The 70,174-nt window shown below is 48.0% G+C and overlaps 3 protein-coding genes across 3 annotated transcripts in view; 1 reads left to right on the top strand and 2 right to left on the bottom strand.

Moving 5' to 3' along the window:
* The first annotated feature begins 20,218 nt into the window (after positions 1 to 20,218).
* Positions 20,219 to 46,777, top strand: LOC147646569 (maestro heat-like repeat-containing protein family member 7). Its single transcript, XM_086873241.1, has 15 exons — positions 20,219 to 20,531; positions 20,636 to 20,791; positions 21,061 to 21,125; positions 21,235 to 21,384; positions 21,574 to 21,722; positions 22,027 to 22,174; positions 22,424 to 22,611; positions 22,701 to 22,838; positions 23,117 to 23,231; positions 23,405 to 23,542; positions 23,756 to 23,932; positions 24,069 to 24,224; positions 24,383 to 24,484; positions 24,708 to 24,810; positions 46,749 to 46,777. The coding sequence occupies exons 1-15, from the start codon at positions 20,408 to 20,410 to the stop codon at positions 46,775 to 46,777; spliced, it is 1,938 nt and encodes a 645-aa protein (XP_086729367.1). The 5' UTR covers positions 20,219 to 20,407.
* A 7,633-nt stretch (positions 46,778 to 54,410) lies between these two features.
* LOC147646568 (maestro heat-like repeat-containing protein family member 7) lies at positions 54,411 to 60,484 on the bottom strand. The gene is made up of 16 exons (XM_086873262.1): positions 59,897 to 60,484; positions 59,642 to 59,797; positions 59,308 to 59,372; positions 59,049 to 59,198; positions 58,711 to 58,859; positions 58,259 to 58,406; positions 57,824 to 58,011; positions 57,597 to 57,734; positions 57,203 to 57,317; positions 56,893 to 57,030; positions 56,503 to 56,679; positions 56,211 to 56,366; positions 55,951 to 56,052; positions 55,478 to 55,580; positions 55,141 to 55,197; positions 54,411 to 54,851 (listed from the first exon to the last, which is right to left on the bottom strand). Exons 1-16 carry the CDS (start codon positions 60,018 to 60,020, stop codon positions 54,652 to 54,654), a joined length of 2,166 nt encoding a protein of 721 aa, XP_086729388.1. The 5' UTR covers positions 60,021 to 60,484; the 3' UTR covers positions 54,411 to 54,651.
* Positions 60,485 to 70,104: 9,620 nt separating this feature from the next.
* Positions 70,105 to 70,174, bottom strand: part of LOC147646567 (endogenous retrovirus group K member 8 Gag polyprotein-like) — a 1,199-nt gene continuing 1,129 nt past the window's right edge. The window contains 1 exon segment of the mRNA XM_086873240.1: positions 70,105 to 70,174. This exon segment is cut by the window's right edge and continues 1,129 nt beyond it. Coding sequence (XP_086729366.1) covers positions 70,122 to 70,174 — 53 coding nt within the window. The 3' untranslated portion in view covers positions 70,105 to 70,121.

Below are 70,174 nucleotides of genomic sequence, written 5' to 3'. Positions count from 1 at the left end.
AGGGATTTACCTTCAGCTGATCCAGAAAATTCTGCAGATACTTCTCGCTCTCTGCCAGCAACATAGAGACGGGATCTGATGGACTCTCACATGCAAATCTTGTGTACAGTACCAGAGTGTGAATGTTATCCTTTTGTATGTTACATTTGTAAGGTGTGTAAAGAAAAGTGGTGGACACATTCTAAGTGGGGTCGATCCCCAAGAGGGATTTGTACAGAGTGTTACAACTTTGAAAGAAATTTCACTGAGGTTGCATTACAGGAAGATGTGCAAACAGGACAATTTGAAAAGGATCTGATAGATGGTGAGAGATTTTTGCTTTTGTGATAAATCCAGAAAATTATTGTTATCATCCTAATACCCCTTTGCCGTATATTATTGAAATAACCACAATACACTGTTATAAAACACTTACACAGGTCAGGTGTGATATTCCAGGGGTAAAAAATAAAAATTGGGAGCAATTCTTAAAACGGCAGTCTCGAGAGAAAGGGTCTTTCCCTGAAAGTTATCCCTGCTGCTGAGAAGATGGAACAGCCGGTGGTTCGAAGCAACCGAATCGACGGGCAAGGCAGAGGGGTAACAGAAAAGGGAAGCAAGATCTCACATGGGATCCAGCCAAGATGCTGGCTGAACTGCCACAATCTTTTTAAGGTTCTTAAAGGACTACCTCTGATCAGGTTGTTATGGTGGTTTACCATGATAAAGGGAAATGAAGGGTTTTTGATTGACATGGAAGAGAGACAAAATACGTGGGTAACGTGGGCTAATCAAACTAGACAGGATAATTTTTGCCTTTCAATGGCCACCCCTTCAGATCCTTTTCGAACTTGTTTAGTGGGCGCACCTTTAAATGATTCACTCAATGCCACAATGTTTAAAAAATGGACAAAGAATTGGAAAATGCCCAAGGAAGCAAACAAAACATGTGAAATTCCATCAGGTAGATTCACGATCAATATTTGTGACACAGGTTTAATCCCAGCAAATCCCATTGGTGCTCAAATTTGGTACATTGCTACAGGTTTAAATGTTACCGGGTCAGAGCCACGAGAGTTAAGACTGTTAGGCTCAGCCCCTAGCAATTATTCTTTAACTTTTGTCAATTGGGCTAGGAACAATCATGCAAAAAAGTCTCATGGGCCAAATGGTACAAATATTTCTCCACAAAATTTGCTGTATTTGCAGAATAATGATGCATACTGTGGCAATTGGTCTCACAAGGTAAATTCTAGCAGTTCACCTCTGCAATTACCACCTGGTATTTTTCTAATCTGTGGACATCGTGCATGGCAAGGACTGCCAGCAAACATTTATGGAGGGCCTTGTTATTTTGGGAAATTGACATTGTTTGCACCCACTATACAGCAACTATGAGGAGCCAATAGAATCAGGTAACGAACAAAGAGAAGTGTGTTCCAATTGGGGCCAGAATGCAAGGATCAGGTTGAACTTTGGGAACGTCCTACAGTGATTGTGTCATCTCTTTTTACACCTGGAGTATCTAGTGCTCAAGCCTTAACACAGTTACGACGACTGGCATGTTGGACAGGAAAACAGTTTAATATTACATCAAAGGTTTTGTCTGATTTGCTTTTGGAAATGAAGAGTGTTAGGCATGCTGTATTGCAGAATAGAGCTGCTATTGATTTTTTACTATTAGCACAGGGCCATGGCTGTGAAGACTTTGATGGAATGTGTTGCATGAATATTTCTGACCATTCAGTGTCTATTCATGCTCATCTCCGACAACTACAGAACAATATGAAAATATTAACCATGGAAACAAATCCATTAGAGGAATGGTTTCAATCCCTAGGTCTCACAGGATGGTTAAAATATTTGGCACAAATGGCAATTGTTGTTATATTGATCATTGTGATTGTGTTACTGTTTATTCCTTGCATACTGCAATGCTTGCAAAACATGATGAAAAGGGCTACTTCTACAGTTTTGTTAGTACAAAAAGAAAACAGGGGAATTGTAGAGGAATGGCTAGAGAGCAAAGGTCATGTTCCCATGCAGCAGTTAGCTGGGAAAGAATGAGACAATAGAGTACAGTTGGTGTGAGATGTTGCAAGGTCAGGAAGGTCTTAGTGATAACTGTTAACAGAGACCAGGACGCTGTGATCAGAAGAATGTGAATTCAGCATAGAAGAACAATCACAGGAATGTGGAATTAGGTGGAGTTGACCTTAAATAAAAATATCCAATAATGAGCTTGTTTTTACACTTTGTATGAGCCTAATTATTGATGCTATATAAGTGGTTTTAGAGTTACCAATAAATGAGACTTGCTGATCATTCATATTGAGTGCTGCATTTCTCCCGCCGAACTCATCATTTAGGTCCAAGTTCCAAACTGCAAATTTTTACACTCAAGACACAGTCATGAAGAACATGTATTTCAATTTTCTATTCCTTTAACTGCAGTGTAAAATATCTTAATATTGGAAAACATCCATAAAATCTCTCAAGGAAGGCAGCTAATGGATCCTTTTCACTAGCACGTGAACAAACTAAGGAACTAAAATCAAAGCTGAGTTCTCTTTTTCAAAAGATCAGTTACCTCTTTCTTACTCCAGTGTTATAGAAGATTTTTCACTACACATTTGGGGGTAATTTTTATCTTTCATATTTTTGGGGGGGGTTTTTTTGCTTGCTTTTGTTGTTTTTGTTGGTTTTTTTTACAGAAAACATGTCCTAGAAAAGGCATGTCCTTTGCTCCTGGTTCCCGTGTGGAGCAGCTCCCTTCCCGCTGGCTGAGCTGCTCAGGCAGAGCCCGGCAGCTCCTGGCCCTGCAGGGCTGAGGCTTTTCCCCGTTGCTGGGCACAGACTGATGGAGCAGCAGTGCTGAACACGGGCACACGCAGAGGGAGCAGAGCAGCTGCCTTTGCCCACCTGAAGCTCCAAGGCCAAACTCTGAGCAGGCACGGCTGCAAGAGACTCGCAGGCTCCCTGTTGGCTCTGCTGCCCCACTTGTGCCCGGCCCAGCTCTGTGGGAGGCAGAGGGAGAACAAGGGCCAGCTCCCTCCCAGCCCCAGCCCAGGGACCCCTCCAGCCCCAGGCCTTGGGGCACTGTCAGCACCCGCTGCTCCAGCCACGGCTTCTGCTGGCACTGACAGCAACAACCAAACTGGGGCTGGTCCCGAGGGAGCAGCAGCAGTGCCTGCATCTGATCCCTCAGTCTGGGGCAGCCCCCTGGGGGAACAGAGGGCACAGCAAGAGGGACAAAACCAGTCAAGGTCAGAGACTGGGAAGAGCCAGAGCTGGGAGCAGGAACAGCTGCTTCATTGAATCCTGGACAAAGCTCTTGGCTGGGTCAAAGCACTGAAAGGTGTGAAGAGCAGAGAGGAGGCCACACCAAACAATGCTCCTGTTTTCACATTTCCCCTCTCTGTGTCCCAGAAGGAATTGAATGAACTTATTCTTCTCTCCCAGTTGTCTCCTTCAGCTTGAGCAGCTCAGCACCAGGAGCTGAAGGAGCTGAAGCCTCAGGCCACAAGAGCTGAGCAAGAGAGGGCTTTTGGACTAAAGTAATGCTGCTAAGTAATGGACCTAGCTGAATGCAGCAGATAGAATCCTGGTATTATAGAATCCATTCTGCTGGAAAAGACCTCTGAGTTCATCCAGTCCAGCCAGTCACCCAGCAGTGTCAAGCCCCCCACTAAACCTCGTTTCTGAAGTGCCAAGGTCTGCACAACAGGCCCTGAGTGAGGCCTGAACAACAGGCCCTGAGCCAAAGGTGATCTCTGAATGAACCTTCCAGCCAAAGGTTACCTGTCCATCTGCTCATTACTGAAATATTCATGGTCATGAACACTGTGATAGATGTATCCACTCATCAATGAAACATGGATTGACCTTTCTGTGTTTAGAAGCCAGACAAGGCCATGAAATCCGACATCTGGCCTTGTTTGGGGTGTATGGTCAGGGTCGACTCCCTTGGTTCCTCCTTGAGCCCTGGCCAGGCTTCTGTAGGGAACCAAGAGGAGGATGAAACCAGAGGTTCCCACACCAGAAGTGCTGTCAGTTTGTTTATTCAGCACTATCAAAGCTGGGCCCTCTCTCACAGCGGGGTTGGAGCCTCACCTGTGGCTGGAGGCACCTGCAGGAATTCCCAGTGTCTGGAGTGGCTCTCCAGCCCTTGGCTGTGACAGCTTCCCCAGCTGATGGGTGGATCTGGGGATGGCAAAGTCTGAGGGGAACTGGTGCTGGATCTTTGTTAATCCCTGCAGGCAATCTTTGGCACTGATGATTGGATTCATTGCTGAGCTGCTCCTTTTGTCATCTTTTGCTGCTTGGAGCTGCAGTGACACTGATTCCTTCAGGTGGTGTTTGTGCCTTTGGTGCTGACTCTGCCTGGTGCTGAAACAAAACTGGCAAAGTCTAGCCAGATCACAACAAAATGTCACTTTTAAAATGTAAATGTAAGGAATCAGTCCGATCTGTAATTCCCAGAAGGGAAGCTCTCCCCAGAGTTCGCTGGCTCTGGAGTGGGGCTGAGGTCGGAGCACCGTGCGAGCAGTGGGGCAGTCGGTTAAAAGAGGCTGAACCGCTGGATGTCTTAAAATGCATCCAAACATTGCATATGGAAAAAGGAAAAGAACTCAAGGGTTTGGGAAGACAAGGAGGGATTTTGTTAACAGCACCAACAGAAGGAACAATTGTTTTTGGAATGCTCCCACGTGGAGTGGTTTTAGTCTTTAGCTCAGGTTTGTTTGTCCAAGTAAAATAATAATAACAATAACAATAATAATAGTAATAACAACACAATAATATATATTTATATATATAACTAAAAATCAAAAATGTGAAATAATGCTGACAATTCCAATTTGTTACCTTTGGCTGCTCACTGTAACACTAAAATACCCTACAAAAAAGGACTAGCAAAGACCCAAATGTCAATGGTAAACTTTGTGAACTGTATACAAGGAATAAAGGAGGAAGGGATAAAACTGGCAATTTTTATAGGGTTTGGTGATGCTGTGATGTGGAATGCTTTGTCTGTTCCTGTGAAAAACACAGTGATTAAGACTGCTGCGTTTTTCATGTAACACACTATCTACAAGCTGCAGGATTGGTTGAACAATTGTTAAAAGAGCAGTTGATAAAATGAGGAGATGGGAACCTGTCCCGGTGGAGAACCCATCTCCCAGATGGGCTCCATGCCCTTAACAATGGGCCCACTGGGAAATGGAAACCCCTGGGTGTGCACAGCTGCACCCAATTTGCAAACACAGCCATGGACAGTGAGACTTGGACTGCCTGGGAAATTGTTCTGGGTGTGATGGCCCCTGCCAGGGCCACCCCAGAGGCTGCAGGGCTGGACCTTCATGCACTGGAATTCATTAGGAGAAATCAGAAGCAAATGAGAGTTTACAATACAGGAATAAGAATTCAGATTCCTCCAGGACACTTTGGTTTGATAACTGCTCACTGGAGCTTGGCCTTGCAAAGGGTTCATGTCACGGGAGGAGGAATTGATGCAGATTATCAAGGAGAAATTGAAGTAAGTCTGTTAAACAATAGTGAAAAAGATTTGATTGTTCAACCCCATGACAAGGTAGAAGAAATATTGATATTGCAATTGAAAAAATAATTGTGAAGAAAGAATATCCACTTTGTAATAAAGAATTGGATGAATAAAAATTCGAAAGAAAAGGTTTAAATAAAGTATATGTAATTGTAAATGATGAAAATATGGCATGAGAAATCCTCCTCCAGGTCGAGGCAGGATTTCTCTTCCAAAGCAACAGATTGCAGCCAAGCACCCAGATAACAATCGCAAGCAGGCACATCAGCGCCGAAAGAATGGGCAGGACACGGGCCATCGAACAAACAAAGGAACGGGCCCGGACGAGATATCGCCGAGCCTGAGCATCTCCGCCCTGACCACCTGTGCTGGAGAAATGGAGAAACTAGACAAAGGAAGAGGAGCCAGCCGAGATAGCCATCGGCTCCAGGATGGGTGCCACCACTCCACCCTAATGGCCCGGACCAAAATGATATCAAAAAGACATCCTGGACCTCTTTACATATGAGGAGCCTCTGCCCAACATCTATTGACTCTATTCTCCAGTGCCAGGAAATCTATTCTTCGAACAATCAAGAACCTCTTAGCAAAGGGTGCCTGCTTGGAATTTGGCCTCGGGACACAAACTTCCTATAAAAACCCAGGCCAAAGGACTCTCAGGCGTGGATTTGGGAGCATCTATACCTTGCGTATAGACCCTGTCCACCCAGCGCTGCGCTGCTTATTTTATTGTGGTTTTTTTTTCTCTTTGTTCGAATTTATTATTGTTTGATAATAAATTTTCTCTTTTATATAACCCGAAATTGCCTTTGCATTTATAACAGATTGGTGCCGTGACTCGGATCGGAGAAATTGCAGGAGAATCTCGCTACCCAGGACGGGTACCCCCGCTGATTTTAGCGGCCTGGTGAGTCGAGAATCTCCGCAGCTCATTCCGACATCCAAACCAAATTTAGGCTAAGGTAAAAACCACAATAAAAAGGAAAAAGGATCCAGAGAGCTCGGGAAGGCGAGGAGCCTTCGAGAAAGCCGCGGCTTGGTAGCTCGTAAAAAGTCATCTGTGCACGAAGACACTCTCGCAGGAAAATAGCTGTAAGTATTGTGAGGTTGAGCTGATGATTGGGCGATTGTGTGAGACGTGATCTGATCACGAAGCGAGTGCGGACTTCAAGGTCGCGGTTCCATCCTCCCGCGAGGGAATTGGCCGGCCGAGAAGGAAGCGATTCGGGGTGAAAAAGTTCTCTCTTTACACGATTGTAAAAACCTGGGACGAAGGAGGTCCTGGGGAACCGATCACAGGAGGCTGAAAGGGGAAGAGGACGTCCTGTCGAGCTCGGGAATTAGTAAACCCTTTCAGTCAACGGACCTAGGCAAAGGTCCAAGAGAGAATCGAAGTGCTGAATACAAGAGACTCCAGTACAGCTAACTGCGAGGTGAGTATTAGCAAAGACTTTGATTCATCTGGTAAAGGCGGAACGAACACAACGCAAGAAAGGTAAGATATTTTTCAATATGGGACAAAGAAAAAGTAAGATGCAGAAAAAGAGTAATGAAAAGGGTCCCTCTGAGAGAGAGAAGGGATCACTAGACATCCCACCGGAAAGTCCCTTGGGATGGATGTTAAAATATTGGGAAAATTGCTCTGAGAGAAAAAAGAAATCTAAGGCAAAAATGATCTGGTATTGTGCCGAAGTCTGGGGAGGGCAAGAACTGAGAAACCACCTCACTTAGCCTGTGGTGGGCACATTTGAAAGGTGGACGTGTAACGAGTATATTTGCGAAGTATAGAGCAGAGAAAAAGTAAGCTACAAAGAAAGAGCACAGGGAAAAATCCCTCCAATCCGGAGGAGAGAGATCACCAGACATCCCGCTGGAAAGTCCCTTGAAGTAAATGTTAAAACACTGGGAAGATTGTCCCCTGAGGAAAGGGAAATCGAAAGAAAAATTAATACATTATTGTATAGAAGTTTGGGGAAGACAGGAGTTGAGAAGTCACCTTACTTAGCCAGTGTTAGGCACATCTGAAAAAATAAACCTGTAATAAGTTGTTCTCCTATGTGGAGAACAAGGACCCCTCGGACCCCGAGGAGAGGGAATATGCTAAGCTCTGGTTAAACGCCAGGGTAGGGCTGTTCCCAATGAAACAAAAACAAAAACGTGAGTCGAAAACTGAATCCTAGGAACCCCTTGACCACTTACCTCCCCCGTACCATGGACTGGCTGGGCCGTCGTCCCCAGATCAAGTGGTGCCTTCAGCACCTTCGGGCCCCCGAGACCAACCCACTGAGATGCATGTGTCTCAAGCGGGAGACTCGGTGCTGGCAGCGATGCTGGCAGCCCTTCCCCTTTCCCAGCCTGCAAACACTGCAGCCACAGGAGTCTCCTCAGAGGTTTCTCCGGCACAAGGCTGGGGACAGCTCTATCCGTCCTTGCCGGTCCGGCCGCCACAGCCGGGACCCTCACACTTAACTGAAGGGGTCCCTACCGGTAACCGGGTGGCAGGGGAGTTCCCACAATCAACAAAAGAGAAAACCCCCACAAACCTCAGTTCCCCTCCTGCAAGTAGAACTCGTTTGAAAGCAAAAATGATGGGCGAGGAGGGGGGAGAGAGTAGTGAGAATGAGCACCGGTCGTTCCCTCTCAGGGAAGTACCGACAGCCCCGGGAGTGATTGGATTTGTGAATGTTCCTCTTAACTCCGGGGATGTGCTAGCGTTTAAAAAGGAGATGGGGCGATTGTTAGACGATCCTTTGGTGTGGCTGAAAAGCTGGATAACTTTTTAGGAAGTAGTATTTACACATACGATGATCTTATGACCATCCTGAGATCGCCTGTTTAATCAAGAGGAAAGAGAAATGATTAAACAAGCCGGTATCAGAGACTGGGACCGACGCAGTCCACAGGGGACACCAGGTGACCAGAAATGGCCTAGCGTGAGCCCGAGCTGGAATGCCCAGGGAGGAGGGCAGGCAGAGCATGGTGGATTTAAGAAACATGATTGTTCAGGGAATAAGAGAGGCAGTTCCCCGAGGTCAAAACATTAGTAAAGTGTTCGGGGAATGCCAAGGGAAGGAGGAATCGCCCACGGAATGGGTAGAGAGGTTGTGGCGAAGTTTTCAGATCTACTCTGGAACTGACCCGAACTCTCCCGTGGGGGAAGTCTTACTAAAAACACAATTTGTTGCCAAATCCTGGGAAAACATTAGGAGGAAATTAGAAAATATTGACAGGTAACAAGATAAAAGCCTCCAAGAGCTTCTGAGGGAAGCTCAAAAAGTATATATGAGAAGGGAGGATGAAAAACAGAGACTGTAAGCTAAGGTTTTGGTAGCTGCGGTCAAAGAAGTCCAAAACCAAGAACAAACACAAGGTAAGTTTAAAATACTACCTAGAAAACAGAAAAGCACTCACAAGGCAGCCCCTACCCCACGGAGAGAGGTCCCCGAATGTTACTACTGTAAGAAAGTAAGACACATTCAGCAGGATTGCAGGCAAAGAATAAAAAAAAAAAAAATGAAAAGATTTTTCAAGAAGATTAGGGCTGTCAGAGGCTCTTTAATTTGGAGACAAGAACATCCAAGGAGCCCTTGATAAAATTAAAAGTGAGTCCCCAATGGCAGGAAGTAAGCTTTTTAGTGGACACTAGAACAGAGAGAGGTACTCTGCAGAAATTGCCAGAGGGGTGTGTGACAAGCAAGGAAAAAGTTTTTGTAATTAGAATCAAGGGGGATCCTTTCAAAGTATCTGTAATAGAGAATGTAGAAATAGAATCGGAAAATAAAATTTGTTTAAGAAATTTATTGCTTGTAGAAAAAGCAGATTATAATTCATTAAGAAGAGATATGATTGTTGCATTAAGAATTAATATTGTTGTTAAAAACTCTGAATTAGTAGTAAAAATATTCAAACTGACTCCCAAAGACGAAGAAGAAATTAACCCTAGAGTGTGGCACTCAAAAGGAGAAATAGAGAAATTAGATATCAAGCCTATTAAAATAGAAATCGAGGACCCTGAAGACCCTATAAGGATCAAGCAATACTCCATCCCGATGGAAGGGAGAAGGGGATTAAAACAAGTAATTGCCGACCTCCTTAAAGGGGTACCCTGAAACCCTGTATGTCTCAGCATAACACCCCCATCCTGGCTGTAAGAAAAACAGATAGCAGTTTACGATTGGTTCAGGACCTCAGAGCTGTAAATGTTAGAACCCGAACCAGATTCCTGGTGGTGGCCAGTCCTTACACTTTACTGAACAGGCTCTCACCTAAAGATGTATGGTATAGTGTAATCGATTTAAAAGATGCTTTTGGACTTGCCCTCTAGATGAAAAGAGTAGAAATTTCTTCGCCTTTCAGTGGGAGGACCCGGACACAAACCGAAAGCAACAGCTGAGGTGGACGGTCCTCCCGCAGGGGTTTGTAGAATCCCCAAATCTGTTCAGACAAGCTCTGGAACAACTACTCACCCAATTCATTCCAGAGGAGGGGACAAAATTGTTACAATATGTAGATGACTTGTTAATTGCCGGAACGACGGAAGAAAAGGTGAAGAAAAGCACGATTTCTTTACTGAATTTCTTGAGACGGAAGGGGTTAAAAGTATCTAAATCCAAATTGCAATTCACAGAGCCCGAAGTAAAATACCTTGGTCATTGGATATCTCAAGGGAAAAAGAAATTAGACCCTGAGAGAGTAGCAGGGATTCTTGCACTCCCTGCCCCAAAAACAAAAAAGACAGATAAGACAATTTTTGGGGCTCCTGAGATATTGCAGACAATGAATTAAAGGATTTAGTGAAAAAGTAAAATTTCTGTATGAAAGGTTAAACACTGATAAGTTGAAATAGACTGAGCAAAATGAATTTAATTTTCAGAAATTAAAGGATGCTGTTGGGAAGGTAGAATTAGAAAGAAATTATAAATATGACTTTGTAGCCAGAAAGGCTAAGGAAGAAATACAAATGATAGCACGGTTTGAATAATTCAAAGAAACCAACCGGGCTGGTATGCCAGAACACATTCTTTCCTGCAATAAAACCAAGCTGAGGCCCCTCATCCCAGCCTTATAAGGAAAGGTCTGAAGGACCCTGAGATAACTAAAAATATGCAAAAATAGCGATTTCTATAGGTTGTACACAAATGTTACTATATTAGTATACTTAGAAAGATTGGTTAGAAAAGGAATAGAATATTCAAAGGTATAGGTTATATAAGTAGTGGTATAGAAGAGCTCGGTCTCTTTTTTTCTCTTGCTTGCTCTTTTTTTCCGTCTCTCTTGCGCTCTCTCTCTTGCCCTCTCTTGCTCTCTCTCTCTACCTCTCTACCCCACGCCCTGAAATAAACTTCTAACACTTAACTTGATTATAGAGGTCTTTGCCGTGTCTCTGACCGTCCCCAGAAAGCGTCTCCTACAGATTGGCGAGCCAGTACCGTGAGCAAGGACCACGCTGCTTAGCAGCGAGTTGGGCCGAAGCTCTTTAAAGTTGCAAGGGGAGTTCCTGAGTCCAGAGACGCTGAGGATCGGTGTCTTTTGGAGCTCTGGGAGACTCAGCCCGGGAGTGGAGCACAGCGAGGTGCCTGGCACCGCTTGGTGCTGTGCTGGAAAGGGGTTCTGAGCTCGCTGCAGTGTTGCAAAGCAACAGCTAGAAGCGGAGCTTGGTGAAGGAACCCGAAAAGCAGCGTCTGGAGCCGCAGCAGGGGAGCCTGGCCAGCCCCCACGAGAAGCTGGGATTGGATACGCTGTTTTCTCCGGTACTGAGGTTAGTGCGCACAAGTTTTAATCATGGGACAATCTTACTCTATTCACAACAGAGACCTCTATAAGCGACTAAAACATTTATTACGCTCTGAGTCCAATAATTTACCGAAACAAGAGCTAAAAGATCTTTTAGAATGGACTCTACTTAACTTCCCCAACGCTGACCGTTCAGCTGTATTTACTAGAGATTTTTGGGACACGGTCGGTATTAAACTCTTTAATAATATCTCACACCGCGATATGACTGCCGCGCAGCTGGTCCCAGCGTGTAGAACTCTCGTAGAACTCTTTCATAATAAGCAACAACCATCAGTGGCTGTTGCGTCGGATCCAGTCCCTACTACGCGTTTGTCCCTGGCCACGGAGACCCGAAACGTGGCCAGGCCCGTTCCGGCCCCCCGAAACTCAGTGACTCCAGCATCCGCAGTTTCGCGCGTCCCTTCCCCACCCCCCCCAGCCCCCGTGATTTCGCAATCTGTTCCGGTGACCCCATCCCCCTCGGCAGACCCTGCGGCCCCCGCCCCTGCTCCCCCTCCCCCTCCCGATACTGTTCCCGCCCCCAGTGTGGCAAGCGGCGAGCTCCCCGTTCCCTCAAGAAACCCCGTCTCCGCTGTCACAACCCCCGCGCTGCCCACCCCCGGCTCTGCCCTCGCGGTGCACCCCGCCCCTCCCGCTCCCGTCACCGGTGCGACCCCGCCCCTTGACTCCGCCCCTGCGCCTCCGCCCAGCGATGTCATCGTGGCTCCTCCCCCCGTCGGTGCTGTCGCCTCAACTCCACCACCCCTCCTCCCCACCGGAGAATCTCCCGCTCCTCCCCCGCTGCACCCTGCGGCCGTCATCGCGGCTACCGCTTATATTCTATCTGCGCTACAAAACCACACTGCAGCCTCTTCCCTAACTCCTCCACTACCTCCTGTCACCGCTGAGTCAGCCCCGCCGTCAGCAGCGGGTCACACCTCGGCCCCTGAGCCGACACAGACCACTGCTGCCTCGAACATCTCGTTGTTTCATTTTTCTCCACCTCCCGTTTTGCCGCGGCCCGCAGACGTTCCAGCCTCCGCTGCCCGGTCCACCCCGGCCCCCTCAGCTCCTTCTGCTGTTTCTCTCTGGCCACGCGGTCCCGAGCCGCAGCAGGTCCCGGTTCTGCCTGCCACAAGGGCCGCCACCACCGACCCTGGACCGGAACTTACACAAACGCAGTGTCAACCACAGGTTTCCACACGGTCACAAAACACCGCGCTACTCCCGCCAGCGTCTGGTCCTGTGTATTCCCCCGATCCTCTACCAGACCCGGCTGTAATATCACCAAGAACTGCCGCTTCGCTGTCAGATGCCCCCGCGCATTATAACCGCGAACAACCGAAACCTGCTTCCCTGCCCTCGGCCGTGCCGCAGCTCCCAGAGGCTTATCCGCAAGTGCAGCATCCCGTTCTGCCCCCTGACCGTCCCCTATCGCAGCTACTGTCAGCCGACACTACAACTACAAGGCCGCCGCTACACCTGGCTACACAAAAGGTACAAAAGGAAGGGGGAATTTCTAACACAGTATCTGCATTAATAAATACAGGAGAGACAGTGAACTATTCTATGCATGCAACAGCTAATCCCCTGACTTTACCACTTCAAAGTGAGATTGTAAAATTCGAAGCTCCACTACACATAAATTCCCAAGAATGTTATGATGATAGCCAACTTACAAACTGGCTGGAAGTCAAAAGACAAATTTGCAAAGAAGAAAACATAAACCCCCTAGCAATGCCGGTGTTATTTAGTCAGCAGGCGGGCGGTCCAAGAATATGGACAGCTATTTCACCCCAGGAGATAAAAGAACTGCGAAAAGCGATAAAGGACAGTGGCATTTGCTCTCCATATTTTAAACAACTGCTGAAAAGTACACTAGAAGAGCATACTCTCACGCCCAATGACTGCAAACATCTTGCTAGCATCACCCTTACAGATTCGCAATTTATGCTATGGGAATTGAAATGGAAGAGACTACTCAGAAATGTATTGGACAATTATAGACGTAGTAATGATCCAGATTTGCGTGCTCTCACCCTGTCAAAGCTCACAGGTGAACCTCCAGATGACCGAAATGAAAATCAGATAAACCTGCCTAGGGTAGCATTAGATGACATCAAAAAAATGGCACGGCGAGCCTTCTTGCAAATTCAGCCTGCCGGAACTTTTGAAAAAGCTTATAACCTTATTAGCCAAGAAGCCTCTGGGCCATTCACAACATTTGTGGATCGTGTAATTCAAGCTGCTGAACGCCAGTGTGGTGATGATATAGCCCGTCCAATTATGATACGGGACATTATCGAAAATAATGCTAATGCCGAATGTAAGAAGGTGATCAAAGCCCTGGGAAAAGAAAAGCCAACAGTGCCAGAAATGATAGACGCTTGTAACAAAATAGGAAGTCCACAACATGTAGCAGCAATTCAAGCAACTGAATTGGGGAGAACCTTAGGGGAGAAGCTGGAAAAAGCTCTTTTAGCACAAACATCACAAGCTGCAGTAATCGCGGCTCAAGCAGAGGCACGAGATCAAAAGCTCACTAAAACCCTACTGCACATCGAAGTCTGCTGAAACCTCCACACCAGCCAGTGACCCTGCAAAAAAGAGCCAAGAAGCAGACGCCCAAGCCTGATCTACGCAGAATCTTCAAGAAGAAAGTGATCTACCAGAAGCAGCTCAAGAAAAAAAAAAATGGAGTTCTGTCGTTTACCCAAGTGCATGTTGTTTTTATCTTTTTGTTTTAATCTGTATAGTGATAATTGTAGTTTTAATAGCTATACCTTGTATACTCCAGTGCATGCAGAAACTAATGAGTAGAACCGTATCTAATATCTTAGTTATTCATAGACAAAACGGGGGAGATGTTGGGAAGGTAGAATTAGAAAGAAATTATAAATATGACTTTGTAGCCAGAAAGGCTAAGGAAGAAATACAAATGATAGCACGGTTTGAATAATTCAAAGAAACCAACCGGGCTGGTATGCCAGAACACATTCTTTCCTGCAATAAAACCAAGCTGAGGCCCCTCATCCCAGCCTTATAAGGAAAGGTCTGAAGGACCCTGAGATAACTAAAAATATGCAAAAATAGCGATTTCTATAGGTTGTACACAAATGTTACTATATTAGTATACTTAGAAAGATTGGTTAGAAAAGGAATAGAATATTCAAAGGTATAGGTTATATAAGTAGTGGTATAGAAGAGCTCGGTCTCTTTTTTTCTCTTGCTTGCTCTTTTTTTCCGTCTCTCTTGCGCTCTCTCTCTTGCCCTCTCTTGCTCTCTCTCTCTACCTCTCTACCCCACGCCCTGAAATAAACTTCTAACACTTAACTCGATTATAGAGGTCTTTGCCGTGTCTCTGACCGTCCCCAGAAAGCGTCTCTTACAGATGCACTCATAACTGCCCCCGTACTAACTTTACTGGATACCAATAAGAATTTCAATTATTCGTAGATGTGAATAGACAAGCAGCACAAGGAGTTCTGACCCAAGAGTGGGCAGAAAAAAGAAGCCCATAAGGTTTCTCTCAAAATTTTTAGACCCGGTTAGTCGGGGTTGGCCTACTTGTTTGCAAGCAATTGTGGCAGTGGCTTTATTAGTAAGAGAAGAAAAAAAAAAAAAAAAAAAAAAAGGGGTAACTTTCAGAGCTCCCTTGATAGTCTACATGATGTAAGAAATATCTTACAACAAAAAGCGGAAAAGTGGTTGACTGATTTGAGGCTTCTGAAATATGAAGCCATCTTAATCAGCTCGCCTAGTTTAGAATTAAGAACCACTACTGCGCAGAATCCTGCGCAGTTCCTGTTTGGGGAACCAACAGAGAAACTATTACACAATTGCATTGAAACTGTGGAATTGCAAACTAAAGTTAAACCAGATTTAGAAAATCAGGAGTTAGAAAAAGGAGAAAAGTAGTTTATAGATAGATCCTCGAAAGTTGTTGAGAGAAAAAGAAAGTCAGGATATGCTAGAGTAAATGGCATATCAGGAAGCATTGTGAAATCAGGCCCCCTGAAAGCAAGCTGGTCTGCACAAGCTTGCGAGCTTTATGCTCTCCTGAGAGCCTTCCAGGGGTTGAAAAGAAAGAGGGGGATCATCTATACAAATTCGCGGTATGCTTTTAAGGTAGCACATACTTTTAAGAAAATTTGAGAAAAAGAAGTCTGATAAATACGAAAAAAAAAAGAGTTAATCCATAGGGAAATCATTCGACAAATTCTACAGGCTGTCAGAGAACCAAAGGAAATATCAGTTGTCCATGTAAAAGGACACCAAACAGGATGGCAGTTCCACACCCGAAGTAACAACCTGGCAGACAAAGAGGAAAAACGAGCGGCTTTGTTAACCAGTCTGCAGAAAAGAGGACTGATTCCCCAAAGCACAACACTGGGATTTGCCATACACCAAATGCAGCCTGGGGATAAAGTCCTGATCAAAGCTTAGAAAGAGCTCCCCCTCAACCCTCACTGGGAAGGACCGTTTCTCGTCCTCCTGACCACAGACACAGCTGTCCGGACTGCAGAAAAGAACTGGACACACTCACCTCGAGTGAAAAAAGTAACGGATTACAACTCCTCCGAGGGGAAAGTCACCACACCTCCGAGAGAGCTGAAAATCAAACGCCGGCGTCATCACAAATGACAAGTGATGACCAGATAAGTTGTATTAATCCTGATTGTAATTGTTTTCCATTTATCCACTTCGAGTGTGCTTATTGTAAACAGATTTGGGTAGCCCACTGTTTAAGAGGGTACAAACCTAAAGGATTGTGCACAAAGCGTCTAGAGAAAGAACAGGAGGAGACTAGCCGTTTCTTAACACTTGCCACCCGGGCGGGGTCCTTGGAACTAAACTCTCCTGAGTGGTTCCTATTGTTCCAAAAGGGGTTAAGAGGCCAGTTAGATTCCAAAGCCAAGGCTTTAGAAATCGAGTGCCGAAAAACAATTAAAGTTTAAAGTACTGTGTAGGACAGACCCAACTAAATTGTCTCGGTGGGCTACTTTCAAAAGAAGGTACGCCTTAAGGACTACAAGGGCCCCTGAAGACAGTCCCTGCTGCCGAGAAGATGGTAATCCCCGCCGTATGTTCCTATACGGGCGAAGGGCAAGGCAGAGAGATGCAATGGTGGGGAATCCTGATAGTCCTGAACCTAGCCGTGTGCTTGGCCGAGGGAACGAGTCCCGAGGTACCTCCAGGGGGAGAGTCCCCTGGGGAAGTGTGAGCAGTGTCAGACTGCCACAGAAACCGGACGAAAGATTGACTGTCCTCCAGAACTGCAGAAGGGGATGTGTTTTTCCAACGGCACTCAGTATAAGATCTGTAAATTAAAGGGGGAGGTCTGGTGTTACTGCTCAAAGGCAAGTTTTAAAGACGGGCAGTTTCAAACTCCTGAAAGACAAAAGATCAAAACTACCCACTTCAGGTACAAGAGAGAAGTGGGAGGGATTCCTCCGATTTCAATTTATAGTCAATGTAATAAAACCATCTAGATCAGAAGAAAAAGACAATCCACCTTTGTAGCATATTACAAAATCAATCCTATGTTACAATAAAGCGAACCTGAAAACGTGTACTGTAAGTGGAAAAATGTATTAAGAAGATAGAAATTTAAAACATGAAACAAAAGCTTCCTTCAATAATGAACCAATAATTTTAGATTTGTTAAAAAGTGAAGTTGACCGGGTATGTTTACAATTTGACCAAGTATTCTGTTTCTCCAGAGATGAAGACGAGTTAAATCCTAAAAGCAAAATATCAGACTGGGAGAAAAGTGAATGTGGTTAATCTCACACTCATCCCTCTGTAAGATTGAATAAAATAATACGAATTTTTAATGTGGTCAAATTATTAGGTGGGGGACTGTAATAAAGAATTGGATGAATAAAAATTCGAAAGAAAAGGTTTAAATAAAGTATATGTAATTGTAAATGATGAAAATATGGAATGAGAAATCCTCCTCCAGGTCGAGGCAGGATTTCTCTTCCAAAGCAACAGATTGCAGCCAAGCACCCAGATAACAATCGCAAGCAGGCACATCAGCGCCGAAAGAATGGGCAGGACACGGGCCATCGAACAAACAAAGGAACGGGCCCGGACGAGATATCGCCGAGCCCGAGCATCTCCGCCCTGACCACCTGTGCTGGAGAAATGGAGAAACTAGACAAAGGAAGAGGAGCCAGCCGAGATAGCCATCGGCTCCAGGATGGGTGCCACCACTCCACCCTAATGGCCCGGACCAAAATGATATCAAAAAGACATCCTGGACCTCTTTACATATGAGGAGCCTCTGCCCAACGTCTATTGACTCTATTCCCCAGTGCCAGGAAATCTATTCTTCGAACAATCAAGAACCTCTTAGCAAAGGGTGCCTGCTTGGAATTTGGCCTCGGGACACAAACTTCCTATAAAAACCCAGGCCAAAGGACTCTCAGGCGTGGATTTGGGAGCATCTATACCTTGCGTATAGACCCTGTCCACCCAGCGCTGCGCTGCTTATTTTATTGTGGTTTTTTTTTTCTCTTTGTTCGAATTTATTATTGTTTGATAATAAATTTTCTCTTTTATATAACCCGAAATTGCCTTTGCATTTATAACAACTTCAAATTGCCTCCATTTGTGGATAAAAAGAGTTTGGACCCAGCAGTCCTAATAAAGGAGCCAGAGTGTGGGTCCAGAGGCCAAATGGCCCTCCCAAGCCAGCTGAAGGAACAGCTCTGGGCAAAGACAACACTGTTGGAATCCTGAGACCTGGGCAGGAACAATGGGAATATGTCCCTGCAGCCAAGTGTTCTCTGCCAGAACAAGTCGATGGGATGGGATATTGTTTTACAGACCCTGCCAGACCAAATCTCCCTGTTTGCCCCAACGGCCCCTTTGGAAAATGCTCAGATCCACGGGGCTCCATGTGAAGGCTGATGTGACCCTGAGGGACTTCCACACCAATTCCAGCCAGGAGCCTGGCTGTCCCTCAGGGACTGGGACCCGGCACCTCTCCAGCCGAAGGGGAAAGGACCCCAGCAAGCCTTGTTAGCCACAGACAGTGCGGTAAAGCTGAACAGCAAAGAACCTTGGGGACATTATTCTGGAATTCAAAAGGTGCCAGCTCCATGGACAACAGAATTATTGTTCCTAACGTGAATGAGGGTGAGGAAAAAGGATGAGTAGGCTTGTGATGGTAAAGCACAGAAATCCTTTCACATTGTGGTCTCCAACTAGAACAGGGCTTGGTTTCTCCGGAAGGGAAATCTCAGTCAATCCTGTAAAACTGATAATTGCATTCCTGTGTTCCACAGCACAGTTTTCTGTCAGTGTCCCTGCACTGGATCCGTTACGAGTCAGAGCCCATTGACAGAGTTTTGGCCACCCCACAGGGTGAGCCCTCCGAGGGAACCCCATTCCTCCCAACCTGAGCTGAGAACATACCCAGCAATTAGTTACATTGAGTATTTTGGCTACTTTGATCTTTAAATTTTCAAAATAATTTTGATTACTAATGCCTTGATTAAACTTCAGAGGTGTTTCTGGCAAACAAAGATCCTGGCTGACTCTCAAGATACAACTTACAGGTGTTGGGGGTTAGGTGTCCTTTATTTTCTATTTAGTTCTGGCTTGCCTGTGGAATTTTTACTCATGACTTGCAGGGAAAACTTAACTGCGGGTACTTGGTGGGTGCTTGAGGAAAGATAAAGAGTTTGGCTGGGCCCAGGGGGGGAAGGGGGCAGGAAAAGGGGAGGGTGGGGACAGTTTGGTGTCTTCTTCAGCTTCGGAGAAGAACACTTTGGGTGCAGAGCTGTTGTGGTGGGGAGAAGGGAATTTCGCCATCACCCAGATGGAGCTGCTGCTTCTTCTCCTTCTTCCCTCTTCATTGGTGGCCTCGCACCCCCTGTCCTGCCGGGACGTGTGGCAGTGCCAGCCACCGCCACGGAGCTGCTGATCCACCTCAGCCACTGGCCCGGGATCTCAGCTCATCCCTGCTGTTCCAGCTGAGTGTTCCTCAGAGCCCTGCAGGAGCACCAGCACTGACTGCCAACCCGAGGGGGTTTGTGAAACAAAGCCTCTCCTCCATCCTTTCCCGTCTCAGCCCAGAAAGCTGTCACGGGGTCCCTGGTTCTGTTTTCTTGCTAACGCTGTAGTTATTGTTGTTTGTTTGCCTGGTTATAAATATTAGTAAAAAACTGTCATTCCTATCCCCAGATCTCTGCCTGAGAGCCCCTTGATTTCAAGATTATCATAATTCGGAGAGAGGGGGTCTACATTTTTCATTCCAAGGGAGGCTCCTGCCCTCCCTAGCAGACACCTGTCTCTCAACACCGAGACATTTCCATGAGAAAATTTTACAAAGTTTTCAATAAAATTCTTATTGATAAATTTGACTCCATTTCATTTCTAACAAGCTGTTCCTGAAGATCCCGTCAGGCTGTCTTAGACACTTTGGGCAAGGGATTCCTTCCAAGCTGGGCCACTTGGGGGGGGGATGGGGGCGGCCCCAGGGCGGAGGGCAGGGTGTGCAAGGGCCCTTTGTGACACGCTGCAGCACGGTCACCGTGGGATGGTGGCAACGGGAGCAGATGTCAAAGGGCCCTTTGTGACACGTGCTGCCATAGGAGCTGGCGGTGACAGGGCCACGCCACAGTGCTCGGTGCACGCGACGGGTCAGGACGCGCCAGAGCGGTGCTGTGAGGAGCCCCCGCACAGCGCACTCCTTTGTGTCGGACCTGGAGGTTTCTGAAGCACTATTACTACAGGTGACCTCGAGGCCAGACCACAGGTCTTGCTGACCTGTGGCCTTGCTGAGCCTTCCTTCTTAAGGTTCTCTTGAGGGCAGACCGTGGGACTTGGTGACCCGGAGCTTTTCCGACGTGTCGCCCATCCCTGCAGTCTCTGCCCTTGAGACCAGACCACATTCCCTGTCGAGGAGCCTCCTGTCCTTCTGGCAGGAGCCCTCAAGACCCAAGTGCAGGACTCGCTGTCTTGCAATCTTGCCAGGACTTGAGTCTTGCAGGTGCCTTCCAGGCACGACTGCAGGACTTGCTGACTCTGAGTTTTTCCGAGCCATCTCTCCTGCAAGCAGCCATAAATCCAGTCACTGCCATGGAGCAGCGACCCCCAAGAGTGCCCAAGTTGGCCTGGCTTGAGGAGGAGGAAGAAGAAGGCTCTGGAGCTGTCCTGGCACAGGAGTCTGAAGAGGTGCAGGAGTTCCAGGCACCACAGGAGGGTGAGTTGCAGAGCTCAGCCTTAGGGCTAGTGCCTGTTGCCAGCTTGGCCCCATCCCATTACATGCCATGCCATCCCATCCCCTGGTGCTGTTCCTATGGAAAGGATTGGAGAGTCTGGAAGATTTGGAGCAGCGACCCCCAAGAGTGCCCAAACTGGCCTGGGTGGAGGAGGAGGAAGAGGAGGTCGAGGAAGAAGGTCCTGGAGCTGCCCCAGCACCAGAGACCGAAGAGGTGCAGCAGTTGCAGCCGCTGGAGGAGGGTGAGTGGCAGAGCTGGGCCACAGGGCTGGTGCCTGCGGCCATCTTGGCCCCATCCCATCCCATTGCATCCCATCTCATCCCATCCCACACTGTCCTGTGGACACACACCCATGGACAGCACAAAAAAGGGGCTGGGGCTGCCCCCGCAGCAGTGGCCGTGCTGCATCCCCTGGGGCATCCCGGGACTGTCCCTGCCTGGGGAACGCAGGGCTGGGCTGTGCTCTCCGGCCTCTCCCGCAGCCCCTCAGCTCTGGCTGCTCTTTGCCAGATGCAGCCATGGACGGCACACAAGAGCAGGACACCGCCCGTGGCCGCTTCCGCAGAGCAGCGCAGGTACCTGCAGCCATCCCCACCTGCGCTGGGCCTGCTGGCACTGCTCAGCCCAGCACCGCACTTGGAGCACTCCATGCAACTTCCCTGCCTTCCTGCCCTTCTCCTACAGTTTCTTTACCAATTCATCACGAGAATTGGCAAGGAAGACACCAGACCTATGGACACTGAGGTCAAAGCATCCTCAGAGGTCTTGGTAGAACAGAGCAGCGCTGCCCAGCTGGATCTGCTTGTAGAGACGGCTCTTTTCAATCCAGAGCAAGTAAGCAGCCTGTGGCCAGCCTTTGATCCTCCAGCAATTGCTTGGCTTTCCCAAGCCACGCCTGCTGCTCACTTGGAGCTTTTGAGGCCATGGCAGCGTGCTGGAAGAGAAGCACTTGTCTGAGGAAGAAGCTGGGCACATTGCTGACTCCCTCTGCTGGCATTCCAAGTCTCCCTGTGCCTTCTCCAGGTGCCCGGCGTGGTGAGGTACATCCACCAGTGGCTCATGGCCAATGAGGCTGCTGAGCACAGGATGGACTGGGCCCTGATGCAAGTGGCCGAGGCAGAGCCCGATGATGTGGCCATCACTCTCCTGCGGGTGGCCCCAACGTGTGACAGGTATGGGGCCCAGCTGCCCCGAGGCCTCAGGGCTCCCCAGCCCATCACCCTGTACAGCCCGGCCCAGGGCTGTGAGCAACACAGACTTGCAGGGCCCTCTGGCTGCTCCCTTTGCCAGCCCTGCTACAAAGTCGGCCCCCGAGCCCGCTGCCGTGCTGCCAGCCTGCCCCTCAGGGGCCTGTCCCCACAGGGCTGGGCTGCCTGGCTGCTGCTGCCGCTCAGGGCCAGTGGGCACAGGCAGAGCTGGCGGCCAGCTCAGCTCCCCGCTGCTGCCCAGCCCACGGTGCTGTGTCTGACCCCGCAGAGCTGCTATGGCCATGTGGACGAACATCTTGCTCTCGCCCTGGATTTCAGAGGAAGTGACACCGCTCCTCATCAATGTGGTGGGGAGCTGGCCGCAGAAAAACCTGGGCACCTCTGATGGGGACAAGACGGCTGTCTTTTCCCTGACTGTGAGTTTCTGGAGCTGGCCTTTGCTCACCGCAAGGCCGGCCGCCTCTCCAGCAGCTCTGTTGCCTCCTTCCCCCACTGCATCTCCCTGCTTCAGGCACTGGCCACAAACCTGGCCTAGGGGCAGCTTCAGGGCCACCAGGCCCGCTGCTCCCCCTGCGCCTGCCCCGGCCTCTCCCTGCCACGCTCAGGCCCTGCCACACGGACGCCCCGGCACTGAGCGCTGTCTCAGGCTGCTTTGTCCTCTGCAGGCAACTCTGGTGATGTGGAAGATCCTCCAGGGGCCCTGTTGCCCACAGATCCTCACAGTCTATTTCCCCCGCCTCTTTGTGCATCTCCTCTTCCAAACGTACTTCAGTACTTTGTATATGACAGAGGACATCCATACCTTCTGGAAGGAATGCCAGGAGCAACACGGCCTCTGCACCAGCCCCAACAGGTGCTCCATGCCACTCCTCCTGTCCCTGCCACTTCCCCAGCCTCACAGCCAGCGCTCCCAGCGTCACCTGGGCTTTGCTGTGCACACAGGTTTGCAGTGCAGACCCTGAAGGCCCTGCTCTCCAGTCTCCACTTGGAGCATGTGGTGGTGGCAATGGAACGCAAGCGTGGCTGGGACACGCTGCTCTGTGCTGACACCCACCACTATGCCGTGGGTCTGCTGGCCAGGTGAGCCCCCCTTCTCCCCACTGCCTCTGACGTTTGTGCCCCCTGCCCGGGATGCCCCCCACAGTCCCCGTGGCCATGGGCCTGAGGACCTCGTCACCGAGGGATGGCCAAGGAGACTGCAAAAGGCTGCGAGAGGAGGGTGCCCAGGAGCAGCCACATCTGAAGGGCCCAAATACCCTCACAGGGTGCTGGGGCAATAGGACAACTGTGTCAGTCAGTCCTGGGAGAGGTTTTTTGCACCCTTGCTGAGACTCTTTCTGCCATTTTCTGCCTTCCAGGGTAATGCGCCGTGCATCCGCCCACTTGTGCAAAAGCATCTTAAGCTACCTGCTTGAGGTGCTCAGCAAACCGTTGCCACACTGGGATGTCTCTGCCATGGCATTCCTTGTGGAGGTGAGCCTGATGGCCAGCACTACCTCGCTCAGCTCCCTGCCAGCCCTGTCCCCTGGCATAGCCACAGCTGCCTGGGACGGCACCCGCCGCCCTGTGCTGCTGCCTGGGCCCAGCCCTGCGCACTTCCAGGCTCCTGCCGGCCAGCTCCCCTCTCACTGCCCTGTGCCTTTCAGCTCCTAGATTGCCTGGACTTGAGTGACTGTGGTGACAGCCTAATGGAGATCTTGTATAAGTACCTGTGGTACAACTCCACAGAGATGCATCACCAGGTGCTCAGGGCTCTCCTCCTGCTAAAGGACCGTCCCTCCATGGTGAGAAGGGGGCAGCAGCTGAAGCCGTGTGGGCAGCATGAGGCTGGGCAATGCTGTCACTTGGCCTTGGCTGGCCTTTGCCTTGGGCGCTGAGGCAGCTCCTCGCAGCTCTCCTGCCTCCTGCTTCAGCTGCCCGAGTGCTTTGGGACAGCCCTTTGGCCTCTGGGCCCTGCGGCAGCTGCCCGGGCTTTCACACCCTTGTGTTCTGCACAGGCCGAAAGAATTCAGAGCCTGACAGGAAGACTAGTGCACCTCCTGTGGGACTTGGACAGTGACGTGGCCAGGATGAGCATTGCTCTCCTGAGCTATATTTTCCTGGATGAAGAAACCCCAATATCCTGGCGCAGGGCCCTGCAGCTGGCTGAGCCGCTCCTGAAACTCCTGGACAATGTAAGGCTCTGTGCCCCAGCCACGGCCACTGCCTGCTGCCCGGACACTTTGTGCCCTGTGCATTTGCAGGCCTGCGCCAATGTGGGCCACAAGAAGCCAATGATGAGGTCATTTTTCCTTCCTTCCTTTCATACAGCCTGATAGCCAGGTGCAGCTACTCTCCATGTCTCTCCTTCGAAGAATGATGTCGTCGGCAGAAGAAGAAGGAAGAAAGCCCCTGAAGGAACGAGTGTACCAGAGCCTGCTCCCACTCTTTTTCCACTGCCAAGATGAGAATCGGCATGTGGCAGAGGTGAGGACTCCTGGGCTGCTGCTGCGCCTTGGCAGGGGGCTCAGCTGCCTCCTGCCCTGACGCAGGCTTGCAGGCTGCAGCCTCCTCCAGCCCTTGGCACTGGGACACTCCTGTGCCCTGCCTTGTGGGGCCATTTGCGGCTCTCTGCTGCTCCCCAGGCCTCTCGGACAACGCTCCTTCGCGCGGCTGGCTTTCTGAAGAGGCCAGACCTGGAAAAAGCTGTGAGGAAGGAGAAGCTGTGGAAGTTTGCCAAGCTCGTGGTAAGGGCGGGCTGCAAGTGCCAGCCAAAGGCTAGAGAAGCCCCCTGGCCCCGGTGCTCAGTGTGTGGGGCTGGCAGCTGTGCCCCTGCCCACTGCTGCAGCCGGGGGCCGCACGGCTTCTCAGGGCTGGCCGGGCACGGGAGGCCGGGACTGGCCGCAGGCAGCAGCGCCCGGCCGAGGGACAGAGCCCGCGCCAACCCTTCCCTCCTGCCGCTCTCTCCAGCTGGCCGACCACAGGATCCCCTTGGCCCAGCACCTGCGCCGGGCCCTGCAGTACCTGCAGGACCCACAGGAGACCCTGCGAGCGGCGGCCATCAGGGTCATCGGTGAGTCCCGAGCCCGGGCTCCCTCCCCGCCCCGCCGCAGCTCGGCCCCAGCCCCGGCTGCTGCCCCGGCAGCGGCACCCGGGCCCGGCGCCCTGGAGCCCCGGCTGCCCTCGGGGCTGCTGCTGCCGGCCTCTGGCAGCCGTGCCCTTGGGCTGGGTTAGGATGCGGTAAGGGCCCGGGCTGAGCCCTGCCGGGGCAGGAGGCCGTGTGGCCACAGGGCTGGCAGCGCCGCTGGCAGGGAGCTGTGCTGCTGGGACCCTGACAGGCTCTGTGTTCTCAGGGATGGCCGGGGAGCAGCTAAGGGGGCAGCACGCAGAGCTCCAGGTGTTGTGCAGAGGTGAGCCACGGCAGCGGGCTGACAGTGGTGGCTGTCGGGGGCAGCTGCAAGCCCTGGCCAGGCTGTGGAGGGCTCTGCTCCCTGTGCCGATGAGGGACGGCGTGGGCAGAGCACAGTGAGATTTCAGGGCCACGTGGGGCATTTGTGGCCAGCAGCTTCGGGCTGACCCCCTTGGTCCCTGCTCCCTCCTGGCCAAGGCAAGAGCCGGCTGGCATGGCCCTGGCAGGGGGCTCTCGATGGGCCCCCACAGCTCTGGGGTGTGACCGTGGCTCTGTTCGTCTCTCTTGCAGCCCTCGAACGCCTGACGGAGGACAGAAGCGGTGCCGTGTCAGATCTGGCACTTGAAACGCTGTATGTCCTCCGGGCCATCCAGAGTGCCCGTTACTCCATTCTCCAGAGGATGCAAGACCAAATCCTCAGGGCATGGAGGACACGGCCTCGTCTGTCGGGCCTGGGCTGGCTGCGCTGCTGGAGGTGTACTCAGAGCTGACCTGAGAGGCTCTGTCTTCTGGGGCCACATGGGCCAGCCAGGATGTTTTTTTTCATAAGGGTTGTTCTTTTCCTTTTTTCTCTTCTTTTTACTATGTAAATAATGTAGGATATGTTAGGGCTGAGAGGCTCTGTCTTCTGGGGCCACATGGGCCATCTGTTAGTTTTTGTTTGATAGAGATTGTTCTTTGTTTCGTTTCCATCTAGTATGTAAATAATATAGGATATGTTATAAACCACAAGAGTCCCAAGACCTTTCTTTTGCTGCCCAGGGTGTGCGGGGCATAGGGGAAGAGAGGGAAAAGGGTTCTTGTGTTCAGCAACCTGCCAGGGCATGCAGTGGTGCAGGGGAAATGGCCAGAAGCCCCTTGGCCTTTGGTGGTTGTGCTGAAGCCACAAGCCCTGTGGCAGGCAGGAAGCGCCATCTGTGTCCTGCTGCCCGTGTGTTGCTGCCGTGATGGCTGAGGAGCTGCTGGAGCTCCTGTGGGGCTGCGGCGCTGCTGCCGGGCCAGGCTGGGGGAGCCCCTGAGGGCACGGGGTGCTGGGAGGCCGTGAAGGGATGAGGGGCTGCGGAGGCCCAGACGGGACAAGGCAGTGGGAAGGCACGAGGGGGATGTGTGAGGGAGTGGGTGGCAGGAGGTTCCAAGGGGACAGAAGGCCCTGGAGGAGCCGGGGTGGTGGGAAGCCCTGAGGAATTGGGTGTCAGAGGCCATAAGCAGCCCCCGGGCAGCCGCCTGGTCCCTGACACCCGGCTGCTCCGGTGCTGTCCCAAAATGTCCCCCAGACCTGCAGCAGAAGGCCTGGAGGCTGGGACACCACCCCAGCGGGAGGGTGGGGACAGCCCGAGGTGCCCAGGCTGGGCTGGCTGGGGACATGGAGGGCAGGGGGTGCTGCCAGGCCACGGCCACTGGGTGCCTTCAGGAAGGGGCAGTGGGCAGAGGCAGGGCTGGCGGCCAGCCCGGGCCCTCGCGGCTGCCCAGGCCACGCTGCTGTGACTGAGGCCCCCCTGATACAGAGCTCGGGGCCCACAGAGCTGCTGCCACCATGGGGAGGGTGGCGATGTCTCCTCCGGCAGGGCTGCCCAGTGGCTGCTGCCCAAGCGGCTCTGGATCCCACAGAAACAGCAGCAGAGTGTGCCCAGGAACAGCAGCAGCCCCAACGTCAGCACCTGCGCACTGAGGCGTCCGCAGCAGCCGGGTGCCAAACAGGGGGAGGCTTTGGGCACAATTGCCTTTGCTTTGGCAAAAGGCTTCAGCAGAGTTGGCCACAATGGCTTTCTCTTCACTTGCAGCCTCACAGCAACGCTTGGCAGCTTCAGCTGCAGCCTGTGCCTGTGACTGACTTGGATGGCCGTGCTTGAGGGCGAGCTCGCCTTCCACACTCAGGTGTCCCAAGGCAGCGGCATTGGCACCATCCTGAGTGAGAGAGAGAGAGAGAGAGAGAGAGAGAGAGAGAGAGAGTCTGATGGGGCAGCTGCCCTCCCTGTCATCTGTCCAGGCACCTTAAAGACACATGAAACCAAATCCTGGACTTGCTTGGAACAAAGGAAGAAGCAGCATGTGCTGAAAAAAACCAGGGACTTACACGGCTCAGTTTTGCTCTCCACTTGGGCAATCCCAGAATCCCTGAGCACTTGGTGTTGCAAAGTATCATCAACATCATCCAGTCTCCAACCACCCTGCCATGGGCACAGGTGGTGTGCAGGCACAGGTGTCACTAGAATTGGGAGAACACTTTTCCATGTTGACCTTTTCCTCTCCTGGATTTCAAGCAGAGATGAAAACATCATCTGGTGAATGACAGGTGAATAGTGTAGCTCACAGAACTAGGAGTAGGAGTCTCCAGTGGCCCATGGTGTGTCCATTTAACCATTATTAGATTGTCCAGTTGGAGCTCAGCGCGGTGCAGCCCGGGCACAGGCACCACGCTGGTCCATTTCAGCATCCCAAAGTCTTGGTGGCTCCCTGTGCACCCATTGTCTCCTGAATCCATTCTTGAATTCCCAGTTACTGCTGTGCTGGACATGAGAACACAGGAGCAGCTTGTTTGCCTCATTCTTGCCTTTTGCTGCTCCTGCCTAAAGGAATCAGCAGGACTATATGCTGATGGAATGGGATCGCCGAACAGCAGGGACTTTGTCTCTAGAGTCTAAAACTAAAACCTTGTCTGACTGTTCAGACACTCTAAAATCCAGGGTGAGAATGACAGCTTTGGTATGGAAGAATCCTAGAAATCATGACTTGTGATTTTTCTAGTCAAGGATTTGAATGCCAGTGTGGAAACTACCAAAATATTCAAACTTGTTTTCATTGGCAACCCTTTTGAAATGGCATCAGCAGACCTCCAGGGGACAGGGTATGACAGTGGGGACAGTACTTGGCAGCTCATGGCTTCAGATGTGGGAGGTAAATATTTTCCCTAGGTACACATTGAAGTTGAAGTTTTCCCAGGGTTTGGATTGACTGGTCATTGCAGGTAACTTTAATCAATGCAAAAGGATGTAAAAGCAGAGTTTCTGGAGAATGTGCACTAGGGAGGGAATAGGGAGAAAATCTTGAACACAGCCAGCAGGCTCTGGAAAAATTGATAAAAATTAAAATTAAAAATAGATGTAGCACTGTGACTGTTCAGACAGGACTCTTTGTGTCTGGAGGTGATCGTAAAACATTTTAAAATCTTAGGAAATTCGGGAACTCAGAAAGAAAGTTAGGCTTGGCAAGCCCTGGGAAAAGTAGGCCCTGGAAATGTTAGGCCTTGTGCTTGCTAAAGATCATGTGAAACTGCACCTGTGTAATCAATATATGATAAATGATAGAATTGTTAGATGTGATTAGATATAATTATTGTTTAAAGAACATGAGGAACAATGTTAGGGGGCTGAGGTGGGATCACGAGAAATCCATGCTTGGGTAAAAACAATGCATACAATAGAACAGTGTAAGTTTAATAATTAATATGTAAGTTATATAATGATAGAGTACCAAACATGTTCAGCTCAAAAGCAAGATGGGTCAGATTTGGGTCTGTGTACCCCTGACACCCAGAGCTCTTCACTAAAGCACCTGCATATAATCATTGTGTGATGATGTGTGTTCCTGAACTCTAACATTTTGGTGACCCAGATGGGACCTTGTGAGTGCTGCTGAGCGAGCTCGCGACCCGATCCTGCTCCAGCCGGCACCGAGGGATTCTTGGGGAGCCCATTGGCCGCGACCGTCTGCGCTGCTCACAGCGTCCCCAGGAGAAGAGGTAAGGTGCTTTCACTTTGGTTTGGGTGCCTGCCAATAAGACGCAGCAAAAGCTGCGCTTGGTTGGGCAAAAGGAATTCCTGTTGGGATTGCCCGGGCGCCGTCCGTCAGACGACTGCGAAAGCGTTGCAGGTTCGGCATTTGTGGTGTATTGTAGTTGTGACATGGAGAAGCTTAAAGGGGTTTTGGGCAGCAATGCTCTCATAGCAGGTACTTCTCCTTTGGGGTGCTTCTTAGCACATTGGAAACAAGGTCACTTTGGGGAAGAATTACATAAGGCTGAATTGATTTTGGTGAGATCTCCCCACGGAAAAAGACCCCTGTGACACTGTCTCATCTGTTGGTAGCTATAACCTCTCTCTTTCTTTACTTTGTTTTCTTTCTCCTCTCTCTCTCTCTCACTCCCTCTCCTCTATCACATAGTCTTTGTTATCACTAAAATAAATGTACATTATTGCTGTTGTGATTTAAACTGAAATCCCTTGTGTCCTTTGTGCCCTCTGAGATCAAAGAAACTTCTCGCGACTCCCACTGGCGTTAGCGAATCGTGACATTTAAACTGGAGTCACGAACAGGATTTCTGACAGACAGAAGGGGCTGCAGGTTTGTTGTGCAGTCTGTATTAGGGGAAAGATGTTTTGCTCCAGCCGCACCCAGCCCGACACTCCCAAGAGAGTGAGCGGTGTCTAGAAAGCAAGGGGGGCGACTCAAATTTCCCACAAACTGCACACGCCAAGGTGAAAAGCACCCCACACTCACTTGAGGGCTCTGTCTGCAGAATTTCACAAATGATCTCTTAGTGCAAAAGGGTGGGAATGTTTTTGTTGTTGTTGTGTGTATGAATTTTGAGTGCTTGGTGTAGCAAAGAGACAATCAGAATTTTAAACTGAAAGAGTGCCTCCCGAGCAGATTTGGTCTTTTTACCCACACAGGGAAGCAAAAAGCAGTGTGGGTGTGGGTGTGGGTGTGGGTGTGGGTGTGGGTGTGTTTATAATTGAAGTTTATACCTCCCTATAGTGGTTTTCCCTTTGTAAAAATGACTGAAAAGGGTAGTGCTGAAGTTAAAGCTGCATTTTATGCTCTGTTAGCAAAACACAATGCCAGACCTTCTGTGGGAGGGGAAAAGCAGGCGCTTAGTTAGTGGTTTAATTTGGAAAATGTGATTGATAGAGTGTGTTCTTTACAAGATGAAAGAAAATTTAAATTGGTCAAAAATCAAACTCTACTCTGCTCAGTTTTGGGAGCTTGTTTTACAGCAGCTCCAAAAACTGGCTTTAAGCAAAGAATTGAGGAAAGAAGAGGGGGAAACCTCTCTCCTGAATCAAATTTACCCTCCAAAAGAGCTAATTCATTCCAGTAGAAATGATGGACCTGTAAAAATGGCAGAAGAAAAATCAGAGAAAGCAAAGGTGTTAGATGCATTGGTTCTCTTAAGGAAAACCCAGACAAGAGAAAAGAAATCTCTCACTGCCAGTATTGGTGGTCACTGGAGATAAAGAAGGGGGTCCCCAGCAAGGTAATAGATGGCTTCTCACTTCAAAGTTGAGTGAAGTTGTTTCTAATTGGCACTGTCCCAAGTTCATTGTATGGAATGCCCCATTGGATAACCCAGCACAGCTCCACAGGCTCTGGGCTGTGAGCCAAAGCCGTCTCCTTCTCAGCTTCTGGGAGTGGAGCCCAAAGAGCCTCAGAATCAGGGAAACTGGGAACTCTGCCTCTCCTGGGTGAGCAGAGAGGCAGAGGTTGCTTTTATTTCAAATGCTCACGAGAAATAACAAAACTGGAGACATATTGATTACAGCAATAGTGTGTAGAGAATATTTGAACAGAAGGTGGGCATGATATTTTAGTAAAGGCCTGTCTGCACAAACCAGCTTTTGGTATAAGTTGTGATATTAAAGGCTCATGTCCTTGAAACTTTCCTGAAGCAGAGAGAATGAAGCAAAACAACATCCTTGCGTATAAGAGAAAAAATGTAAACCTGTGTGGATTAACCAAGAATAACTTGCTTAGCCTGGGGACCCTGTAAAACCCTATAAAAGTGTGCTAAAGATAGAAATAAACTATGTTCTCCATACTTCTGTGAAGGCTAGGCTGAATAGTCTGAGCGGTTTCTCAATAATAGTGGGTCCTATACATCCACTTTTTACTTTTGTAGTTAACACTGGAGCCCAAATTTCTGTGTTGACCAATAAAGACTAGTGAAGGATTTGAGAGCAATATATGGAATAACTAAAGATATTTACCCAGTGGTAGCTAATCCTTGCACATTGTTAACATCTCTAAAAGAGAAATAGAAATGGTTTACTGTACTTGATTTAAAAGATGCCTTTGTCTGCACACCCCTTGACAAAAAAAGTAGGAAACTGTTTGTCTTTGAGTGGAAAAGTCCAGAAAATAGAAGGAAAACTCAGCTCACCTGAACACGACTCCCACAAGGATACAAGAACAGTCCAACCCTATTTGGAAGACAGCTGGGGAAGGAGCTGGAGATTTGGACTGAGAACGGGCAAGTACTGAGAAAACAATACCTGCTGTTACAGTATGTTGATGATATACTGATAGCTACAGAAGAGAAAACAACCTGCATAAAGGTACCAATTGAAATTTGAAATCAGCTGGGAATGGGAGGATATAAGGAGTCTAAAGAAAAGGCACAAATTGTCTGGCAGACTGTGATTTCCCTGGGATGTGAAATCTCACCAGGGCAATGTAAGCTGGGTACTAATTGTATTCAAGCTATTTGTGCTATTCCAGAACCCCAGAACGTGCATGAGCTGCGAGTCTTCCTTGGGATGACAGGGTGGTGCTGCCTGTGGATCATGGACTATGGACTAATTGCAAAAGCCCTGGATGAGGCCCAGAAGACGCAGCCGTTTACCTGGGGCAGAGCACAGAAGGAGGCCTTCCTCAAACTGAAGGAGGCATTGACAACTGCTCCGGCGTTCGGATTGCCAGATTTGTCCAAAGATTTCCAGCTGTTTGTGCATGAAAGACTACACCTAGCACTGGGAGTGCTGAGCCAAGGTTTGGGAAGCTGGGAAAGGCCGGTAGGCTGCTTTTCCAAACAGCTTGACAAGGGGAGTGCTGGATGGCCTTCATGCCTGCGGGCAGTTGCAGCCAGCGTGATGCTGCCACAAGAAGCCAGGAAACTCACCATGGGTAGACACATAGATGTCTCTGTGCCACACATGGTGAGCACTGTTTTAGAACAAAAGAGGGGCCATTGGCTATCTCCAAGCAGGATGATGAAATTCCAGGTAATCCTGACTGAGCAGGATGATGTCACACTAAAGACAACTGACCTCTTGAATGCAGCTCTGTTCCTGGGTACCACAACTGAAGAAGGCCCATTAGAGCATGACTGTGTAGAAGTAATAGAGGACACCTATTTGGCAAGAGAAGACCTGAATACATCCTACTGGAGCAAGCAGAGTGAGAGCTATTCACAGATGGAAGCAGCTTGGTGGAGAACGGGACCAGATACGCTGGATATGCGGTAACAACAGTCAGTGCAATAGTGGAGGCAAAAGCATTATCAGCAAATGCATCTGCCCAGAGGGCAGAACTGGTTGCCTTAAGCAGAGCACTAGAATTGAGTAAAGGGAAAAGGGGAAACATCTGGACTGGCTCAGAGTGTGCTTTGGAGTAGTGCATGTCCACAGAGTGCTGTGGAAAGAAAGAAGACTGCTGTCTGCTCAAGGCACACACATTAAACATCAAGATGCAGTCCTGCAATTGATAAAAGCAATACAAAACCTGAACAAGTAGCAATTATGCACTGCAAAGGACACCAATCAGGAAACTCCAAAATTTGTGAAGGGAATCGAAAGGCAGACTGGACAGCTCGACAGATTGCTCGAGAAGTGCAAAGAACAATGGCATTGATATCTTTAAAAGTTAATGTATCTCAATTTAATTTGCTTCCAAAACAAATATATTCAATAGGAGATGAGAAATTGGGGCATTTGCTAAATGTTTTGAGTTTTGAGACAATTTAGGAAATTTCGTGTGATTTTTCTGGAATTTTGTGGACCTTTGTGTAGATTTTGTTGGATGTTTCTGGAATTTGTTAAGGTTTTGAGGAGATTTAGGGAATTTTGTGGGATTTTTCATGAATTTTTTTTATATTTGAGGATATTTTGTAGGATGTTGGTGGAATTTGGTAGGGTTTTGAAAAAAGTTAGGGATTTTTGTGAGATTTTCTGGGATTTTGAGGTAACTTGAAGAATTTTGAGGGATTTTTCTTAGATTTTCTGTGAATTGATGGAGATTTTGTGGGATGTTTCAGGAATTTGGTTGGGTTTTGAGAAGATTTAGGGGATTTGTGAGATTTCTCTGGAAATTTGTGGGGCTTATAAATTTTGTGGGATTTTTCTTAAATTGTGTGGACATTTGTGTAGATTTTTGTGAGATGGTCCTGGAATTTTGTGGGATATTGAGGAAATTTAGTGATTTTTGAGGGATTTTTCTTGAATTTTGTGGACATTCGTGTAGATTTTGTGGGATGTTGCAGGAATTTGGTAGAAATTTGAGAAGATTTAGGGAATTGTGTGGGGCTTTTCCAGAATTTTGTGGGATTTGGAGAAGACTTGAAGAAATTTGGGGGTTTTTTCCTAGATAATGTGGAAGTTCGTGGAGATATTTTTGCGACGTCTCTGGAATTTTGTAATGTTTTGAGAAGATTTAGGGAAGTGTGTTGCATTTTATGCAATTTTGTGGGGCTTTCCCAGAATTTTTTGCGATATTGAGGAGATTTTGTGGGATGTTTCTGGAATTTTGTGGGATTTTTGTGGGATTTGTACGAGACATGAAGAATTTTTGGGGATTTTTCTTAGATTTTTTTGGAAATTGTTGGAGATTTTGTGAGATGTTGCATGAATTTGGTTGTGTTTTGAGAACATTGAGGGAATTTTGTGGGATTTTCCTGGAATTTTGTGGAATTTCTCTAGAATTTTGTGGGATATTGAGGAGATTTTGTGAGATGTTTGTGGGATTTTGAGAAGACTTGAAGAATTTTGTGGGATTTTTCTTGAATTTTGTGGCAATTTGTAGACATTTTCTGGGATGTGGCTGGAGTTTGATCGAGTTTTGAGAAGATTCAAGGAATTTTGTAGCATTTTCCTGGAATTTTGATGATTTCTCTCGAATTCTGTAAGATTTGGAGGAGACTTGAAGAATTTTGAGGGAATTTTCTTAGATTTTGTGGGACATTTTTGGAGATTTTGTGAGATGGTTCTGGAATTTTGTGGGATATTGAGGAAATTTAGTGATTTTTGAGGGATTTTTCTTGAATTTTGTGGACATTTGTGAAGATTTTGTGGGATGGTGCAGGAATTTGGTTGTCTTTTGAGAAGATTTATGGAATTTTGTGGGATTTTTCTGGAATTTTGTGAAAATTCTCTAGAATATTTTGTGATATTGAGGAGATTTTGTGGGATGTTTGTGGGATGTTTGTGGAATTTGGAGGAGACTTGAAGAATTTTGAGGGATTTTTAGTAGATTTGGTGGAAATTGTTGGACATTTTGTGGGATGTTGCTGGAGTTTGGTAGGATTTTGAGAAGATTGAAGGAATTTTGTAACATTTTCCTGGAATTTTGAGGATTTCTCTTGAATTTCTTGGAATCTGGAGGAGACTTGAAGAATTTTGAGGGAATTTTCTTAGATTTGGTGGAAATTTGTGGGGGTTTTGTGAGATGTCTTTGGAATTTTGTAATGTTTTGAGAAGATTTAGGGAATTTTGTGAGGATTTTCCAGAATTTTGAGGGGCTTTCAAGAATTTTGTGGGAGTTTTCTTGAATTTTGTGGAAATTTGTTGATATTTTGTGAGATGGTTATAGAATTTTGTGGGATATTGAGGAAATTTAGTTAATTTTGTGGGATTTTTCTTGAATTTTGTGGACATTTGTAGAGATTTTGTGGGATGTTGCAGGAATTTAGTAGAAATTTGAGAAGATTTAGGGAATTGTGTGGGGCTTTTCCAGAATTTTGTGGGATTTTTCTTTGATAATGTGAAAATTGGTGGAGGTTTTGTGAGACGTCTCTGGAATTTTGTAATGTTTGGAGAAGATTGAGGGAATTTTGTGGCATTTTTCTGCAATTTTGTGGAATTTCTCTAGAATTTTCTGTGATATTGAGGAGATTTTGTGGGATGTTTCTGGAATTTTGTGGGATTTTTCTAGTATTTGGAGGAGACTTGAAGAATTTTGTGGGATTTTTCCTAGATTTTGTGGAAATTGGTGGAGATTTTGTGGGATATTGCAGGAATATGGTTGGGTTTTGAGTAAATTTGTGGAATTTTGTGAGATTTTTCTGCAATTTTGTGGGATGTTGTGGGATGTTTGTGGAATTTTGAGGAGACATGAAGTATTTTGTGGGATTTTTCTGGAATTTTGTGGCAATTTGTGGACATTTTGTGGGATGTGGCTGGAGTTTGGTCAGGTTTTGAGAAGATTCAAGGAATTTTGTAGCATTTTCCTGGAATTTTGAGGATTTCTCTCGAATTCTGTGAGATTTGGAGGAGACTTGAAGAATTTTGAGGGAATTTTCTTAGATTTGGTGGGACATTTGTGGAGATTTTGTGAGATGCCTGTGGAATTTTGTGGGATATTGAGGAAATTTAGTGATTTTTGTGGGATTTTTCTTGAATTTTGTGGCAATTTGTGGACATTTTGTAGGATGATGCAGGAATTTGGTTGTGTTTTGAGAAGATTGAGGGAATTTTGTGGCAATTCCTGGAATTTTGACGATTTCTCTTGAATTTTGTGGGATTTGGAGGAGACGTGACGAATTTTGAGGGATTTTTCCTAGATTTTGAGGAAATTGGTGGAGATTTTGTGAGGCGTCTCTGGAATTTTGTAATGTTTGGAGAAGGTTTAGGGAATTTTGTGGCATTTTTCTGCAATTTTGTGGACTTTCTCTAGAATTTTCTGTGATATTGAGGAGATTTTGTGGGATGTTTCTGGAATTTTGTGGGATTTTTCTGGGATTTGGAGGAGAGTTGGAGGATTGTGAGGGATTTTTCCTGGATTTTGTGGAAATTGGTGGAGATTTTGTGAGATGTTGCAGGAATTTGGTGGGGTTTTGAAAAAAATTTAGGGGATTTTGTGGGTTTTTTCTTAAATTTTTTTGGAATTTGTGGAGATTTTATCAAATGTTTCTGGAATTTGGTTGGGGTTTGAGAAGTTTCAAGGAATTTTTTGTATTATTGTGCAATTTCCTGGGATTTTTCTTGAATTTTGTGTATGTTGAGAAAACGTGAAGAATTTTGTGGTGTTTCACTGGATTTTTTTCTGGAATATTTCTGGAGTTTTTTCAAATTAGATTTTTGGTATATTTTTGGAATTTAGTGGAATTTTGTGTAATTGCATCAGATTTTTCTGTAATTTCTGGGGGTTTTGTGGAATTTTGTGAATTTTTTAAAGAATTTTGTGGGATATTTAAAAGCTTTAGAGATTTTTGTGGGATATTTCTATAATTTTGTGAGATATTTCTGGAATTTTCAGGATTTTGAGTCTGGTGAATTTGGTGGTATTTTTCTGGAATTTTGTGGGAATTTCAGGAGGTTTTGTGGGATTTTTGTGGAATTTTGTGGAGTTTTTCTGGAATTTTGTAGGATTTTGAGAACATTTGGGGCAATTTTTATGAAGATTTTGATAAAAAAGCTGGGAAAAAAGTGTTAAAACTGCTGAAATTTCAATAAACAAAGGAGAAAAGCAAAGCCATCCCAAGGGACCTAAACTGCGCGCTAAATCCGCATAGTTTGGCCTAACATCAGCCAAATGGGGTTAAAATCATCCCAAGGAGTCCAAAGTGCAACCACCAGGGCATAAAAATGCCCAAAGCGGTGTCAAACCCACTCCAAATGGCCTAAAATCACCCTGGGATCTCCCAAATGGGTGCAAGGTCCACCCTGAAAGTCGCTGGTTTTGCCTCAAATCACCCAAAGGGCCCCAACATCAGCCAAAGTGGCCTGAAACGCCCAAAAGGGACCTGAAATCACCCGAAAAGGGCTCGGTTCGAGCGGCACCCGGACTGGGAGCGAGACCCAGATGGAGACCGAGACCGAGACTGAGGCCTAGAGCGGGCCTGAGACTGGGACTGAATCCGGCACCGGCACCGAGAGCGGCACCGCTCCGGGACCGGGACTGAGACCGGGACCGGCACCGCTGCGCCATTGAGATCGACACCGGGACCGGAATCGGCTCCGGGAGTGCCCCGGGACTGCTCCGAGACTGAGAGCGAGGCCAGCACAGGGACTGGGATCAACACCAGGAGCGCTCCCAGAGCAGAACAGGGATCTCCGAGTGTTCTCAGTGTGGGAAGAGGTTTCCCAACAGATCCATTCTCTTCCGGCACTATCGGATTCACAGGGATGAGAGGCCTTTCCGCTGCCCCGACTGCGGGAAGGGCTTCAAGCACAACAGCAACCTGGTCAAACAGCGGCGCATCCACAGCGGGGAGAGGCCCCACGAGTGTTCCCAGTGTGGGAAGAGCTTCTCACAGAGCTCTCACTTGACCCGACACCAACGGAAGGGAAGCCCTGCGAGTGCCCCGAGTGCGGGAAGAGCTTCGTGCGCTGCTGCAGCTCCATCCCCCACTGGAGGAGCCACCTTGGGCACATTCCTGGGATCCACCTTGGCAATACACCTGGCTGCTAATCCTTCTCCTTTGGCCACAGTTTGCTTCTCATCTCCATCTCTTTGCACTCCAAAAGCCAGGAGGGATCCATCTGTCACCTCAAAACAACTCAATCCCACGCAAAACAGCTCCATTTGACCCCAAAAGGGCTCAATCCCAACTCCAAAGGGCTTGTTCCACCTCAGAAAATCTCAATCCCAGGCTAAAAGAATGGATCCGGAGAAATGCACAATGTCATTTATGACCTACACAACAGTAAGTGAGTAGAAATTTGCCCCTTGGAAGAAATGCTCCAGAGTATATAAAAATACAATATTGGGTTTCAATTACTTATGCTGAACAGCACTGGAAGAAATCCAGGTTGGAATTCTAATACCATTTCAGAGTGTCTTCGTTCTTGCTCCTCTAAGAACGTAAAAGCAATGATGCATTGACAGTCAAGGCAATGCAATATAAATGCAGTCTTAGGAAAAACCTAGAGATAATCCAAGTAAATTTGGAGAGCACACATTTCTCTGTATGTTGTACAGTTCCATACATATTGTTGTAATAAATATCTTTCTCATGGCATCAGTAATTACAGGAGCATGAAAGTAAAATGATCATTGCCTTCTCCCCCACCAGTTTTACTCTTTAAATAGATCTTTTAGAGATCAATGTACTTATCCAAAAGAGGACTGAGGGGTTATTTGATCATAGTTTCTAACTGCCTTCTCAGGGTAAAAGTACAGGATATGAAATAACTCTTTCATCTAGCAGCAAACAATACTATGGGTACAAAAGATACAAAAATTCAGGAGAAAATACTTATCAAACTTTTTTTTTTTTTTTTTTTTTTTTTTAATATGGAGTGAATGGCCAGTAACTCAAAACATGAAGAAAAGAGTAGATGCCTCATAACTCAATGTCATCAAAGCCAGACTGAATGCTTCTGTGGAAAATCCCAAGCACTAGGTCTAAGTTGTGGCCTTGCAATCAAAACTAACCGATGTGACTGGCCCTAATCGCTTGTGTCTTTAAAACCAACTTCTCCCTCTAATTTGCATTTCTACCTTGCTTTGTATAATGCTGATAGTTTTCATTCACCTATTGAAATACTTCTTCAATTCAAAGCAATGTATGTACTTGACCGTGAGAAATGCACAAACAAGGCTGGGAAATATTTTCATATGTATCCTCTAATTTGGACAAGTAGATACACGGATAAAAGCTGAGATGGGCCAAATAAATTTAGCAGAAGCATGTGAGGACATAATCAGCAGAGTCTGCTGGTGATGCAGAATTGTAGAGGTCAACACTAAGAAAAAAAGTCAAGCTGGACACAAGTATAGGTTTGGACAGAAGTGGGGGGAGAGCAGCCCTACAGAAAAGGATCTGGGGGTGTTGGCTAAAGAGGAGTCAGCAGTGTGCCCCCAGGGAACGTCATGCTGGGGCAAATGAAACACAGCATCATTAATTGGTCAAAAGGGGGAATTACCCAGCAGTGCTGGCAGCTGGGGGAAATGAGGCTGAGCAGCAAACTCTTTGCTCTCTCCAAACACCTGAGGAAGGCAAGGTGCTGATCTCTTCTCCCCGGTATCCAGTGATAAGACAGATGGGAATGGTTCCAAACTGAGCTAGATGAGGTTTAGCAAGCATTTTTATCAATAGACATGGGTCAAACACTTCCTAACAGGCTTCCTAAAGAGATGATTGATGGTTCCAAGCCTGTCTGTTTGAGAGGTACTTGGACAATGAGCTGAATAACATTCTTAACATTTTGCTCAGCCCTGAATTGATTCAAGCAGCTGAAGGAGGCCATGGGACTGCTGGAGACCATGGATAGGATCAGAGGGCTGGAATACCTCTCCTACGATGACAAGCTGAGAGAGTTTGGTTTGTTCAGCATGGAGAACAGAAGGCTCTGGGGCAACCTTAAAGCACCTTAAAGGGGGGCTCCAAGAAAGCTGGAGAGACTTTTAAAGGACATGTAGTGATAGGATAAGGGGAAATGGCTTGAAACCAAAAGAAAGTACATTTAGATGAAATGTTAGAAATTCTTTAGGGTGAGGCTGGTGAGGCACTGGAACAGGTTGCCCAGAGAAGCCGTGGGTGCTCCGTGCCTGAAAGTGTTCAAGAGCAGGCTGGACAAGGCTTGGAGTAACCTGCTCTAGAGGAAGGTGTCCCTGCCCGTGGCAGCGTGATTGGAACTAGATGATCTTCAAAGTCCCTTCCAACCCAAGCCATTCTATGATTCTGTCATTCTATGACTGGTGTAGGACTCTTCCAACTGAAATAGTTTTTTCCACTTTTTTTTGTTGTGTGACCTTTATGACTCACTGCTCAGCTCACTGAGGCAATCTGCCTTCCCAACAGGAACAGAAATGGAAAGCCCCATGAAACACTCAGATGATTTCACACAGCTCAGTCTCCTGGGAAAATACGGCTAAGCAGCTTTTCCAGTCCGTGCACAGTTCTTCATTGACATAATGCATGAATTTGAAGCAGGGCCATCACCTCAGGGTTACTGTAAACTTCCAGACATGGGTGTCACAAGAAACATCGGACTCATATTTGTATTCCAAGTCCATCAGTCTAAGAAAACAAATCTCCTTGCAGAACCACTCTATATCTCAAATATTGAGCTGCCTGCCTTTGCAGGAATAGCTCAAATTGTTCCTGTGTGAAGAAATGCCCTCATACGTAACTTAAATATATACTTTTACAGGAACTTGATCTCAAAGTATGGCTGAGTGGAGCACTTGGTGCTTAAAATGGCAGCAAACTTGTGTTAGTGCTATTCACAGATAGATCCATCCCGAGCAATTCCTTTGATCCTTAACTCTTTCACACTCCCATCCTTGTCATCTCCCTACTTAGCTGCCTACAGACACTCCATCTTAAAATTCAAATAGTTATGTTATTGGAGACACCTTTAATTTTCTGACACCTCTACTTCTCTGACACCTCTCCATATTTTTCTTTACTGTTTGCCACAGACCCTGGAGCACTGTCCCATTCCTGCCCCTCCCTCCTCTCCTCCCCCCAATCCCAGACGAAAAATCCTATTTTAAGAAAAATCCTATTAAGAAAAAATCCTATTTTTTCTTACCTTCTATCCTCTTGTCTTTTTTCACCTCCAGATATGCATCTAGAGACATACACACTATTTTTGTTTGGCTGTGGAAAGTTTGTCTTTTCAGTTCCTTACAAAGTATTTGAAAAGGTAGCATTTTTTTACATTTAATTAAAGGCCATAAAATATCCCAAATGATGCCTTAGAGAAAAAGGCAGCAAACACTATTGAAAGTCCTGGCTTGTGGTCACTGATGGAAATCCAGCCCCTTAGCCCAAGTGGAAGGGGCATAGCCCATGTATTTGGAATGACAGTTCTGCGTTCTCTTGGTTAGATTGTGCTCCTGTTATGGAATAAACTGATGAAGTCCTCCAAGAAAGATGAAGCTGTGGTTGGTTGTTTGGGCTTTTAAAAATGATGATTTTTAAATGACACATTGTGGCATCTCCCTATGGCCACAGACTTGCAGCCAGAAGTTACACAGAAAAAAAGGACTGTAGTCTGTCTGCTTTCAAATGTCACACCTGCACTGTGTGAAGAACTCCTGGTGACATTGAGGCCATTTTATTTTGGACCATCTATTCCTGTTATATGGCAGAGACTAATAACTTTGAACAGTAGCACAGGTCCCGGCAGGTGCCTTGTTTTCCTTGGGCAGCCTTGGCGAGGGGCAGGAGCTTGTGGGCACAGGTGGCTGGTGTGCTTTGTGTGCCTTGTGTGCCTGGCCTGGTGTGAGTTTTGTGCTTTGTGTGGCCTGTGTGCTGCTGGCTGTGGCTCCGAGTCCGCTGTGGCCATAGGCAGCCCTGGTGGCCGGGCTGTGTGCTCTGCGTGTCTGGGCTGTGTTGGTGAGGCTGCGGGGCATGGCAGGAAGGTGAGCGCTCCTGAGAGGGGAAGCAGCGCCTACGGCCAGAGCGCCCTGAGAGCGCCCGATCCCGCCTGATCTCGGAAGCTCAGCAGGGTCATGTAAATCATGTAGGACTTTTCTCCTAACATGAGTATCCTGGGGATTTCTCAGAGCTGTTTTAAAGGAAAATACAGGACAATGTCCTGGATTCCTTCTTTATGTTCCTAGAAAACCTTCTGCTAAGCTGCTTGCCTGTGTCTTCACTATCTAGCCTGAGACTTGGGTGACTAATCCTATTAATTAAGGCAGCATTATGATTAATAGCTCCTTGGATCAGTCAAAGGTAGATAACATGTTGGAGTCTGAGTGTGTCCCCTTGTTTTTAATACTTACTTCTAGGATTCAAAGAAACACTGAATTTCATATAATACGAAATTCATGAGCATGTTTTCATGGTGATACATGAAAACAAATGTTAAACTTAGATAGGAAAAGTATGAGTGTGTAGATTAGAAAGTTTTCTAAATCACTGGGTGAAAAAGTAGTTTAGAGAACAGGAGACAAGATGGAGGATTTAGGGTTTTTCTCTTGTCCTCCTTCTTTTTTCTTCATGTTCTTCTCCTAGGGGTTTTTGGGTAGTAGGAGGTGATTGGATAGAAAATACCGTAGTGCAGCACACAGGTGTTGGGTCATTGGGTCACTAAGAAAAATAACTCCCTGCAAAAGCTTACTAAATCTCCACCATTTCCCACTAAATCCAAGAAAAATCCCTCAAAATGCTTCAAGTCTCCTCCAAATCCCACAAAAATCCCACAAAATTCCAGAAACATCCCACAAAATCTCCTCAATATCCCACAAAATTCTGGAAAAGCCTCAAAAAATTCCAGAAAAATGCCACAACATTCCCTATAACTTCTCAAAATTCTACCAAATTCCAGCAACATCCACAACATATCCAAAAATGTCTACAAAATTTCACAAAATCCCACAAAATTCCAGTAAAATCTGATGAAATTGTTAGAGTTCAGGAACACACATCATCACACAATGATTATATGCAGGTGCTTTATTGAAGAGCTCTGGGTGTCAGGGGTACACAGACCCAAATCTGACCCATCTTGGTTTTGAGTTGAACATGTTTTATACTCTATCGTTATAGAACTTAGATATTAATTATTAAACTTACATTGTTCTATTGTATGCATTGTTTTTACCCAAGCATGGATTTCTCGTGATCCCACCCTAGCCCCCTAACATTGTTCCTCATGTTCTTTAAACAATAATTATATCTAATCACATCTAACAATTCTATCATTTATCATATATTGATTCCACAGGTGCAGTTTCACATGATCTTTAGCAAGCACAAGGCCTAACATTTCCCAGGACCTACTTTTCCCAGGGCTTGCCAAGCCTAACTTTCTTTCTAAGTCCCCAAATTTTCTATGATTTTAGAACCTTTTACTATCATTCCTCTCTTTTAAAGCATTTTCACTTCACTATAAGTGCAAATGTTTGCACTTGATACAGTCCTTTGTTTCTGAGTTTACACTCGATGTTCTTCGAATCCTTGATTGATATAAACGTTGTCCTGGATGCTGTCAGGAACTGGAGAACCAGAAGATGGTGGGGGTGGATCTCGTGTCAGTGCCTTTATTATTTTCTGGTTCCAGGATGTTTTCTTCTGTATTTCTCCCTTGAAGATGCTGTAAATTAACCAAATTGCTAAGAATACAATTAGTAAGATTATCACACTCTCAATGATAGATTTAATCCGTGAACTCACATTCCACCCTAACCCTTTGACGATTTTGCCTAACCAACTTGTAGTCAAATCCTTTTGCTCTTCCTGTGCTTTGTGCTCTATTTGTTGCAACTGATTGATGTCATATTCTACATCTGCAGTCACATTTGGGATGTGGACACAGCAATGATCAATCCATCCATTTAAAAACCCACACACTCCATGCTCTTTCAGGAGTAATAAATTGTAATTCTACATTTAGTTCTTTAAATCTTTCCCAGCTCACTCTTGCCAATTTCTCTACCTGACCTGTAGGTTTGTACAACATTTCTTTATTCTGATAGTTTGCTCTAGGACCGAGCAGAGACACTAGGGCCCAGCCAAATTTCACTCTACAAGAGGGTTCTTGCCAAGTGTCATCCTGATTCTGTTCCTATCCTAATCTTCCCTAGCTATGCCTGTGTCTAGCCACTGAGTTGTTTTTAAGCACATTTCACATTTTGACATTACTGATTTCGCCACTGTTAGCATCTGTACCGAGATTAATTTTTGTTTCATCCTTTTTACCAATGCCTCTGCACCCCAATGACATTTGTTATGATTCATTTATAGAACTTCTCTCATTATCAAGAGGGTTAACACTATTTGTCTTTGTGCAGTTACATACCTCTCTTCTGAATTCTTTTGTGCATTTAGAAAATTTCCCAATTTCTCATCTCCTATTGAATATATTTGTTTTGGAGGCAAATTAAATTGAGATACATTAACTTTTAAAGATATCAATGCCATTGTTCTTTGCACTTCTCGAGCAATCTGTCGAGCTGTCCAGTCTGCTTTTCGATTCCCTTCACAAATTTTGGAGTTTCCTGATTGGTGTCCTTTGCAGTGCATAATTGCTACTTGTTCGGGTTTTGTATTGCTTTTATCAATTGCAGGACTGCATCTTGATGTTTAATGTGTGTGCCTTGAGCAGACAGCAGTCTTCTTTCTTTCCACAGCACTCTGTGGACATGCACTACTCCAAAGCATACTCTGAGCCAGTCCAGATGTTTCCCCTTTTCCCTTTACTCAATTCTAGTGCTCTGCTTAAGGCAACCAGTTCTGCCCTCTGGGCAGATGGATTTGCTGATAATGCTTTTGCCTCCACTATTGTACTGACTGTTGTTACCGCATATCCAGCGTATCTGGTCCCGTTCTCCACCAAGCTGCTTCCATCTGTGAATAGCTCTCACTCTGCTTGCTCCAGTGGGATGTCTTTCAGGTCTTCTCTTGCCAAATAGGTGTCCCCTATTACTTCTACACAGTCATGCTCTAATGGGCCTTCTTCAGTTGTGGTACCCAGGAACAGAGCTGCATTCAAGAGGTCAGTTGTCTTTAGTGTGACATCATCCTGCTCAGTCAGGATTACCTGGAATTTCATCATCCTGCTTGGAGATAGACAATGGCCCCTCTTTTGTTCTAAAACAGTGCTCACCATGTGTGGCACAGAGACATCTATGTGTCTACCCATGGTGAGTTTCCTGGCTTCTTGTGGCAGCATCACGCTGGCTGCAACTGCCCGCAGGCATGAAGGCCATCCAGCACTCCCCTTGTCAAGCTGTTTGGAAAAGCAGCCTACCGGCCTTTCCCAGCTTCCCAAACCTTGGCTCAGCACTCCCAGTGCTAGGTGTAGTCTTTCATGCACAAACAGCTGGAAATCTTTGGACAAATCTGGCAATCCGAACGCCGGAGCAGTTGTCAATGCCTCCTTCAGTTTGAGGAAGGCCTCCTTCTGTGCTCTGCCCCAGGTAAACGGCTGCGTCTTCTGGGCCTCATCCAGGGCTTTTGCAATTAGTCCATAGTCCATGATCCACAGGCAGCACCACCCTGTCATCCCAAGGAAGACTCGCAGCTCATGCACGTTCTGGGGTTCTGGAATAGCACAAATAGCTTGAATACAATTAGTACCCAGCTTACATTGCCCGTGTGAGATTTCACATCCCAGGGAAATCACACTCTGCCAGGCAATTTGTGCCTTTTCTTTAGACTCCTTATATCCTCCCATTCCCAGCTGATTTCAAATTTCAATTGGTACCTTTATGCAGGTTGTTTTCTCTTCTGTAGCTGTCAGTACACCATCAACATACTGTAACAGCAGGTATTGTTTTCTCAGTACTTGCCCGTTCTCGGTCCAAATCTCCAGCTCCTTCCCCAGCTGCCTTCCAAATAGGGTTGGACTGTTCTTGTGTCCTTGTGGGAGTCATGTTCAGGTGAGCTGAGTTTTCCTTCCATTTTCTGGATTTTCCCATTCAAAGGCAAACAGTTTCCTACTTTTTTTGTCAAGGGGTGTGCAGAAAAAGGCATCTTTTAAATCAAGTACAGTAAACTATTTATATTTCTCTTTCACGGATGTTAAAAATGTGTAAGGATTAGCTACCACTGGGTAAATATCTTTAGTTCTTCCATTTATCGCTCTCAAATCCTGTACTAGTCTGTATCACCATTTGGTTTCTTCACTGGAGATATTGGTGCATTAAATTCGGATTCACATTCTTCTAAAATTTGCTACTTCAAAAACTTTTCAATAATCTTTACTATTCCTTGCCGTGCTTCTGCCTTTATAGGATACTGTTTAACCTGGAAGGATTTTTTTTGCTCCTTCTTTTAATTCCACATGTACTGGTTGTGCCAATTTAGATTTTCCTGGTATGTCTGTTTCCCATACTGAGGGAATCACTGCATCCTCTACTTTCCAAGGGATAGCAGGGACTGGTTTTTCTTTTATCATTAAAAATTGTCCTGTCTTTGATTTGCGTATTTTCATTAAAAGTTCTCCGGTCTCAAAAGTTATCACTGCATCAAGTTTTACTAATAAATCTTGTCTTAAAAGTGGAATTGGACACTCAGGCATATATCAAAATTCATGTGTCAAAACTTTGTTTCCAAAACACAAATCCAGGGGTTGCAGGAATGGCCGATTCTCTTCCTTCCCTGTGGCCCCAACTCTTGTTGTTGTTTGGTCCCAAATTTGCCCTTTCAGGTAATTTAATACAGAATATGGAGCTCCCGTATCCACCAGGAATTTTACTTCTTTATCTCCCAATTGTAGAGTTACTAAAGGTTCCTGTACTGACTTTTGTTCCGATTCTAGTCAGCTCCTGTACTCTCCCAGTACCAGAGCCTTGGCAACATCTCCCTGCGGGAACTGATTGCCCTGGTTAAACCGGTTCTTCGCGTTGTTTGGGCATTCTTTTTTCCAATGCCCCTCCTGCTTGCAATATGCACATTGGTTTAACCCTGATCTTGGCAAAACCGATCCCCCTCGTCCTCTGCCGAGTCCGTCCCTCCCCAATCCACGACCACCCCTGCCGCGTCCTGGATTCTCTCTTCCTTGTATCACTGCCAAGAGATTTTGCTGCTGCTTCTTACTAGCTTCCCTTTCCCTGCTATTGTATACCTTCCACGCCACCTCAAGTAATTTATCCAAATTCCTTAATTCCTCTCCTTCTAACTTCTGTCATTTTCTCCTGATATCATCTTGCCACTGCCCAAGGAAAATAAGAGCAAGCTGAACTTTTGCTGGTTCTGTTTCTGTTTGCAGATCTGTACATTTTCTCACGGCTTCTCTGAGCCTTTCCAAAAACACGGTGGGGGATTCTTTCTTTTCCTGCCTTATCTCACACAATTTAGACCAATTCACAGTCTTAGGCACAGCATTCTGAACCCTTATCTGAACCCATTCTTGATATCTCTTCAGCCTCCGAATATCCCTAAATACATTAGGGTCCCACCCTGGATCCTCGGTTGGAAAGTTCTCATCTAAAGTCCCCGTCACCACCCCAGTCCTGAGATCTTCTCTCGCTCTCTCCTTGGCTCCTCTAAGCACCATCTCTTTTTCAACAGAATCCATTAAAGTATCTAATATTACTTGTATATCATCCCAACCCAGATTCTGAGTTTTCATAACCATTTTTACCACCCTTGCCACTTGGTCAGGATTCTCTCTATAAGTTCCAGCTGATTGTTTCCAAATTACCAAATCCGCAGGAGAGAAAGGTACCTTTACAAACACCGGCCCCTCTGCTCCTACTCCTTGTCTCAAGGGGGCAATCACAGTCTGCTTTTGCCTGTCCAAGCCTTTTTCCATTTTATACAGGACTGGGGCAAGCTTGGACCGTGTCCGGTGAGATACCAGTGTTACTATATAATAATGATTTATTATCATTACACCCACTACTGCTATTTTCCCCCCAGCATTTTTCACATTTCCTTGTATTAAAGTTAAATTTTGATCATCTCCTGGGGAAGAAGGATCTGGTGTAGGCGGGAGAGGAGGGTAAAGAGGGAAGGGTGAAGGAGGATTAAGTGGACTAGAATTAGGTGTAATAGGGTTAGGTGGAATAAGATTGGGTGAAGTGGGGGCAGACAAAACAGAGTCAGGTTCTTTTGGTTCTCTTAAAGCCACCTGTAAATCAACATCCATATCGTTCGTTGCCCCAACACAAACTTTCTTTAGTGCCAGGTGTTTTAAACATTTCTATTTTACACAAACCTCACACTTATCATTCGCAAATGCTTTAACCACCATCAATTCACACTCAGCCCGCCATTCTGGCTTATCTCACAGATAGAAAAACAAGTCAACATACGGAACGTTCATCCCATTTTCCCTCTCGCTTACAAAACAACATCAACTATAAAACAGTATTATATTGCAAAGATCCATTCTTCGGCCGCTTTTCTCCACTATCCAGGGCATATCCTGGCCACCATGTATTACAATAATCAATCAACTTAGCCTTATGTAATTCTTCCCCAAAGTGACCTTGTTTCCAATGTGCTAAGAAGCACCCCAAAGGAGAAGTACCTGCTATGAGAGCATTGCTGCCCAAAACCCCTTTAAGCTTCTCCATGTCACAACTACAATACACCACAAATGCCGAACCTGCAACGCTTTCGCAGTCGTCTGACGGACGGCGCCCAGGCAATCCCAACAGGAATTCCTTTAGCCCAACCAAGCGCAGCTTTTGCTGCGTCTTATTGGCAGGCACCCAAACCAAAGTGAAAGCACCTTACCTCTTCTCCTGGGGACGCTGTGAGCAGCGCAGATGGTCGCGGCCGATGGGCTCCCCGAAAATCCCTCGGTGCCGGCTGGAGCAGGATCGGGTCGTGAGCTCGCTCAGCAGCACTCACAAGGTCCCATCTGGGTCACCAAAATGTTAGAGTTCAGGCACACACATCATCACACAATGATTATATGCAGGTGCTTTATTGAAGAGCTCTGGGTGTCAGGGGTACACAGACCCAAATCTGACCCGATTTGTTTTTGAGTTGAACATGTTTTATACTCTATCGTTATACAAATGTCGTGGTTTTAAACCACTAACTAAGAAAATTACTTACTTCTTGCTGTGAGATATGGATTAGAATAAGAGCAAAACAGGCATACAACTTAAAAGGGAAAAAAAAAGAAAGTTTATTGACAAACCACAATAATAAGAACACCAGAATAAACTTCCAGAAAAACCTTTCCATCTCCTATCCACCCACTATTCTCTTGTTCACATGACAACAGAGACAAAAACTCTGGAAACTCTGATGGTTAAAACAGTCCCAATTCTTGCTAGTATGTTCACCAGTCTTTATAGAGAAACAGAAGTTTCTTCCTGTTAATTTATGGAGTTTCTCACAAGAAAACTATTTTTGTTATAGTTTTCTATTGCCCTAATGTTAGCTGCTCAGAGCTGCTATTATTAGAGTTCACTCCTCCCATTTTCACATCACTCTGAAGTAAGTATGGGCCATGTGTCTAGAGATAACATTTTTAAGGATAAGTTATTCAAAGGCAAAAAAAAAAAGTCTTCTTCATCTGTTTCTGTGAGCTTCACTAGAAAACAGTTTTCTCATGGCCTCTCAGGGCTTCAAATCTCTCAACAGTTTTCTCATGGCCTCTCAAGGCTTTTAATCTCTTAGTACTTCACTATACTATAATTACTCTTTACTCAAATTTACACTTTGAACACTATTCCTCTCTAGATCCTATATCATGAATTAAAGGAGTTCTTTTCAGGACTTTATTGTCCATCTCCATAATTTTAACAGGGAGATATTTCAGCTTAATTAAAGCATCTTCTTAATTCTCTACCTTTCCTGAAGCTTCTTTTCCTTCTTGTCACTGGTAGTTTATAAAGTCTCTTTTCATGTTGATCTTTCTTTCTCTCTCTCTCTGGATAAAAAGATTAATCCGCAAGTCTCATCTGGATAATGAAAAAGTTAAAATCTTGCCCAGGCTTTTGTAGATGGTTCGGTGATCTCTGCCGAACAGGAGCTGGAGCCGTCTGTGATGGAAGGTTCCTCATGGCTGCTCTGGAGCGTGTGGTCGCTGTTCCAACCTGCTGCAAGTCCAAGGCTTCCCTCTTCCTTCACTGGGCAGTTTCTAGTGAATGTAGTTACAGCAAAACCTGCAGCCGAGCCAGAGATCGGCTCGGCCCGGGCCCGAGAAAAACCTTCCCCAGGCCCCCCCCCATCTCCCGGCCGGGAGACGGGGCAGGCCCGGCCCCATCCCCGCCCGGCCGCATGGCCTGGGCAGGGACGGGAGGCCTGGAGCTCAGCCACCCTCCACAGCCAGAAAACAAAGAGAACCCAGAGAGCTCTGCTTTTACATTTTAAGGTAGGGTTCACAAGTTGATCCCACTTTTCAATGGCCTAAACTGCTGTCAATTCCCAGCAATGACCGATAATTGGTCAGGAGAAAAGACTCCAAGCACTTCCCAGCAACTCCAACTCCCTTAAAGGTAAAGTAACTCCATGACATTCCACCCCTTCAACTTGTGAACCCTTACCTAAAAAATTATCAATTATATTCAATATACAACTTAACACAATAAATTGACAGAAAAGAAGAAACAGAACATTCACTACTTTCCACCCCTAGACTTTCATTATCACTGTTATATATAAACTTAAGACAATCATGCTTTGCTCTTAATTAACTTTTTATCTCACAGAAACACTATTAATGTAGTGGTCCAGATCTGCTAATTTTGTTTGCCCGCATTCTCCACCAAAAAAATGTCGTGGTTTTAAACCACTAACTAAGAAAATTACTTACTTCTTGCTGTGAGATATGGATTAGAATAAGAGCAAAACAGGCATACAACTTAAAAGGGGAAAAAAAAGAAAGTTTATTGACAAACCACAATAATAAGAACACCAGAATAAACTTCCAGAAAAACCTTTCCATCTCCTATCCACCCACTATTCTCTTGTTCACATGACAACAGAGACAAAAACTCTGGAAACTCTGATGGTTAAAACAGTCCCAATTCTTGCTAGTATGTTCACCAGTCTTTATAGAGAAACAGAAGTTTCTTCCTGTTAATTTATGGAGTTTCTCACAAGAAAACTATTTTTGTTATAGTTTTCTATTGCCCTAATGTTAGCTGCTCAGAGCTGCTATTATTAGAGTTCACTCCTCCCATTTTCACATCACTCTGAAGTAAGTATGGGCCATGTGTCTAGAGATAACATTTTTAAGGATAAGTTATTCAAAGGCAAAAAAAAAAGTCTTCTTCATCTGTTTCTGTGAGCTTCACTAGAAAACAGTTTTCTCATGGCCTCTCAGGGCTTCAAATCTCTCAACAGTTTTCTCATGGCCTCTCAAGGCTTTTAATCTCTTAGTACTTCACTATACTATAATTACTCTTTACTCAAATTTACACTTTGAACACTATTCCTCTCTAGATCCTATATCATGAATTAAAGGAGTTCTTTTCAGGACTTTATTGTCCATCTCCATAATTTTAACAGGGAGATATTTCAGCTTAATTAAAGCATCTTCTTAATTCTCTACCTTTCCTGAAGCTTCTTTTCCTTCTTGTCACTGGTAGTTTATAAAGTCTCTTTTCATGTTGATCTTTCTTTCTCTCTCTCTCTGGATAAAAAGATTAATCCGCAAGTCTCATCTGGATAATGAAAAAGTTAAAATCTTGCCCAGGCTTTTGTAGATGGTTCGGTGATCTCTGCCGAACAGGAGCTGGAGCCGTCTGTGATGGAAGGTTCCTCATGGCTGCTCTGGAGCGTGTGGTCGCTGTTCCAACCTGCTGCAAGTCCAAGGCTTCCCTCTTCCTTCACTGGGCAGTTTCTAGTGAATGTAGTTACAGCAAAACCTGCAGCCGAGCCAGAGATCGGCTCGGCCCGGCCCGGCCCGGGGAAAACCTTCCCCAGGCCCCCCCATCTCCCGGCCGGGAGACGGGGCAGGCCCGGCCCCATCCCCGCCCGGCCGCATGGCCTGGGCAGGGACGGGAGGCCTGGAGCTCAGCCACCCTCCACAGCCAGAAAACAAAGAGAACCCAGAGAGCTCTGCTTTTACATTTTAAGGTAGGGTTCACAAGTTGATCCCACTTTTCAATGGCCTAAACTGCTGTCAATTCCCAGCAATGACCGATAATTGGTCAGGAGAAAAGACTCCAAGCACTTCCCAGCAACTCCAACTCCCTTAAAGGTAAAGTAACTCCATGACAACAAATTACATATTAATTATGAAACTTACACTGTTCTACTGTATGCATTGTTTTTACCCTAGCATGGATTTCTCGTGATCCCACCTCAGCCCCCTAACATTGTTCCTCATGTTCTTTAAACAATAATTATATCTAATCACATCTAACAATTCTATCATTTATCATATATTGATTACACAGGTGCAGTTTCACATGATCTTTAGCAAGCACAAGGCCTAACATTTCCCTGGGCCTACTTTTCCCAGGGCTTGCCAAGCCTAAATTCTTTCTGAGTTCCTGAATTTCCTAAGATTTTAAAGCATCTTACGATCACCTCCAGACACAAAGAGTCTTGCCTGAACAGTCAGAGAGCTACATCTATTTTTAACTGTAACTTTTATAAATTTTTCCAGAGCCTGCTGGCTGTGTTCAAGGTTTTCTCCCTATTTCCTCCCTAGTGCACATTCTCCAGAAACTCTGCTTTTACATCCTTTTGCATTGATTAAAGTTACCTGCAATGACCAGTCAATCCAAACCCTGGGAAAACTCGAACTTAAATGTGTACCTAGGCAAAATATTTACCTCCCACATCTGAAGCCATGAGCTGCCAAGTACTGTCCCCACTGTCATACCCTGTCCCCTGGGGCTCTGCTGATGCCATTTCAAAGGGGTTGCCAATGAAAACAAGTTTGAATATTTTGGTAGTTTCCACATTGGCATTCAAATCCTTGACTAGATAAATCACAAGTCAAGATTTCTAGGATTCTTCCATGCCAAAGCTGTCATTCTCACCCTGGATTTTAGAGTGTCTGAGCAGTCAGACAAGGTTTTAGTTTTAGACTCTACAGACAAAGTCCCTGCTGTTCAGCGATCCCATTCCATCAGCATATAGTCCTGATGATTCCTTTAGGCAGGAGCAGCAAAGGCAAGAATGAGCCAAACAAGCTGCTCCTGTGTTCTCATGTCCTGCACAGCAGTAACTGGGAATTCAAGAATGGATTCGGGAGACAGTGGGTGCACAGGGAGCCACCAAGACTTTGGGATGCTGAAATGGACCAGCCTGGTGCCTGTGCCCGGGCTGCACCGCGCTGAGCTCCAACTGGACAATCTAACAATGGTTGAATGGACACACCATGGGCCACTGGAGACTCCTACTCCTAGTTCTGTGAGCTACACTATTCACCTGTCATTCACCAGATGATTTTTTCATCTTTGCTTGAAATCCAGGAGAGGAAAAGGTCAACATGGAAAAGTGTTCTCCCAGTTCTAGTGACAGCTGTGCCTGCACACCACCTGTGCCCATGGAAGTGTGCTTGGAGACTGGATGATGTTGATGCTACTTTGCAACACCAAGTGCTCAGGGATTCTGGGATTGCCCAAGTGGAGAGCAAAACTGAGCTGTGTAAGTCCCTGCTTTTTTTCAGTGCATCCTGCTTCTTCCTTTGTTCCAAGCAAGTCCAGGATTTGGTTTCATGTATCTTTAAGGTGCCTGGACAGAAGAGAGGGAGGGCTGCTGCAGCACAGGCCTCCTGCCCCATCAGACTCTCTCTCTCTATCTCTCTCTCTCTCTCTCTCTCTTTCTCAGGATGGTGCCAGTGCCGCTGCCTTGGGACACCTGAGTGTGGAAGGCGAGCTCGGCCTCAAGCACGGCCATCCAAGTCAGTCACGGGCACAGGCTGCAGCTGAAACTGCCAAGCGTTGCTGTGAGGCTGCAAGTGAAGAGAAAGCCATTGTGGCCAACTCTGCTGAAGCCTTTTGCCAAAGCAAAGGCAATTGTGCCCACAGCCTCCCCCTGTTTGGCACCCGGCTGCTGCGGACGCCTCAGTGCGCAGGTGCCGACGTTGGGGCTGCTGCTGTTCCTGGGCACACTCTGCTGCTGTTTCTGTGGGCTCCAGAGCCGCTTGGGCAGCAGCCACTGGGCAGCCCTGCCGGAGGAGACATCGCCACCCTCCCCATGGTGGCAGCAGCTCTGTGGGCCCCGAGCTCTGTGTCAGGGGGGCCTCGGTCACAGCAGCGTGGCCTGGGCAGCTGCGAGGGCCCGGGTTGGCCGCCAGCCCTGCCTCTGCCCACTGCCCCTTCCTGGAGGCACCCAGTGGCCGTGGCCTGGCAGCACCCCCTGCCCTCCATGTCCCCAGCCAGCCCAGCCTGGGCACCTCGGGCTGTCCCCACCCTCCTGCTGGGGTGGTGTCCCAGCCTCCAGGCCTTCTGCTGCAGGCCTGGGGGACATTTTGGGGAAGCACCAGAGCAGCCGGGTGTCAGGGACCAGGCGGCTGCCCGGGGGCTGCTTATGGCCTCTGACACCCAATTCCTCAGGGCTTCCCACCACCCCGGCTCCTCCAGGGCCTTCTGTCCCCTTGGAACCTCCTGCCACCCACTCCCTCACACATCCCCCTCGTGCCTTCCCACTGCCTTGTCCCGTCTGGGACTCCGCAGCCCCTCATCCCTTCACGGCCTCCCAGCACCCCGTGCCCTCAGGGGCTCCCCCAGCCTGGCCCGGCAGCAGCGCCGCAGCCCCACAGGAGCTCCAGCAGCTCCTCAGCCATCACGGCAGCAACACACGGGCAGCAGGACACAGATGGCGCTTCCTGCCTGCCACAGGGCTTGTGGCTTCAGCACAACCACCAAAGGCCAAGGGGCTTCTGGCCATTTCCCCTGCACCAGTGCATGCCCCGGCAGGTTGCTGAACACAAGAACCCTTTTCTCTCTCTTCCCCTATGCCCCACACAACCTGGGCAGCAAAAGAAAGGTCTTGGGAGTCTTGTGGTTTATAACATATCCTATATTATTTACATACTAGATGGAAACGAAACGAAGAAAAGAATAATCTCTATGAAAAAAAAATAACAGATGGCCCATGTGGCCCCAGAAGATAGAGCCTCTCAGCCCTAACATATCCTATATTATTTACATACTAAAAAGAAGAGAAAATAGGAAAATAACAACCCTTATGAAATAAACAATCCTGGCTGGCCCATGTGGCCCCAGAAGACAGAGCCTCTCAGGTCAGCGCTGACCACATCTCCAGCAGCGCAGCCAGCCCAAGCCCGACAGACGAGGCCGTGTCCTCCATGCCCTGAGGATTTGGTCTTGCATCCTCTGCAGGATGGAATATCGGGCACTCTGGATGGCCCGGAGGACATACAGCGTTTCAAGTGCCAGGTCTGACACGGCACAGCTTCTGTCCTCCGTCAGGCGTTCGAGGGCTGCAAGAGAGACGAACAGAGCTACGGTCAGACCCCAGAGCTGTGGGGGCCCATCGAGAGCCCCCTGCCAGGGCCATGCCAGCCGGCTCTTGCCTTGGCCAGGAGGGAGCAGGGACCAAGGGGGTCAGCCCGAAGCTGCTGGCCACAAATGCCCCACGTGGCCCTGAAATCTCACTGTGCTCTGCCCACGCCGCCCCTCATCGGGACAGGGAGCAGAGCCCTCCACAGCCTGGCCAGGGCTGCAGCTGCCCCCGACAGCCAACACTGTCAGCCTGCTGCCGTGGCTCACCTCTGCACAAAACCTGGAGCTCTGCGTGCTGCCCCCTCAGCTGCTCCCCGGCCATCCCTGAGAACATAGAGCCTGTCAGGGTCCCAGCAGCACAGCTCCCTGCCAGCGGCGCTGCCAGCCCTGTGGCCACACGGCCTCCTGCCCCGGCAGGGCTCAGCCCGGGCCCTTGCCGCACCCTGACTCAGCCCAAGGGCACGGCTGCCAGAGGCCGGCAGCAGCAGCCCCGAGGGCAGCCGAGGCTCCAGGGCGCCGGGCCCGGGTGCCGCTGCCAGGGCAGCAGCCGGGGCTGGGGCCGAGCTGCGGCGGGGCGGGGAGGGAGCCCGGGCTCGGGACTCACCGATGACCCTGATGGCCGCCGCTCTCAGGGTCTCCTGTGGGTCCTGCAGGTACTGCAGGGCCCGACGCAGGTGCTCGGCCAAGGGGATCCTGTGGTCTGCCAGCTGGAGAGAGCGGCAGGAGGGAAGGGTTGGCGTGGGCTCTGCCCCTCGGCGGGGCGCTGCTGCCTGCGGCCAGCCCCGGCCTCCCGTGCCCGGCCAGCCCTGAGGCCCGGCCAGCAGCCGCTGGCGCCGGGCTCTGGAGGGGGCAGAGGGCCGGCTGCTGCCCGGGGAGCCGCGGTGCCGGCCCGGCCCGCAGCCCCGCTGGGCCGGGGCTCCATCGGCACCCGGCTCGGGGCCACAGGGGGCTGGAGAAGAAGCCGTGCGGCCCCCGGCTGCAGCAGTGGGCAGGGGCACAGCTGCCAGCCCCACACACTGAGCACCGGGGCCAGGGGGCTTCTGTAGCTTGAGGCTGGGACTTCCAGGCTGTCCTTACCACGAGCTTGGCAAACTTCCACAGCTTCTCCTTCCTCACAGCTTTTTCCAGGTCTGGCCTCTTCAGAAAGCCAGCCGCGCGAAGGAGCGTTGTCCGAGAGGCCTGGGGAGCAGCAGAGAGCCGCAAATGGCCCCACAAGGCAGGGCACAGGAGTGTCCCAGTGCCAAGGGCTGGAGGAGGCTGCAGCCTGCAAGCCTGCGTCAGGGCAGGAGGCAGCTGAGCCCCCTGCCAAGGCGCAGCAGCAGCCCAGGAGTCCTCACCTCTGCCACATGCCGATTCTCATCTTGGCAGTGGAAAAAGAGTGGGAGCAGGCTCTGGTACACTCGTTCCTTCAGGGGCTTTCTTCCTTCTTCTTCTGCTGAAGACATCACTCTTCGAAGGAGAGACATGGAGAGCAGCTGCACCTGGCTATCAGGCTGTATGAAAGGAAGGAAGGAAAAATGACCTTATCATTGGCTTCTTATGGCCCACATCGGCACAGGTCTGCAAATGCACAGGGCACAAAGTGTCCGGGCAGCAGGCAGTGGCTGTGGCTGGGGCACAGAGCCTTACATTGTCCAGGAGTTTCAGGAGCGGCTCAGCCAGCTGCAGGGCCCTGCGCCAGGATATTGGGATGTCTTCTTTCAGGAAAATATGGCTCAGAAGAGCAGTGCTCATCCTGGCCACGTCACTGTCCAAGTCCCACAGGAGGTGCACTAGTCTTCCTGTCAGGCTCTGAATTCTTTCGGCCTGTGCAGAACACAAGTGTGTGAAAGCCCGGGCAGCTGCCGCAGGGCCCAGAGGCCAAAGGTCTGTCCCAAAGCACTCGGGCAGCTGAAGCAGCAGGCAGGAGAGCTGGGAGGAGCTGCCTCAGCGCCCAAGGCAAAGGCCAGCCAAGGCCAAGTGACAGCATTGCCCAGCCTCATGCTGCCCACACGGCCTCAGCTGCTGCCCCCTTCTCACCATGGAGGGACGGTCCTTTAGCAGGAGGAGAGCCCTGAGAACCTGGTGATGCATCTCTGTGGAATTGTACCACAGGTACTTATACAAGATCTCCATTAGGCTGTCACCACAGTCACTCAAGTCCAGGCAATCTAGGAGCTGAAAGGCACAGGGCAGTGAGAGGGGAGCTGGCCGGCAGGAGCCTGGAAGTGCGCAGGGCTGGGCCCAGGCAGTAGCACAGGGCGCGGGTGCCATCCCAGGCAGCTGTGGCTATGGCAGGGGACAGGGCTGGCAGGGAGCTGAGCGAGGTAGTGCTGGCCATCAGGCTCACCTCCACAAGGAATGCCATGGCAGAGACATCCCAGAGTGGCAACGGTTTGCTGAGCACCTCAAGCAGGTAGCTTAAGATGCTTTTGCACAAGTGGGCAGATGCACGGCGCATTACCCTGGAAGGCGGAAAATGGCAGAAAGAGTCTCAGCAAGGGTGCGAAAAGCCTCTCCCAGGACTGACTGACACAGTTGTCCTATTGCCCCAGCACCCTGTGAGGCGATTTGGGCCCTTGAGATGTGGCTGCTCCTGGACAGGTTCCTCTCGCAGCCTTTTGCAGTCTCCTTGGCCATCCCTCGGTGACGAGGCCCTCAGGCCCATGGCCACGGGGACTGTGGGGGGGCATCCCGGGCAGGGGGCACAAATGCCAGAGGCAGTGGGGAGAAGGGGGGCTCACCTGGCCAGCAGACCCACGGCATAGTGGTGGGTGTCAGCACAGAGCAGCGTGTCCCAGCCACGCTTGCGTTCCATTGCCACCACCACATGCTCCAAGTGGAGACTGCAGAGCAGGGCCTTCAGGGTCTGCACTGCAAACCTGTGTGCACAGCAAAGCCCAGGTGACGCTGGGAGCGCTGGCTCTGAGGCTGGGGAAGTGGCAGGGACAAGAGGAGTGGCATGGAGCACCTGTTGGGGCTGGTGGAGAGGCCGTGTTGCTCCTGGCATTCCTTCCAGAAGGTATGGACGTCCTCTGTCATATACAAAGTACTGAAGTACGTTTGGAAGAGCAGATGCACAAAGAGGCGGGGGAAATAGACTGTGAGGATCTGTGGGCAACAGGGCCCCTGGAGGATCTTCCACATCACCAGAGTTGCCTGCAGAGGACAAAGCAGCCCGAGACAGCGCTCAGTGCCGGGGCGTCTGTGTGGCAGGGCCTGAGCATGGCAGGGAGAAGCCGGGGGAGACACGGGGAGCAGCGGGCCTGGTGGCCCTGAAGCTGCCCCTAGGCCAGGTTTGTGGCCAGTGCCTGAAGCAGGGAGATGCAGTGGGGGAAGGAGGCAACAGAGCTGCTGGAGAGGCGGCCGGCCTTGCGGTGAGCAAAGGCCAGCTCCAGAAACTCACAGTCAGGGAAAAGACAGCCGTCTTGTCCCCATCAGAGGTGCCCAGGTTTTTCTGCGGCCAGCTCCCCACCACATTGATGAGGAGCGGTGTCACTTCCTCTGAAATCCAGGGCGAGAGCAAGATGGTCGTCCACATGGCCATAGCAGCTCTGCGGGGTCAGACACAGCACCGTGGGCTGGGCAGCAGCGGGGAGCTGAGCTGGCCGCCAGCTCTGCCTGTGCCCACTGGCCCTGAGCGGCAGCAGCAGCCAGGCAGCCCAGCCCTGTGGGGACAGGCCCCTGAGGGGCAGGCTGGCAGCATGACAGCGGGCTCGGGGGCCGACTTTGTAGCAGGGCTGGCAAAGGGAGCAGCCAGAGGGCCCTGCAAGTCTGTGTTGCTCACAGCCCAGGGCCGGGCTGTACAGGGTGATGGGCTGGGGAGCCCTGAGGCCTCGGGCCAGCTGGGCCCCATACCTGTCACACGTTGGGGCCACCCGCAGGAGAGTGATGGCCACATCATCGGGCTCTGCCTCGGCCACTTGCATCAGGGCCCAGTCCATCCTGTGCTCAGCAGCCTCATTGGCCATGAGCCACTGGTGGATGTACCTCACCACGGCGGGCACCTGGAGAAGGCACAGGGAGACTTGGAATGCTAGCAGAGGGAGTCAGCAATGTGCCCAGCTTCTTCCCCAGACAAGTGTTTCTCTTCCACCATGCTGCCATGGGCTCAAAAGCTCCAAGTGAGCAACAGGCGTGGCTTGGGAAAGCCAAGCAATTGCTGGAGGATCAAAGGCTGGCCACAGGCTGCTTACTTGCTCTGGATTGAAAAGAGCCGTCTCTACAAGCAGATCCAGCTGGGCAGCGCTGCTCTGTTCTACCAAGACCTCTGAGGATGTCTTGACCTCAGTGTCCATAGGTCTGGTGTCTTCCTTGCCAATTCTCTTGATGTATTGGTAAAGAAACTGTAGGAGAAGGGCAGGAAGGCAGGGAAGTTGCATGGAGTGCTCCAAGTGCGGTGCTGGGCTGAGCAGTGCCAGCAGGCCCAGCGCAGGTGGGGATGGCTGCAGGTACCTGCGCTGCTCTGCGGAAGCGGCCACGGGCGGTGTCCTGCTCTTGTGTGCCGTCCATGGCTGCATCTGGCAAAGAGCAGCCAGAGCTGAGGTGCTGCAGGAGAGGCCGGAGAGCACAGCCCAGCCCTGCGTTCCCCAGGCAGGGACAGTCCTGGGATGCCCCAGGGGATGCAGCACGGCCACTGCTGAGGGGGCAGCCCCAGCCCCTTTTTTGTGCTGTCCATGGGTGTGTGTCCACAGGACAGTGTGGGATGGGATGAGATGGGATGCAATGGGATGGGATGGGGCCAAGATGGCCGCAGGCACCAGCCCTGTGGCCCAGCTCTGCCACTCACCCTCCTCCAGTGGCTGCAACTGCTGCACCTCTTCGGTCTCTGGTGCTGGGGCAGCTCCAGGGCCTTCTTCCTCTTCTTCCTCTTCCTCCTCCACCCAGGCCAGCTTGGGCACTCTTGGGGGTCGCTGCTCCGTATCTTCTTCCAGACTCTCCAATCCTTTCCATAGGAACAGCACCAGGGGATGGCATGGCATGGAATGGGATGGGGCCAAGCTGGCAACAGGCACTAGCCCTAAGGCCGAGCTCTGCAACTCACCCTCCTGTGGTGCCTGGAACTCCTGCACCTCTTCAGACTCCTGTGCCAGGACAGCTCCAGAGCCTTCTTCTTCCTCCTCCTCAAGCCAGGCCAACTTGGGCACTCTTGGGGGTCGCTGCTCCATGGCAGTGACTGGATTTCTGGCTACTTGCAGGAGAGATGGCTCGGAAAAGCTCGGAGTCAACAAGTCCTGCAGTCGTGCCTGGAAGGCACCTGCAAGACTCAAGTCCTGGCAAGATTGCAAGACAGCGAGTCCTGCACTTGGGTCTTGAGGGCTCCTGCCACAAGGACAGGAGGCTCCTCGACAGGGATTGTGGTCTGGTCTCAAGGGCAGAGACTGCAGGGATGGGCGACACGTCGGAAAAGCTCCGGGTCACCAAGTCCCAAGGTCTGCCCTCAAGAGAACCTTAAGAAGGGAGCCTCGAGAAGGCCACAAGTCAGCAAGACCTGTGGTCTGGCCTCGAGGTCACCTGTAGTAATAGTGCTTCAGAAAAGCTCCAGGTCCGACACAAAGGAGTGCGCTGTGCGGGGGCTCCTCACAGCACCGCTCTGGCGCGTCCTGACCCGTCGCGTGCACCGAGCACTGTGGCGTTGCCCTGTCACCGCCAGCTCCTATGTCAGCACGTGTCACAAAGGGCCCTTTGACATCTGCTCCCGTTGCCACCATCCCACGGTGACCGTGCTGCAGCGTGTCACAAAGGGCCCTTGCACACCCTGCCCTCCGCCCTGGGGCCGCCCCCATCCCCTCCCCCAAGTGGCCCAGCTTGGAAGGAATCCCTTGCCCAAAGTGTCTAAGACAGCCTGACGGGATCTTTAGGAACAGCTTGTTAGAAATGAAATGGAGCCAAATTTATCAATAAGAATTTTATTGAAAACTTTGTAAAATTTACTCATGGAAATGTCTCGGTGTTGAGAGACAGGTGTCTGCTAGGGAGGGCAGGAGCCTCCCTTGGAATGAAAAATGTAGACCCCCCTCCCTCCGAATTATGATAATCTTGAAATCAAGGGGCTCTCAGGCAGAGATCTGGGGATAGGAATAACAGTTTTTTACTAATATTTATAACCAGGCAAACAAACAACAATAACTACAGCGTTAGCAAGAAAACAGAGCCAGGGACCCTGTGACAGCTTTCTGGGCTGAGACGGGAAAGGATGGAGGAGAGGCTTTGTTTCACAAACCCCCTCGGGTTGGCAGTCAGTGCTGGTGCTCCTGCAGGGCTCTGAGGAACACTCAGCTGGAACAGCAGGGATGAGCTGAGATCCCGGGCCAGTGGCTGAGGTGGATCAGCAGCTCCGTGGCGGTGGCTGGCACTGCCACACGTCCCGGCAGGACAGGGGGTGCGAGGCCACCAATGAAGAGGGAAGAAGGAGAAGAAGCAGCAGCTCCATCTGGGTGATGGCGAAATTCCCTTCTCCCCACCACAACAGCTCTGTACCCAAAGTGTTCTTCTCCGAAGCTGAAGAAGCCACCAAACTGTCCCCACCCTCCCCTTTTCCTGCCCCCTTCCCCCCCTGGGCCCAGCCAAACTCTTTATCTTTCCTCAAGCACCCACCAAGTACCCGCAGTTAAGTTTTCCCTGCAAGTCATGAGTAAAAATTCCACAGGCAAGCCAGAACTAAATAGAAAATAAAGGACACCTAACCCCCAACACCTGTAAGTTGTATCTTGAGAGTCAGACAGGATCTTTGTTTGCCAGAAACACCTCTGAAGTTTAATCAAGGCATTAGTCATCAAAATTATTTTGAAAATTTAAAGATCAAAGTAGCCAAAATACTCAATGTAACTAATTGCTGGGTTTGTTCTCAGCTCAGGTTGGGAGGAATGGGGTTCCCTCGGAGGGCTCACCCTGTGGGGTGGCCAAAACTCTGTCAATGGGCTCTGACTCGTAACGGATCCAGTGCAGGGACACTGACAGAAAACTGTGCTGTGGAACACAGGAATGCAATTATCAGTTTTACAGGATTGACTGAGCTTTCCCTTCCGGTAGAAACCAAGCCCTGTTCTAGCTGGAGGCCACAATGTGAAAGGATTTCTGTGCTTTACCATCACAAGCTTACTCATCCTTTTTCCTCACCCTCATTCACGTTAGGAACAATAATTCTGTTGTCCATGGAGCTGGCACCTTTTGAATTCCAGAATAATGTCCCCAAGGTCCTTTGCTGTTCAGCTTTACTGCGCTGTCTGTGGCTAACAAGGCTTGCTGGGGTCCTTTTCCCTTCGGCTGGAGAGGTGCCGGGTCCCAGTCCCTGAGGGACAGCCAGGCTCCTGTCTGGTATTGGTGTGGAAGTCCCTCAGGGTCACATCAGCCTTCACATGGAGCCCTGTGGATCTGAGCATTCTCCAAAGGGGCCGTTGGGGCAAACAGGGAGATTTGGTCTGGCAGGGTCTGTAAAACAATATCCCATCCCATCGACTTGTTCTGGCAGAGAACACTTGGCTGCAGGGACATATTCCCATTGTTCCTGCCCAGGTCTCATGATTCAAACAGTGTTGTTTTTGCCCAGAGCTGTTCCTTCAGCTGGCTTGGGAGGGCCATTTGGCCTCTGGACCCACACTCTGGCTCCTTTATTAGGACTGCTGGGTCCAAACTCTTTTTATCCACAAATGGAGGCAATTTGAAGTGGATATTCTTTCTTCACAATTATTTTTCCAATTGCGATATCAATATTTCTTCTACCTTGTCATGGGGTTGAACAATCAAATCTTGTTCACTATTGTTTAACAGACTTACTTCAATTTCTCCTTGATAATCTGCATCAATTTTTCCTCCCGTGACATGAACCCTTTGCAAGGCCAAGCTCCAGTGAGCAGTTATCAAACCAAAGTGTCCTGGAGGAATCTGAATTCTTATTCCTGTATTGTAAACTCTCATTTGCTTCTGATTTCTCCTAATGAATTACAGTGCATGAAGGTCCAGCCCTGCAGCCTCTGGGCTGGCCCTGGCAGGGGCCATCACAGCCAGAACAATTTCCCAGGCAGTCCAACTCTCACTATCCATGGCTGTGTTTGCAAATTGGGTGCAGCCGTGCACACCCAGGGGTTTCCATTTCCCAGTGGGCCCATGGTTAAGGGCATGGAGCCCATCTGGGAGATGGGTTCTCCACCGGGACAGGTTCCCATCTCCCCATTTTATCAACTGCTCTTTTAACAATTGTTCAACCAATCCTGCAGCTTGTAGATAGTGTGTTACATGAAAAACCCAGCAGTCTTAATCACTGTGTTTTTCCCAGGAACAGACAAAGCATTCCACATCACAGCATCGGCAAACCCTATAAAAATAGCCAGTTTTATCCCTTCCTCCTTTATTCCTTGTATACAATTCACAAAGTTTACCATTGACATTTGGGTCTTTGCTAGTCCTTTTTTGTAGGGTATTTTAGTGTTACAGTGAGCAGCCAAAGGTAACAAATTGGAATTGTCAGCATTATTTCACATTATCGATTTTTAGTTATATATATAAATATATATTATTGTGTTGTTAATACTATTATTATTGTTATTGTTATTGTTATTTTACTTGGACAAACAAGCCTAGGGTTGGAGAGCCACTCCAGACACTGGGAATTCCTGCAGGTGCCTCCAGCCACAGGTGAGGCTCCAACCCCGCTGTGAGAGAGGGCCCAGCTTTGATAGTGCTGAATAAACCAACTGATAGCACTTCTGGTGTGGGAACATCTGGTTTCATCCTCCTCTTGCGTCCCTGCCAAAGCCTGGCCAGGCCTCAAGGAGGAACCAAGGGGGTTGTCTCTGACCATACACCCCAAACAAGGCCAGATGTCAGATTTCATGGCCTTGTCTGGCTTCTAAACACAGAAAGGTCAATCCATGTTTCATTGATGAGTGGATACATCTATCACAGTGTTCATGACCATGAATATTTCAGTAATGAGCAGATGGACAGATAACCCTTGGTTGGAAGGTTCATTCAGAGATCACCTTTGGCTCAGGGCCTGTTGTTCAGGCCTCACTCAGGGCCTGTTGTGCAGACCTTGGCACTTCAGAAACGAGGTTTAGCGGGGGGCTTGACACTGCTGGGTGACTGGCTGGACTGGATGAGCTCAGAGGTCTTTTCCAGCAGAATGGATTCTATAATACCAGGATTCTATCTGCTGCATTCAGCTAGGTCCATTACTTAGCAGCATTACTTTAGTCCAAAGGCCCCCTCTTGCTCAGCTCTTGTGGCCTGAGGCTTCAGCTCCTTCAGCTCCTGGTGCTGAGCTGCTCAAGCTGAAGGAGACCACTTGGAGAGAAGAATAAGTTCATTCAATTCCTTCTGGGACACGGAGAGGGGAAATGTGAAAACAGGAGCATTGTTTGGTGTGGCCTCCTCTCTGCTCTTCACACTTTCAGTGCTTTGACCCAGCCAAGAGCTTTCTCCAGGATTCAATGAAGCAGCTGTTCCTGCTCCCAGCTCTGGCTCTTCCCAGTCTCTGACCTTGACTGGTTTTGTCCCTCTTGCTGTGCCCTCTGTTCCGCCAGGGGGCTGCCCCAGACTGAGGGATCAGATCCAGGCACTGCTGCTGCTCCCTCGGGACCAGCCCCAGTTTGGTTGTTGCTGTCAGTGCCAGCAGAAGCCGTGGCTGGAGTAGCGGGTGCTGACAGTGCCCCAAGGCCTGGGGCTGGAGGGGTCCCTGGGCTGGGGCTGGGAGGGAGCTGCCCCTTGTTCTCCCTCTGCCTCCCGCAGAGCTGGGCCGGGCACAAGTGGGGCAGCAGAGCCAACAGGGAGTCTGCGAGTCTCTTGCAGCCGTGCCTGCTCAGAGTTTGGCCTTGGAGCTTCAGGTGGGCAAAGGCAGCTGCTCTGCTCCCTCTGCGTGTGCCCGTGTTCAGCAGTGCTGCTCCATCAGTCTGTGCCCAGCAACGGGGAAAAGCCTCAGCCCTGCAGGGCCAGGAGCTGCCGGGCTCTGCCTGAGCAGCTCAGCCAGCGGGAAGGGAGCTGCTCCACACGGGAACCAGGAGCAAAGGACATGCCTTTTCTAGGACATGTTTTCTGTAAAAAAAACCAACAAAAACAACAAAAGCAAACAAAAAAACCCCGAAAAAAATATGAAAGATAAAAATTACCCCCAAAAATGTAGTGGAGAATCTTCTATAACACTGGAGTAAGACAGAGGTAACTGATCTTTTGAAAAAGAGAACTCAGCTTTGATTTTAGTTCCTTAGTTTGTACCCGTGCTAGTGAAAAGGATCCATTAGCTGCCTTCCTTGAGAGATTTTATGGATGTTTTCCATTATTAAGATATTTTACACTGCAGTTAAAGGAATAGAAAATTGAAATACATGTTCTTCATGACTGTGTCTTGAGTGTAAAAATTTTGCAGTTTGAAACTTGGACCTAAATGATGAGTTCGGCGGGAGAAATGCAGCACTCAATATGAATGATCAGCAAGTCTCATTTATTGGTAACTCTAAAACCACTTATATAGCATCAATAATTAGGCTCATACATAGTGCAAAAGCAAGCTCATTATTGGATATTTCAGTTAAGGTCCACTCCACCTAATTCAACATTCCTGTGATCGCTCATCTATGCTGAATTCACATTCTTCTGATCACAGCATCCTGTTCTCAGTTAACAGTTATCACTAAGGTCTTCCTGACCTTCAACATCTCACACCAACTGTACTCCATTGTCTCATTCTTGCTCAGCTAACTGCTGCATGGGAACATGATTCTCTAGCCATTCCTCTGTAATTCCCCTGTTTTCTTTTTGTACTAACAAAACTGTAGAAGTAGCCCTTTTCATCATGTTTTGCAAGCGTTGCAGTATGCAAGGAATAAACAGTAACACAATCACAATGATCAATATAACAACAATTGCCATTTGTGCCAAATATTTTAACCATCCTGTGAGACCTAGGGATTGAAACCATTCCTCTAATGGATTTGTTTCCATGGTTAATATTTTCATATTGTTCTGTAGTTGTCGGAGATGAGCATGAATAGACACTGAATGGTCAGAAATATTCATGCAGCACATCCCATCAAAGTCTTCACAGCCATGGCCCTGTGCTAATAGCAAAAAATCAATAGCAGCTCTATTCTGCAATACAGCATGCCTAACACTGTTCATTTCCAAAAGCAAATCAGACAAAACCTTTGATGTAATATTAAACTGTTTTCCTGTCCAACATGCCAGTCGTCGTAACTGTGTTAAGGCTTGAGCACTAGATACTCCAGGTGTAAAAACAGATGACACAATCACTGTAGGACGTTCCCAAAGTTCAACCTGATCCTTGCATTCTGGCCCCAATTGGAACACACTTCTTTTTGTTCGTAACCTGGTTCTATTGGCTCCTCATAGTTGCTGTATAGTGGGTGCAAACAATGTCAATTTCCCAAAATAACAAGGCCCTCCATAAATGTTTGCTGGCAGTCCTTGCCATGCACGATCTCCACAGATTAGAAAAATACCAGGTGGTAATTGTAGAGGTGAACTGCTAGAATTTACCTTGTGAGACCAATTGCCACAGTATGCATCGTTATTCTGCAAATACAGCAAATTTTGTGGAGAAACATTTGTACCATTTGGCCCATGACACCTTTTTGCATGATTGTTCCTAGCCCAATTGACAAAAGTTAAACAATAATTGCTAGGGGCTGAGCCTAACAGTCTTAACTCTTGTGATTCTGACCCGGTAACATTTAAACCTGCAGCAATGTACTAATTTTGAGCACCAATGGGATTTGCTGGGATTAAACCTGTGTCACAAATATTGATCGTGAATTTACCTGATGGGATTTCACATAATGTTTTGTTTGCTTCCTTGGGTGTTTTCCAATTCTTTGTCCATTTTTTAAACATTGTGGCATTGAGTGAATCCTCTAAAGGTGCACCCACTAAACAAGTTCGAAAAGGATCTGAAGGGGTGGCCATTGAAAGGCAAAAATTATCTTGTCCAGTTTGATTGGCCCACATTATCCACATATTTTGTCTCTCATCAATGTCAATCAAGAGCCCTTCATTTCCCTTTATCATGGTAAACCACCATAACAACCGGATCAGAGATAGTCCTTTAAGAACTTTAAAAAGATTGTGGCAGTTCAGCCAGCATCTTGGCTGGATCCCATGGGAGATCTTGCTTCCCTTTTCTTTTACCCCTCTGCCTCGCGGGTCGATTCTGTTGCTTCGAACCACGGGCTGTTCCATCTTCTCAGCAGCAGGGATAACTTTCAGGGAAAGACCCTTTCTCTCGAGACTGCCATTTTAAGAATTGCTCCCAATTTTTATTTTTTACCCCTGGAATATCACACCTGACCTGTGTAAGTGTTTTATGAGAGCGTATTGTGGTTATTTCAATAATATACGGCAAAGGGGTATTCGGATGATAACAATAATTTTCTGGATTAATCCCAAAAGCAAAAATCTCCCACCATCTATCAGATCCTTTTTCAAATTGTCCTGTTTGTATACCTTCCTGTAATGCAACCTCAGTGAAATTTCTTTCAAAGTTGTAACACTCTGTACAAATCCCTCTTGGGGATCGACCCCACTTAGAATGTGTCCAGCACTTTTATTTACACACTTTACAAATGTAACATACAAAAGGATAACATTCACACTCTGGTACTGTATACAAGATTTGCATGTGAGAGTTCATCAGATCCCGTCTCTATGTTGCTGGCAGAGAGCGAGAAGTATCTGCAGAATTTTCTGGATCAGCTGAAGGTAAATCCCTGGGATCAGCAGGTTTAGTCCATCGGCTCGGCACCCAGACAGGCCCTGTGGGGGTAGACACACAAAGATAACCACGTCCCCAATACAGTACCTTGCTGGGACCTCCCCACAGTCCTGTTTTTGGATCTTTATAGACCAATTGGTCTGCCCTAGCATTTCTTTCTCCTAAACCCACATCCCATTTGTGACTACAAATATGGATAATAGCAAAGGCAGCAGTCCTCAACTTTACTGCTCTTTGAAGCTGCAAAAACAGTTCATATAAACGAGGATTTTTTACTTCCTTTATGTCTGCTTTTTCAATACGTTCACTCACTCCTGCAACATATAAAGAATCAGTTACCACATTAACAGGACCCTTAAACTGCACCAAAACCCAAACAACAGCGACTAATTCCAGAGTTTGTAATGTGTCCTCCTTTTGAGCTGGAATAATGTGATGATTCCATTGTCCTTCTGAATTTTGCCATGTAGCAGCAGCTGTGCGAGATTTCTTTCCAGCATCAGTGAACACCGTTGATGCCCCTGGTAACGGCACAAATGATCGTTTGGGCTTTTCAATCCAATTCTGCTGGCCTATCCATCGTAGTGGTATTCGAGGCACCTCCCCAGTACTGACCACACTGCTGTTGTCAAGCAATGCTTCTTGCAGTGTGGAACTGTGAATTAAATACCAGTCTAAAGTGTCCTTTTTTATTGGTATCTGAATGACAGCTGGATCTGCACCCATAATTTGTCACAATCGCTTCTACCTTTGTTTTATTAAATCTGCTAAAATTTCAGTTTTTTGAATTAAGGTATGTCTCTGTTGTAGTGGTGGCAACAACCACTCTAATACCCATATCTCCCCTGTTTTCTTTTGTTGCTGTGTTAAAGCACCGATGAGATGTTGATGTCCAAACCGTACAGTAAAGTTAATGTCCAAGTCTGGATCTCGCCTACGAACAACACCTGTCTGGATACCGTCCATTATTTTATTGAGAGCTTCTTGTTGTTCACTGGTGACCTGTATAGGTGCTGTAGGATCAGTACCTTTCAACAAAGGTCATAAGGGTTGTAAAAGTTCATTAGGAATACCTACAACAGGTTTAAGGCATTGCAAATCCCCCAGCAATCGTTGAGCATCATGAACAGTATGAAGTGACATGTTCAATGACAGTTTCTGAGGGGCAACATACTGCTCAGTTAAAGTCCCCCCGAGATATTTCCATGGGGATGACTGCTGTATTTTCTCAGGTGCAACAACCAGTCCATTCTGAAGTAGTTGTGTTTGAATGTCTTTAACTTGTTAATCTGCAAAAGGTTGTGACTGAGCAAAAAGAACGTCATCCATATAGTGATAAATAATGGTTGTAGGCCATCGAACACGTAGTGGCTGCAAAGCATTATCAACATAAAGCTGGCACAAGGTAGGAGAATTACGCATACCCTGTGGTAAAACTGTCCATTCAAATCTCTTGTCTGGTTCTGCTCAATTTAATGAAGGCAAGGTAAAAGCAAATCTGCAAGTATCCTGTTCATGCAGTGAGATAGTGAAAAAACAGTCCTCTAAATCAATTATTAACAAGGGCCAATCTCTTGGCAACATTGCAGGATTGGGCAAAACAGATTGCAGTGCCCCCATTGGCTCCATTTGTTCATTTAGTGCACGTAAGTCGTGCAGCAATCGATATTTCCCCGATTTCTTTTTAATTACAAAAATAGGGGCATTCCAAGGACTTGTTGACAACTTTAAATGTCCTTGTTGATATTGTTCCAGCACTAATTGATGAGCTAGCTGCAGACTTTCCCTTTTTAAAGGCCACTGTTCAACCCATACTGGTTCCTGAATTATCCATTTAAATGGGAGTGGGAAAATCCAAACAATGGCCTCTACTCTAAAGGGTGCTCATTGGTCAAAATAACACCAATTTGGGACAAAATATCTCGCCCTATTAGACATTGGACCTTGTCTGGTAATGGAACAATTGACAAAACAGAACTGATGACCTTCCCATCTAATTGAATCTGGATTTGAGGAGACCTTTTTGCCAAAGTTAAGCCTCCCACCCCTGTAACAGTAACCATACTGGACAACAAAGGCCATTCCTGGGGCCAATACTGTGGAGCAACAATACTTGAGTCTGTCCCAGTATCCAATAGTCCTTCTAATTGGTGGGATTCTCCGTTATAATTGGGAACAACTTTTCGCTTGGGTCAAGTGTTTAAGCCCAGGGTAAGCAATGTAAGTCCTCCTGTAGAACCAAATCCACCTGTACCCTGTAATTGATTTTTCAATGGTGTCAATTGATGGGTATATTGTGGTACTGGCACCAGTTGTGCAATTTGCTGTCCCTTATCAATTCTGGCTGGTGGTGCCAGTGTATATGCCATGATATATATTTCACCAGAATAGTCCACATAAATTACTCCAGGTAAAATAAACAATCCCATTAGACTAGCAGATGAACGTCCCAACACTATTGCACCCACAGCTTTTCCATTTATTATCACTGGTCCCATAATTCCCGTGGGAATCTTGTAGGGCTGAGATGTCAATAAATCCACAGTCACTGAGGCTGCCAGGTCCAGGCCGAGGCTCCCTGCTGTGGCAGGCTGGAGG

This window comes from Cyanistes caeruleus, unplaced genomic scaffold, assembly GCF_971803275.1.
Source record: "Cyanistes caeruleus unplaced genomic scaffold, bCyaCae1.hap1.1 HAP1_SCAFFOLD_91, whole genome shotgun sequence".
In the NCBI taxonomy this organism is placed as follows: domain Eukaryota; kingdom Metazoa; phylum Chordata; class Aves; order Passeriformes; family Paridae; genus Cyanistes; species Cyanistes caeruleus.
This window is presented reverse-complemented; position numbering and strand designations above follow the sequence as displayed.

Coding starts and splice junctions, on each gene's coding strand:
- LOC147646568 (XM_086873262.1), bottom strand. CDS start 60,020: ATGGAGCAGCGACCCCCAAGAGTGCCCAAGTTGGCCTGGCTTGAGGAG. Junction 58,407..58,710: donor GTGGCCCCAACGTGTGACAG/GTATGGGGCCCA, acceptor CTGACCCCGCAG/AGCTGCTATGGCCATGTGGA. Junction 57,735..57,823: donor CTCTCCACCAGCCCCAACAG/GTGCTCCATGCC, acceptor CTGTGCACACAG/GTTTGCAGTGCAGACCCTGA.
- LOC147646569 (XM_086873241.1), top strand. CDS start 20,408: ATGGAGCAGCGACCCCCAAGAGTGCCCAAGTTGGCCTGGCTTGAGGAG. Junction 23,543..23,755: donor TAAAGGACCGTCCCTCCATG/GTGAGAAGGGGG, acceptor TGTTCTGCACAG/GCCGAAAGAATTCAGAGCCT. Junction 23,933..24,068: donor TCCTGAAACTCCTGGACAAT/GTAAGGCTCTGT, acceptor CCTTTCATACAG/CCTGATAGCCAGGTGCAGCT.